The sequence below is a fragment of the Tamandua tetradactyla genome, chromosome 19, assembly GCF_023851605.1.
Source record: "Tamandua tetradactyla isolate mTamTet1 chromosome 19, mTamTet1.pri, whole genome shotgun sequence".
Taxonomy (NCBI): Eukaryota; Metazoa; Chordata; class Mammalia; order Pilosa; family Myrmecophagidae; genus Tamandua; species Tamandua tetradactyla.
The window spans coordinates 10,314,145-10,386,233 of record NC_135345.1 but is presented as its reverse complement, the minus strand read 5'-3'; the positions used below and the strand labels follow the sequence as shown (position 1 = coordinate 10,386,233).

The following is a 72,089-nucleotide window of genomic DNA, read 5'->3' as shown; positions in this document are numbered from 1 at the left end:
AGCAAGTCTTAACAAATTTAAAAAGATTGAAATCATACACAACACTTTCTCGGATCATAAAGGAATGAAGTTGGAAATCAATAATAGGCGGAGTGCCAGAAAATTCATAAATACATGGAGGCTCAACAACACACTCTTAAACAACAAGTGGGTCAAAGAAGAAATTGCAAGAGAAATTAGTAAATACCTAGAGGCAAATGAAAATGAAGACACAACATATCAAAACTTATGGGACGCAGCAAAGGCAGTGCTAAGAGGGAAATTTATTGCCCTAAATGCCTTTATCAGAAAAGAAGAAAAGGCAAAAATGCAGGAATTAACTGTCCACTTGGAAGAACTGGAGAAAGAACAGCAAACTAATCCCAAAGCAAGCAAAAGGAAAGAAATAACAAAGATTAGAGCAGAAATAAATGAAATTGAAAACATGAAAACAATAGAGAAAATCAATAAGACCAGAAGTTGGTTCTATGAGAAAATCAACAAGATTGATGGGCCCTTAGCAAGATTGACAAAAAGAAGAAGAGAGAGGATGCAAATAAATAAGATTAGAAATGAAAGAGGAGACATAACTACTGACCTCACAGAAATAAAGGAGGTAATAACAGGATACTATGAACAACTTTACGCTAATAAATACAATTTAGAAGAAATGGACAGGTTCCTGGAAAGACAGGAACAACCAACTTTGACTCAAGAAGAAATAGACGACCTCAACAAACCAATCACAAGTAAAGAGATTGAATTAGTTATTCAAAACCTCCCTAAAAAGAAAAGTCCAGGACCAGACGGCTTCACATGTGAATTCTATCAAACATTCCAGAAAGAATTAGTACCTACTCTCCTCAAACTCTTCAACATAATCGAAGTGGAGGGAAAACTACCTAATTCATTCTATGAAGCCAACATCACCCTCATACCAAAACCAGGCAAAGATATTACAAAAAAAGAAAACTACAGACCAATCTCTCTAATGCATACAGATGCAAAAATCCTCAATAAAATTCTAGCAAATCGTATCCAACAACACATTAAAAGAATTATACATCATGACCAAGTAGGATTCATCCCAGGTATGCAAGGATGGTTCAACATAAGAAAATCAATTAATGTAATACACCATATCAACAAATCAAAGCAGAAAAATCACATGATCATCTCAATTGATGCAGAGAAGGCATTTGACAAGATTCAACATCCTTTCCTGTTGAAAACACTTCAAAAGATAGGAATACAAGGGAACTTCCTTAAAATGATAGAGGGAATATATGAAAAACCCACAGCTAATATCATCCTCAATGGGGAAAAATTGAAAACTTTCCCCCTAAGATCAGGAACAAGACAAGGATGTCCACTATCACCACTATTATTCAACATTGTGTTGGAAGTTCTAGCCAGAGCAATTAGGCAAGAAAAAGAAATACAAGGCATCAAAATTGGAAAGGAAGAAGTAAAACTATCACTGTTTGCAGACGATATGATACTATACGTCGAAAACCCAGAAAAATCCACAACAAAATTACTAGAGCTAATAAATGAGTACAGCAAAGTAGCAGGCTACAAGATCAACATTCAAAAATCTGTAGCTTTTCTATACACTAGTAATGAACAAGCTGAGGTAGAAATCAAGAAACGAATCCCATTCACAATCGCAACTAAAAGAATAAAATACCTAGGAATAAATTTAACCAAAGAGACAAAAAACCTATATAAAGAAAACTACAAAAAACTGTTAAAAGAAATCACAGAAGACCTAAATAGATGGAAGGGCATACCGTGTTCATGGATTGGAAGACTAAATATAGTTAAGATGTCAATCCTACCTAAATTGATTTACAGATTCAATGCAATACCAATCAAAATCCCAACAACATATTTTTCAGAAATAGAAAAACCAATAAGCAAATTTATCTGGAAGGGCAGGGTACCCCGAATTGCTAAAAACATCTTGAGGAAAAAAAACGAAGCTGGAGGTCTCGCGCTGCCTGACTTTAAGGCATATTATGAAGCCACAGTGGTCAAAACAGCATGGTATTGGCATAAAGATAGATATATCGACCAATGGAATCGAATAGAGTGCTCAGATATAGACCCTCTCATCTATGGACATTTGATCTTTGATAAGGCAGTCAAGCCAACTCACCTGGGACAGAACAGTCTCTTCAATAAATGGTGCCTAGAGAACTGGATATCCAAATGCAAAAGAATGAAAGAAGACCCATCTCTCACACCCTATACAAAAGTTAACTCAAATTGGATCAAAGATCTAAACATTAGGTCTAAGACCATAAAACAGTTAGAGGAAAATGTTGGGAGATATCTTATGGATCTTACAACTGGAGGTGGTTTTATGGACCTTAAACCTAAAGCAAGAACACTGAAGAAGGAAATAAATAAATGGGAGCTTCTCAAAATTAAACACTTTTGTGCATCAGAGAACTTCATCAAGAAAGTAGAAAGACAGCCTACACAATGGGAGACAATATTTGGAAATGACATATCAGATAAGGGTCTAGTATCCAGAATTTATAAAGAGATTATTCAACTCAACAACAAAAAGACAGCCAACCCAATTACAAAATGGGAAAAAGACTTAAACAGACACCTACCAGAAGAAGAAATACGGATGGCCAAGAGGCACATGAAGAGATGCTCAATGTCCCTGGCCATTAGAGAAATGCAAATCAAAACCACAATGAGATATCATCTCACACCCACCAGAATGGCCATTATCAACAAAACAGAAAATGACAAGTGCTGGAGAGGATGCGGAGAAAGAGGCACACTTATTCACTGTTGGTGGGAATGTCAAAGGGTGCAACCACTGTGGAAGGCAGTTTGGCGGTTCCTCAAAAAGCTGAATATAGAATTGCCATACGACCCAGCAATACCATTGCTAGGTATCTACTCAAAGGACTTAAGGGCAAAGACACAAACGGACATTTGCACACCAATGTTTATAGCAGCGTTATTTACAATTGCAAAGAGATGGAAACAGCCAAAATCTCCATCAACAGAAGAGTGGCTAAACAAACTGTGGTATATACATACGATGGAATATTATGCAGCTTTAAGACAAGATAAACTTGTGAACCATGTAATAACATGGATGGACCTAGAGAATATTATGCTGAGTGAATCCAGCCAAAAACTAAAGGACAAATACTGTATGGTCCCACTGTTGTGAACGGACATTCGAGAATAAACTTGAAATATGTCATTGGTAACAGAGTTCAGCAGGAGTTAGAAACAGGGTAAGACAATGGGTAATTGAAGCTGAAGGGATACAGATTGTGCAACAGGACTAGATACAAAAACTCAAAAATGGACAGCACAATAATACCTAATTGTAAAGTAATCATGTTAAAATACTGAATGAAGCTGCATCTGAGCTATAGGGTTTTTTTTTGTTTTTGTTTGCTTGTTGGTTTGTTTGTTGTTGTTGTTTTTTACTATTACTACTACTTTTATTTCTTTTCTTTATATTAACATTTTATATCTTTTTCTGTTGTGTTGCTAGTTCCTCTAAACTGATGCAAATGTACTAAGAAACAATGATCATGCATCTATGTGATGATGTTAAGAATTACTGAGTGCATATGTAGAATGGTATGATTTCTAAATGTTGTGTTAATTTCTTTTTTTTCTTTCCGTTAATAAAAAAAAAAAAAAAAAAAAAAAAAAAAAAAAAAAAAAAAAGCTATTCTATTTCTGGTATATTGCATTCCAGCAGCTAGCAAACTAGAACACAGCCCCTTAATCAATTTCCGGACTTGAGACAGTTTACACACCCAGAGCCCCTTGAATGAGGAGGAGACCAAGTCCCTTTAGGGGAGGACCCTGTTACACTGCTACAAGTTTAAACTGTTAATCTTCCTCCAAGCCTTCTCAAGGAGACCAATGGCCTTTTACCAGGATAACTATGCACTGGTGAAAAGGAAATGATCAGATATTTGGGGGATTATTAGACATTGGTACAGAGGTGACATTAATTCCAGGGGACCCAAAACATCACTCTGATCCACCAGTAAGAATGGGGCTCATGAAGGTATAGGTAATCAATGGAGTTTTAGCTCAGGTCTATCTCACAGTGGGTCCAGTGGACACCCAGACCCATTCTGCAGTTATTTCCCCAGTTCCAGAACGCATAGACATACTGAGCAACTGGCAGAATCCCCACATTGGCCCTCTAACTCACAGAGTGAGGGATATTATGGTAGGAAAGACGAAGTGGAAGCCACTAGAACTGCCACTACCTAGTGAAAAAGGAATCTAAAGCAAACCGATTTCCTGGAGAGATTTCAGAGATTACTGTCACTCTTAAGGACTTGAAGGATGCAGGGGTGGTGATTTCCACCATGCCCCCATTCAACTCTCCCATTTGGCCTGTGCAGAAAACATATGGGTCTTGGAGGATGAACATAGATTATCATAGGCTCAACCAGGTGATAACTCCAATTGTAGCTGTTGTTCCAGATGTGGAATCATTGCTTGAGCAAATCAATAAATCCCCTGGTACCTGGTATGCAGCTATTGACCTGGAAAACACTTTTTTCTCAATAGCTATTAGTAAGAATCACCAGAAACAGTTTACTTCCATCTGGCAAGGTCAGCAGTATACTCTCCCTTTCCTACCTCAGGGGTATGTCAACTCTCCAGCCCTATGTCATAATCTTGTCTGCAAGAAACTTAATTATTTTTCCCTCCCACAAGACATCATACTGGTCCATTATATTGATGATATGATGTTGTCCTAGTGAGCAAGAAATAGCAACTACTCTAGACTTACTGGTAAGGCATTTGCATGTCAGAAAATGTGAGATAAATCCAACAAAAATACAGGGGACTTCCACCTCAGTGAAATTTCTAGGTGTTTAGTCGTGTGGGGCATGTTGAGATATCCTTTCTAAGGTGAAGGATAAGTTGCTGTATCTGGTCCCTTCTATGATCAAAAAAGAGGCACAACACCTATTTGGTCTCTTTGGATCTTGGCAACAACATATTCTTCATTTGAATATGCTACTCCAGCCCGTTTATCAAGTGACCAGAAAAACAGCTAATTTTGAATGGAGACTTGAAAGAGAGGAAGCTCTGTTACAGGTCCAGGCTGCTGTAAAAGCTGCTCTTCCACTTGGATCATATGATCCAGCAGATCCAATGGTACTGCAAATGTCAGTGGCAAATAGAGATGCTCTCTGGAGTCTTTGGCAGGCCCCTATAGGAGAATCATAATGTGGACCCTTTAGGAGTTTGGAACAAAGCCTTATCATCTGCTGTAGACAACTACTCTCCTTTTGAGATATAACTTTTGGCCTGCTACTGGGTCTTAGTAGAGACTGAATGCTTAACCATGGGCCACCAAGTTACCATGAGACCTCATTGTTTATCATGAGCTGGGTGTTATCTGACCCACTAAGCCATAAAGTTGGGTGTGCACAGCAGCACTCCATCATAAAATGGAAATAGTATATAAGAGACAGGTCCAGAGCAGGTCCTGAAGGCACAGTACATGAGGAAGTGGCCCAAATGCCCATGGTCTGCACTCCTGCCACATTATCTCTTCTTTCCCAGATCAGAGCTATGGACTCTTGGGAAGTTCCTTACAGTGAGTTGACTGAGGAAGAGAAAAGTTGGGTCTGGTTTGCAGATGGTTCTGCCTGATATGCAGGTACCACCCAAAAGTGGACAGCTGCAGCACTACAAGCCCCTTCCAGGATGTCCCTGAAGGATAATGGTGAGGGGAAATCCTCCCAGTGGGCAGAACTTTGAACAGTGCATCCAGTGGTTCATTTTGCTTGAAAGGAAAACTGGCCAGAGGTACATTTGTATACTGACTCATGGCTGTTGATAATGGTTTGGCTGGATGATCAGGGACTTGGAAAGACTATGATTGGAAAATTGGTGACAAAGAGGTCTGGAGAAGAGGTATGTAGATAGATCTTTCTGAATGGGCAAAAAGCATGAAGATATTTGTGTCCTATGTGACTGCACACCAGTGGATGACTTCGGCAGAAGAAGGTTTTAATTATCAATTGGATAAGATAACCCATTCTTTGGATACCAGTCAGCCTCTTTCCCCAGCAACATGGGGCCATGGTAGTATGGATGGTCATATGTATGGGCTCAGCAACATGGACTTCCACTCACCAAGGCTGACATGGCTACAGCCACCACTGAGTTCTCAATCTGCCAGCAGCAGAGACCCATACTCATCCTCTGATATGGCACCAGTCCCCGAGGTGACCAGCTAGCTAATGGTGGCAGGCTGATTACATTAGATCACTCCCTTCATAGAAGGGGCAGAGATTTGTTCTAACTGAAATAGACACATACTCTTGATATGGGTTTACTTTCCCTGTATGCAATGCTTCTGCCAAAACTACCATCTCTGGAGTTACAGAATGCTTTATCCATTGTCATGGTATTCCACACAACATTACTTCTGATCAAGGAACACAATTCATAGCAAATAAAGTGCAGGAATGGGCACATACTCATGGAATTCTCTGGTCTTACCATATTCCCCATTATCCAGAGGCAGCTGGATTGATAGAATGATGGAATGGCCTTTTGAAAACTCAATTATTGTGCCAACTAGGTGGTAATACCTTGCAGGACAGGGGTGATGTTCTCCTTGAGACTGTGCATGTTCCAAATCAACATCCACTGATTAGTGGTCTCATAACCAGGATCCATGGGTTCAGGAACCAAGAAATGGGCATGGCACCACTCATTATTACCCCTAATGATCCACCAGGAAACTTTTTGCTTCCTGTCCCTGTGACTTTGACTTCTGCTAGTCTACAGGTTTTAATTCCAGAAGGGATAGTGCTTCCACCAGGAGAAACAACAATGATTCCACTGAACTGGAATCTAAGACTGCCACCTGGTCACTTTGGGCTACTCATGCCCCTGGATCAACAAGCCAAGAAGGAGATTACTTTACTGGCTGGGATGATTGACCCTGACTATCAGGGGGAAATAGGACTGCAACTACAAAATGGAGTTAAGAAAAGTTTTCCTGGAATATAGGAGATCCCATACTCTGTGATTAAAATCAATGGAAAACTGCAACAACCCAATCCAGGCAGGACTACCAATGGCTCTCAAAAATCAGGAAAGAAGGTTTGGGTCACCCCACCAGGCAAAGAACCACAGCCAGCTAAAGTGCTTGCTGAGGGTAAAGAGAACATGGAATTGGTAATTGAAGAAAGTAGTGATAAATATGAATGACAACGACATGATCAGTTCAGAAATGAGGAATTTAATGTTGTTTTGTTCATGTTATAGTATTTAAGTTGTAAGATATCAAGTTTAAGAGTGAATATTACCCAAGAACTTGCAACCTATTTTGGGGAGATTTAATGCATTTCCAGTTGTATGTGGGACAGTTGAGCCTTGTTAGGCAAGGAAAAAATGTATCTGTAACTGCTTTCTATTTAGAGATTAAGTGTGGTTTAAGATGATGTGTATAGCTGCCAAGTTGACGAGGGGTGGCCTGTCATGGTCAGGTTCATGTGTCAATTTGGCCAGGTGGTGGTACCTGGTCATCTGGTCGAGCAAGTGCTGGCTTGTCTGCTGCTATGAGAACATTTCATGCACTTAAATCATGATTGCATTGACTGCATCCACAGCTGATTGTATTTGTAATCAGCTAAGGGGAGTATCTTCTGCCATGAGTGATGCTTAATCTAATTACTGGGAGGTTTTTAAAGAGATACAGTCACTCCTCCTGCTTCAGTGGGTGAGCTTCTCCTGTAAAGTTTGTCCAGACCCTGCATTTGAGTTGTCAGCTTCACAGCCTGTCCTACAGATCTTGACTCTTCCATTCCTATGGTTGTCCACCCAGCTTCTCGAGAGTTTGTTGCAGATATTCATCAGAGTTACCAGCTTGCAACCTGCCCTACAGACCTTGGACTCTACATTCCCATGGTTTACATGAGACACTTTTATAATTTTTTTTACTACGGATATCTCCTGCTGCTTCTGTTTTTCTAGAAAACCTTAGCTAATACAATGAGTTAGCATGGATCTTACCAAGGAGTTCATCACCCAGGAATAGCCAGTCAATTGCTTGGCTGCTGGCCATGTTACACAGATTGGCTGGAGGGAAGAATTAAGGTCTCACGCCCTTGCCTCAAGCCAGGACAACTGTGAAGGGTCATTCTAGCTCCGAAGTTCCCTGTATAATCAAATGGACTTTTGTCATAATTTGCAGGTCAACGCCTTCTTTTGTCCAATCATATTTTCTTAATTTGCTCTCAGGTAAAGACTATGCAATACTAAGAGCTCTTCCCACACACAAATAAACTTCCTATACACAAATTGCCACCTCAGAGTCTGTTTCCTGGGAAACCAACTTAAAACATACAGTACCTCTAGGAGCTTCTGTGCCTGATTGCCAAAAGTCAGTTAGAGTGACCACAGCTTAACAAGGTAGGCTAATAAGAGCTCTGATCTTTTGGGGTTAAAGGTCAATCATACAAGCAATCCAAACCTGTAGGACCTTTGGAAAGATTACATAAACTTAGAATGGAAGACAAGGGGGTAATCAATAGCAACCATGGTGTCAGAACCATGTATAACAGTAGAGACTGTATCTTATTTGAATAACACTCCTGCATTGGTCTTTACAGAAATTAAAAAAGATTCTGTGATGAATGAAACCTATGGGAGGGTTAAAGAAAAAATGAGTTTTACAAGAGTAAGCTTTTTTCCAATGTTTTGTAAATCACTTCAGATACTGTTGACTTCATCTTTCATTCCAGCCAATACTTGAATGACAAATTCTTATAGAGTCTTTCCAGCTTCATGAATATGGAAACTGATGACATCTTAGTTCAGGCTGTAGCTGTGCCTCTCTTAATTCCTACACCAAGGTGTTTCTCTGTTCAAGATGGAGAGTAGGACACCCATGAAAATGTACACTACACTCGCATTCATGTGAAAGTAGGAAATGCAAGTGCATTAGTGCTTCATGAGACCACAGATGATCAATAGATGATAAATGCCTCCTTTTTTTATTTCCAGGGAGATAAATCTGAGACATACTTCAACACGGTTCAGGCATTCTCAGGAAATTGAGCAGCCAATCACTGCAGTGGTGGCCAAGTTGACTACGAATGCTTCTATTTGCTCTTCCTCTTTCTGCATTTCACTATATGTATTTCACACTCCTGCCCCCTAGCATCACTCTCCTGCATATGAGGTCTACACATAAACCTCTCAAGCTCTAATTTGGAAGAACTCAAGACGACATGGTGACACAAGACTGGACAAAAAGGCAGATCCTATCTTGAACTCAAGACTGTGGTTCAAAATTTGAATTCATGTACCTTAGCCCGACAGGGTTGCTGTAAAAAATCTCAACACTAATAGCTTAAACAACAGATATCTTTTATCTCAGAGGTTTAGAGGATAGAAGTTTGAAATCCATGTGCCAGCAAAGCCATGCTTTCACTAAATGGGAGAATTGGATCCCTGACACTCCTCTGTTTTCTCGTTTCTAGCTGGTGATCCATGCTGTTCCTTGGCCTGTGGTGGCATAACTCTTCCTCTGCCTCTGTCACATGGCTGCCTCTCTGTGTCTCTGTCTTTCAATCTGCACCCAACTTTCTTCCTCTTATAAAGACAGCAGTTATATTAGATTCTAGTCCAGTCTGATTTTATCTCAACTGAAAACATCTTCAAAGAGCCTATCAAAAAATACTTTCATCCATGAAAAGAAAACAACCTAATTAAAAAATGGGCAAAATATTTAAATAGATATCACTCCAAGGAAGATATACAAATGGACAAAAGCAGGTGAAAATGTGCCCAGCATCTTCAGCCCTTAGGGAAATGCAAATCAAAATTGTAATGAGATATTTCAGACCCACTAGAAATGACTATTATTCTAAGAAATAGAAAATTAGAAGTTTTGGAAAGATTGTGGTGAAATAGAAACACTCCACATTACTGATGGTAATGTAAAATGGTGCAACAACTGTGGAACAAAGTTTGGAAGGTCCTCAGAAAATAAGTATAGAAGTATGATATAAACAGCAATCCCATTTCTAAGAATACATGCTAAAGAATTGAAAACAGGGACTCAAAAAGATATTTGCACAGTTGCCAAAAGATGGAAGCAATGCAAACATCCATCAACAAATTGGTAGATAAGTAAAATATGGTATGTACATATAATGGGATATTATCCAGCTATAAAAAAGAATGAAGTTCTAATTTATGCAACAACATGGATGAATGTTGAAGACATCATGTGGAGAAATAATACAGCCACAATGGGATAAATAGTATATGATCTTACTAATATGAAATAATTAGAAAAAAAAGCAAACTCATAGAGACAGAATCTAAAATATAGGTTACAAGGGATGGGCTGAGGATAGGGAGTAGGAAGTTAAAGCTTAAAATTTACAGAGTTTCCATTTTGAATGGTGGAAAAGTTTTGGTAATGGATGGTGGTGATGGTAGCATAATATTGTGAATGTAATAAATAGCACTGAATTATATATTTAAATCCAATTAAAAGGGGAAATTTTAGGTTATGCATGTATATATGTTACTGGAATAATTTTTAAAAATCCATGGAATTATACAATGCAAACAGCTAACCTTAAGTTCAACCATGGACTATGGTTAACAGTACAATTAAAGCAATAATTGTGCTTTCTTAAACTATAACAAATGTACCACACCAATTGAAGGTGGTAAAAACAGGGCTAGAAATGGGAACCTTGTATTTCATGCGTGATTGTTTTGTAAAACCACAACTTCTCTAATAAAAAAAATAAGTTCATATTCACAGGACTGGGGGTTTAGATAATATGTCTTTTCAAGGGACAAAGTTCAATCCATGACACCATGTATTATTCGTTTTTTCTTTAGTAAATACAGTGAATCCTCACAATAGTAAATCCTGTGCTAATGCAAATTCAAATATAGTTTAATCAGTATTCAGATCCTATCTGCTGCAGCAGGCTTATCATGACGGTAACATACTTAGCAAATGTTACCCACATTTTGCAATCCTGAATTTTTGAAATAGCATTTTACTGTATTTTTAGCAGTTATTATGTGTCAGCCAAAAAATCCCATTTAATTTTTATAATAGCCCTGGGAGGTATTATTATTATTAAGCCAGCTTTATAAATGAGGAAACAAGCTCAGATAAATGAAACAACTCACTCAGGATCATAGGGTTATGAAAAACACAACTCTGACTTTAACATCAATCCATTTCCAGAGTGTCATCTTGACTGCTCTCATCCGACAACTCAGGTTGTCAATGTTCTCTTTACAGTATGCTGCTTCTATTCTAGGTCATGTTGCATTGTGTTTTAACTCATGCAATCTATGAGTGAGCCATCTGAGCATGCTACATCTATGGGTACCCCTTGTGTGGATGTTGCATTTAATTCCCACTGTATTTTTATTTTTCCCTTCTCCTGAATACTTTTTGGCTAGGTTATGACCTCCTGAGACAAAGAATTGTGCACTAATCTCAGAAATCTCAGTCTAATAGAGGGCATGATAGACTTAGCGAAAACATGTCAGGAATATAGTGAACATGTTCAAAGAGTGAATCTTTAGTGGTGGAGTTTAGCTATCACTTGGAGTCACTTTGGGGAGGCACTTTGCATAATAAACTTTCTCTTCCTTAAGTTTCTCAGGTGGCATTATTTAGACATCTAGAGATCCTCTATCATTATAATTATTTCAGTTTCCTCATTGCTAAAATGAGTACCATACCATGGGTTGACTTAAACAATAGGAATTTATTGGTTCATGTATTTGAAGCTAGAAAGAGTCCATATTAAGGTGTCATCAAGGTGACGCTTTCTTCATGAAGACTGTGTGCTATGGCTGGCTGCTAGTGACTCTTGGTCGTGACATCCTCCCTCACATGGCAATGCACATGGCGACCTCTCCAGGCCTCTCCCTCCTCTTGTGTGCTACGGTCACTTTAAGTTCCTAGCTGCTCCCTCTGGCTTTTCTCTTTCCCTGTGACCTTCCCTTTAAGGCCTTCAGTAATAAGATTAAGACCCACTCTGGGCCATAGCAATCTGACATAACCTCATCAAAAAGTTCTATTTACAAGGGTTCACACCCACAAGAATGATTAAGTTGAGAGATGTTTTTCTGGGGTACATGGCTTCAAGCCTTCACAAGAATGCTGATGGGATGGGTGTTCATGACCATTGAGTGAACATAGGAACAACAACAAAATATCCACATCATCAGATGACGCAGCCTCTGACCTCACTAGTGTATGCTCACCAAAAGTTCATTTGGGGATTTTCCTTAATCTTTCAGATTTGTAATAACAGATAATTATTACTTTTGTAGTTTCTGCTACAAAAGTTTTTGTCTTATGTTTATATTGTACATTTTATTCAATATAGAACCACCATAGAAAAGTTATTATAAAAATATTGCAGTTTTAAAATTAATCACAAAATTGTAAACTAAATTTTAAAAAGTATGATTGAAATAAAAAATGTAAAATTAGATTAGAATATGAAACTGTGAAGTGCTAATTAAAACAAGTTTTACAAATAGACGAGAATAAAATTACCAATATTTGCGATTATGAATTTAATAAAAAATCCATTTGCTTTTTGTGGAGATTGAATCTTGTATCTTGCAAATGCATATATAAGTTTTAATCTATGTTCCTGTGGGAATAAACCCATTTGTAATTAGGACCTTTTGGAAATGTTGTATTCTTTAAGGTAGGACCAAATTGAATCAAGATAGGTCTTAATCCATATTTCCTGGAAGTTCTTATAAAGAGAGCAAAACCAATCCAGTCAGAGAAGTTAGAAGACGTAGAAACCAGAAATCAGAGAAAACCATGGAGGAGACAAAGGCTCTCACCAAGTGATGGAGCACTGCCATCCCCAGAGCAATTTCCAACACAAGCTTTACCAACATCTTGATTTTGGATCTCTAGCCTTCAAAACCATGAGATAAGAAATGCTTGTTGTTTAAGCTAACCCCTTGTGTAGTGTTAGTCATAGCACATAGGCAAACCAAGGCATGAAGTCTATATTTTCATTATGTATTTAGAAGATGTTGGAAAGGACACACAGAAAACAAGCAAAATTTGACTGTATTCAAAAGCTGAATGAGTTTGCCATTGTATGTACGGCACAGAATAAATAAATGGATTTGAAGTTCTGTGTAAACTGAATCTTTCAGGGAAGCTAACTATGATCTTCCTAAATAAAAGCACCAGGCAACCCATGTTCCAATGGAGAAATATGTCAGAAAATGGATGAAAGGAAAGCTTTCATATAGTCCCAAATCTGTGACTTTTAACCTTGTAACCTAGGCTAAGCCTTCAGTGAAAGTTTGGTCTGCTTTACCCAGCCCATCCCATGGGAATGAACTCTAAATGAATACAGACTAGCTTGCGTCTATTTCCCTTCTTTGAAATACTAGGGGCTTTAAGGCATTGGAAGTATTGTCTGCACAGCCCTATGGTCAGCCAGATTAGGAGTATATATAATTTGCAAGGAGACATGAAGTAAAAAATTAAGGTGACTAAGCATCTTGGCTTATTCAAAATGGGGGGAGAGAAGTCCCTGGATGTAGGAATTTCAGTGTTAAAACTGGGAAAATCCAAGTTGGTCAGAAAAATGAGTTTGTCACCCTATTAAAATACAATCCAGATTTACTAAAAAAAAGTGGCCTTCTTTCCTTCCTTCCTTCCTTCCTTCCTTCCTTTCTTCTTTCCTTCCTTTCTTTTCTTTTTTCACTCCTTCTCTCCCTCCTTTCCAACTTCCTTTTATTCCTTTCTCCTTTTTTCCTTTCTAAAATTCCATATTTATGCTGAATTTTAGGACACTCCACGTTCTTTGCAGCAATTGCTCAGATTCTCCAATTTGATTGAAAGAAAATCAAATTTAATCCTGTAATTCCATCCTTGCATTTTGCCAATTAACTTATATTCTTTCAGTGCCTGAAACATTTTCACATTTATCACTCCACCAATTGATAAGTTGGATTTTTGACCACTAGGTGATTATGTGCTTGAAGAAGCAGCCACATTCTCCTTGAGACAGATTATGATAAACCAGAAGGGAATTGGGATTCTTGCTACTCAAATGACTTATTTACCATGATGATTTTCTGCTGTTCAATCTAAGAAATAGATGGGTGCAATTTTTAATGGTGGAGGGGAGGTGAAGTCAAACGATTTCAGAGCTGGAAGAACATTTAGAGATCAACTAGAAGATAGTTTTCCCAAACATTTTCATGGAGAACAAAGGCTTCCTCCAAATGTCCAATTTTGAGAGTGACAGTCACAGAGCAGGTGGGCCTTCTAGGTCCCTGGCCACATTTTACTATAGAGCAGTCTTGAATCAATCTGGTAACTGTGATGAACGTCTCTGCAACATTTTATTACTTTTGGCAATGTGTTTCCCATTTTAAAGGGGGAAAAAAGTGCTAAATGGGCCCAACACCCTCATCTTATAGCAGTAAGAAGTAGCCAGTAGAGAGGCCACAGAGTCTGAGAAAGGCAGAAGCAGTCTATACTGCAAAGTGTGGCTTTTGTCATGTTGAGTCAACTCTTTACGGCTCTCTCTACCTAGCTCTTTTTCTCTGCAGTTTTCACAAGATCCCCATAGTATATATGAAAGTTCCTTGGAAAGTGAAGGCAATATGTGCTTAGGAAAATCTGTCTGCATAAAGGCTTCCATGCATTTAAGATAAGTCTCCTAAGGACTTTGCTTTCTGCGAGGTCTCATAGTCCCTCGGAGTTTAAGGGGGTCAGAAATAAGCCCTGTGTCAGGGTGTGGTCACCCCAGCCTCCTGAAGGAGGGATCTATAACTTCCTTCCTCATTGATCCAATGTCACCACAATTACTCTGCTGCTGGAAATAGCTCTGGCATTTTTTGATAGTGTGTGGCTCTGATGCTCTGTCATATGCAGTCCTGTTTCTCTCTTACCTTCTCTTCTCTGGATCCTTAGTTTAATTTGCTCCAGAACTGAGGTAAAAGTTATATTGCAGCTCCTTGTCCTATTTCCCTTCAACTCTCTCTCCACCCCAACCCACCCCTTCCCCCAAGAAAAATAATTTCTTTTCCTTTGTTGAGTCATTAGTGAGTTCTGCTGGGGCTGGGTAGAAAGAAGCGGCTCTTCTGCTTATCTCTCCACACTGGGTGTTCACACAGCCTGGCTCCTTGTCCTAGCTGGTGTTTATAACACTACTCGACTCCGTGCCATCCACAAATTTCATTAAAGGGCTATTTCCTTCCTTTTCCAGGTCATTAGTGGAGAGATGAGCCAGTCCTCAAAGTGCCACATTTTAAGCCTCATCCCAACTGCAAACATTGCTATCTATCTTTCTTCTTCATTTATATTTCCTTGGTGCATTTTCAACTGGCGGGTTCAAAAGTAAATTCCATAAGGAAGGGTGTGATATCGGTGCTTGAATTCTTGCAGATGTGGCTGGGAAAGTGGAACAGGCAGGGGCTTTGTGACCTTTTGAATGAATTCTACCTGTCCCTTGCTAGCTGTGCAATTGTGAAAGGCACTTCAAAGGTTTATGGGTCTTGATTCCCGTATATGAAAATGGAAGTATTGATAACACCTTCAAAGAGTTATTGTGAAGATTAAATTGCATATGATAGTATATAAAGCACCTGACCCAAAGTCTGTTTTATATCAAGAATTCAATAAAAGCTGGTTCTATCTTTTCTTCCAATAATTTATATTGAAGATTGTGGCATATGCTGCCTGTGCCTTATCTATATTTCCTTGTCTTTATCATTTTGGTGTACATAAATTCAGCTTCCAACCACCAGTAGCTGCATTTTTTTTTTACTTAAGGACTTTCCATCACCAATGGAGCTTGTAGTGCTGCCCACCAGGGCAGGTGGATGTTTGAGGCACATAGTGTCCATCAAGCATTTATAAATTCTGCAACTCACACCCTTGGTTTGGGATGCCTGTGAGATGCATGTTTCACTATTTCTCCCAGAATTTCTCCAACAAAATTAAGCTCCACTTGCCCATAGTGACAACTGGCTTGATAGTATATTCTTTACCTTCTACCTTTCCTTCCTTGTCGGATAAAAAGCTTAAGATAATACAGCTTAAGGAAAACACCCCCCACAGCCTAAGATAATATAGCCTAAGGAAAACACCCAATACAATGTGAGACAATTGATTCAAGACTGCTTCTTCCTCTACATTTTTCCCTGTCTCTGGAAGTCTGCAGACTCTGGTCAGGCAACACTGAGTGGATTTGCACCCAGAATAGGACTGTGCATTTGTGGAAAGATTAGAAACATTTCTTGAGGTATCTACTAAAACACGAGAAAGTATGCTGGTTCTAAGCAGGGCCCTGCGAAAGATGCTCAACGTAACTTTGCCATTATTAAAGTCACAATCCATACAAATCTTGATTACCTATTACAACTGCCTTAATTCCTGCCTGGCAGAGAATTATGCCAGGCAGAGTCCAATGCAGGTAGCAGGTAGACAAAGAATAGGGGTGGAGAATAAGAGAAAAGAAAGTTGTTGAGATGGGGGTGGGGAGATATGATAAGATACAAATATCCAGTTTCAAGAACACAGGAGTGGGGTCATGATGGACCGATAGTCAGCCCAGAGCTAAGAAGCAGAACAGGACCAGAAAGAGACGGTTGGGAATTAGCGAGGCAGTTCCAGGAGAATTGCAGATGCTCACAGTTCACCTTTCAACACAACCAAGGTTTATACTTTTCAAAGGCTACAGATGAGCTGGACAAGAGAGTGCTGGCTGGAGTACAGGAAGAGTCAGGACTGATGGCCCCACCTGGACTGTGGTCTTACAATCTATCTGCTGCTCAGTGTGGGATCGCCCTTGCCCTTGAATTCCATCAAGTTCACACAGATGCGTCTTTTTTTTTTTTGTCATAACAGCTGAACGGATGACATAACTCCCTTCTTACACAGGCGTCACCTCTGTCTCATCCGTTGTTGGCTGACCTGGAGCAGAAAATAGGTTGCTTAATAAATATTCCTGACTTTGGTACAATCTGCCTATTTCTAGGTCAGCTGTACCTGGTGGGTAGAGAACAATGTTATCAAGGTTTTAAAAGGGACAGTGCTCCCCTCTGAGGACTACCTTCCTTCAGATTGCTAATTAACCAGAGACCTAAGAGCCCAACTTGGAAGGTGTTCTCTGAAGATGAGAGAGAAGCGGTGACACTGCGGACAAGCTGTAGGGGATTACGTTGGATGTCCTGTGAAGAGCTGGTCACAGAATGCTCCACAGAGGACTGATTTAGCATCTATACAGTATCTAGCATTGTACTTTCTCTCTGCTGTGAACCTTTGTGTCCAGAGCTATTTAATCTACTAGGGCATTCTATTAAGCCCTAGTGAAAGCTTCCGGCCCTACCTGCTCTGTTTATCCAAGCAGGTCATCTTCCCCATTGTCTGACAATGCAGCCAGCACCACACAGTAATAGTTTCTGTTCCCTTGCATATGTCAGCAATTCCCCTTGACCCACCTGCCTTGACCCTTCACACATTCCACTTCCTGACCATTTCCTGGCCTAACTTCACAATTTATGAAACTTGTGGTTTAGCAAATATCTGTGAAATATAAACAGAAGCTGAGAGTGTGGGCCCTGAGTAAAGGTGAGCCTAGCACTTACCTTTCTTAGTGGTGTGATTTTGAGCAAGAGATTTAACTTCTCTAAGCTTCAGTTGATTCATCATTAAATTAGAGAGACTAAAATGTAACATGCTAAGAAACAATAAGCTACTATCATTGGGACCTTAACATGACACTATGTTTTCATATTAATATTATTTTATCTAAATATGCAACTTATGAGGCATATGTAATTATTCTCACTTTATAAATAGGGAAACTGGCAGGAGAACTAAATGATTTTTTCCATGATGATACTGCTAGTCCTACCTAGTGGGAAAAGAATTCAAGTTCCTGGGTTACAAATCTAAAGACTTTATCATTCTCTTGTGTGTGTGTGTGTGTGTGTGTGTGTGTGTTTCTTATTTACTTGTTTATATGACTCCCTTTCTTTGCATGCAAAAATTCATTCTCTCTCTTGATATCACTCTCTTTCTCTCTCTCTTTCTTCCTCCCCCTCTCTTGCTCTCTTTCTCTCTTCTTCTCTCTCTTTCCTTTCACCACAGAAATTCAGATTTTGCAAACACTTCCCTGACACCTGGCACTTATAGAGTGGACTTTCTAAAGGGTGGATATTTTCTGCATTGTTTTAAATCATAAAAATACCACAGTCGAATGCAGACCTTGAGACTGGGACTTCTCTGAGCATTGAGCAGTAACTAAGAACCCAGAGCACGGCTATGGTCAAGAATCCTGCGGCAGCCTCCTGCTGGTGAGAAAGTCCCAGCTCCTACCACCAAGATGTGTAGTGGGTCCTCACTCATCTGTTGGTATTTGGGGGCAGATTATTCTTTGCTATGGGAGGGCTTTCCTGTGCACTGTAAGATGTTCAGCAACATGCCTGGCTTCTCCCCACCACATGCCGTAGCACTATGTCTCCAGATATTGTGAAATATCTCCTGAATAGTATGGAAATGTCTTGAACCACAGAATATTTGCAGAAGGGAAGGGGATTAGAGACGGCTTTCTTCCTGCTGGATTCCAGCTTTGACACCTCTTGTCTGCATTGGATCAACTTGACCTGGACAAATCAGTTGCTTGTCTCAGAGCCTGAGTATTCTCAGTGGTGAAATAAGGATAATAATTATGCTTATGACTCAGGAGTTTTAAGGGAATTAATTGAAGTATATCTGAAAACTGTAAAGTGGCATACGATATTTAGTGTTCATTGATTGATATTAGTTTCAAGGACATTTAGCAATTAACTGTTTATGATGTTTGGCAAGCCCTGGTTCTACTAGACCTGTTTTGCTGAAGAGGTGGTATAATTGTGATTAGCTTATTACTTGCATACTATGGAAGGCTGATAAAGACTTGGCGTACATTTAGTTAATTCATATATCATTTTAGAATGAATGAATAGGATAGACCCAGAACTTCCCCGCTTATAGCTTATATTCAGGTTAATATACAAATTTGACTTACAAGATTGAGTCAATATAGATATTGAGCCTAATAGACACAGAAATTATTTCATTACAACTTTTAAGTGCTTTGTTGTTGAGGTGCAGAGTTTAATTACAGTGCACACTGGTGGAAATGTATTCTTAAATATAATATATTTAATTTAAATATATTCTTAAATAGTGCCAGCAACCTTGAGTCTATCCACTGTAATGTCTGAATTGTTTAAGAAATATTTTTCATAAATAATCAGCAAGTAAAACTTAACTTAGGGCAAAGAAACAGGATTTTGTTAAGTGTTTTCCTAAGAAACTGTTAAAGGTGGAATTTTACTTTTTACATGTACAATGAGAAATTAAAAGTACATGTCTTCGTGTTATTGCCAGAACTGCACAACACATTGTCATCCAAGAAAGGATTGGCAATGCCCCGTGGAACGAATTAGACCAGAACAGAATACACATCTTAAAACTGCACTTACTCAACAGAGATTTTGAAAACTGGAAGCATGCATCAGGCACTAAGCTAGTTGGCAGGATATCTACCCTGACTCCTACATTGCCAGAGTTTCTGGTTTACAAAGCACCGTCCTATTTATTCTTTCCTTCACTCCTCATTTGCTTATCAAGTGCAATAAACTGTAAAGCAAGTAGCATTTATTATTCCTACTTAATACATAACAAAATCAAGACATGGGGAAGATAAATCACTTGTTTATAATTAGCCTTTGGTAATAGAGCAAAGATTAATATCAAAGTTACTCTGACTCCACACGACAACATTCCGTTGTACTGTATGCTATGTGTGGTCAAAACACATTGTCCCCTAGTGCACTAGGAAGTACACAGCAGACTTAGTTAATTGTTGCTAACTAGCTGGCTAATTTAGTTACCACTAAAATCTGTTCCTTAAATTGTCTAACTCAAGGCCTTTCTAAACCATGATGTTAAAATTACTCCGTGCTTCTTCTCAACTCAATTTGCTTTCATGAAATATAATAGAGGTTTATGGAATATCTCCTTCAGACATGAGCAAAAGTGAAGAAGATGGAAGTACAGGGTGGGTTCCTTGTCATCAGTAGCCCATTGCTCTTACAGGAACATGGATTCTCTGAGGACTTGATACTAAAACAATAGAAGGGTGAACTGAGGCTATTTTAAGGGAGGGGGAATAGTGGTTTGTTCTATGGGCAATGGAAAGTCACTGAAAGTTTTCATACATGAGAGTGATGTGTATAAGATATTGTTGAAACATACTAATTTGGATTGAGAGAGAAGGGTAAATTGAGTTCAGAATAAAACAAAGAAGGTGAGATGAGTTAGAAAACTTATTATAGTGATCCATTCACTAATGTTTTTCCCTATTCACCCATTATATATTATAGAATAATGATTATGTGCCATGTGATATGCCAATTGCCAAGGGTAAATGGGACAGACACAACCCCTGCTCTCATGGAACTGATTTTCTCACAGGCAAGAGGGCCTGAATGGATCACGGGGTGGGGTATGGAGGAGGGGTAAATGTGAAATATGATTTAGAAATTGATCAACAAAATGTGGATCTGAGCAGATGTAGAGAATGTAGGAATGGAACTGTGAAGTGAACAGATGTAGGGAAGATTGGAAGTGCCCAATAAAATATATTTTGAGGAATAAACACTCTTACACTAAACCTTTTAGCAGGAAAATTGGAAGTTAGTGGCAATCATATTTCATTGTGGATTGTTGGAAGGTTAGGAGAATGTATTACTATCAACTGTTTCCAGCATATCAAAATTATCTACAGCAGATTACGAAAAATGAAGTCCCTTCTTGTATTAATATATTCAAGAAGTATTTACTGAATGCTGCTGATGTATCAAATACTACTCTAGGTATTAAGAAAGCAGAAGTGAATAAAATACACAAAGTACTTGCTTTCTTGCAACTTAAATTATATTGGGAAAGACCAACATCAAACAAGTAAATAGTTATGTGATACAATTTAGATTGTGATTGTGTACTGTGAAGAAAATACAGACAGGGTAAGAAATCAGAGAGTGATGGCTAGAGAAGGGTTTTCTAGAGAAGAGACATTTGGAAGAGAACTGAATAAAATTTTAAGTGCAATCATTTAAATCCTTATTAATTCCTGTGTACAAAGCCTGATGAAAGGTCCAAGTTTAGTAATAAGAGCAACAGGTCAGGAAACATGATGGGATCACAGCGTCCCACATACGGCATGCTTTTTAACAACCTCACGGTGAACTAACATGCTCTCTCTCTCACGTAGTCTTCTTTTTCCTGCGAGAATTCCTTATCCCAGAGTCATAGAATGTGTGTTTGTAGAAAGATAGGACATTAAGAACAGAAGGAGTTCTGTGGAATGGGATCTATCTGATCCTATCGACAAACATTGACTCCATTCATGAAATCCTTACCACCATTCGTTGCCCAACCCATCTTTGATCTCTTTGCTGGATGGAAAACTCACTACCTGAATGCAACCCATTCAGCTGATTAACTTAAATCTACCCATCATGGCTCTGGTTCTCTGGAGTCAAACTGAACAGATAAAGTCCCTCTTCCTCCCCATCCCTCCTTAAGCTGTCTGTGTCCAGGTGAAGGACACTTCAAGTTGTCCTCAGATATGTTGATATAGGCGCCCCATATTCTGACATCCTTCCTTTGCACAATCTCTTCTCCTCCTTGCCTCCTTCATTATTACTCTTTCATTATATTTTTTGTTTTCTTTTTCTGAAAAATTTATGGAGGATCTACTACAGGTCAGGGGTTGTACCAGTTACTAAAATATCAAGATCAATAAGACATGGCCCCTGATCTTTAAGATTTGTGGTCTAGCAGGAGAGAAAACCTTTCAAAAAAAATTCCTGTGATAATGCGAAAAGGGTTAGTAGAGAGAGGGTAATGAACTCCAGCTTTATTGAAAGACCATGGGAAAGTGGTCAGAGCCAGTGAGTGCGAAGACCGGGCGGGTCATTCCAAGGTGAGAGAATGAGTCACAGAAACAAAGGTGGAATCATGTGAAAAACAAGCACATTCAAGGAACTCCTCCTTGGTACTGAAGCTCCAGTAAGCCTGAAGAAGGTCCTGGAAAACCAGGTGTGGATAATTTCACTGTACTGAAGACCCTTTCATTGCACATCACTGAGACAACCAGGTGAGGGAGGTTTTGTGAGAGAGGATGATCACCCTCTTTGTTCTGGAGACTAAAATACCTGATGGTGCTTCCTAAAAATGGGTTTAAATGGGGTTATAGTTTATCTTTTCACTCATCATATCATGTAAGTATTTCTTTTATCCCCAGTTCAGTGCGTTAACTTGTTGAGAACATAGTCCAGATTATGTTTCTTACAGTGCCTAACAAAAGTAATGAAAATCATGTAATGATAAGTATAATAATAACATGTGTATGGTTCCTTAGAGTTTACAGAACAATGTTGTATATAATGCTGTTTATGCTTAACATTAATGTTATCTATAATGTTATATATATAACATTTAAGGTTATATATCATGTTCTATATGCATATGCTTAACTTTGGGAACTGCTGTTTCCTCCATATTATACATTAGCAGAGACAATAGAGCACAGAAAGGTCCTATGGCTAGCCCCACATAATGCAAAAACAACTGACAGAGGCAGAGCTAGAACCCAGGTCTTTAGACTCCAAGTTCATATTCTTTCCTCAAATACTTAACAGTTGCTTTCCTCTGAGAGAGTAAATGCATGTGGTGATGGAAGACAAAGGTAAAACCATCTATTCTTCTATGACCAATGGAACTACCTGCCTCTGTATTTATTTCTCACCACTGGCCCATTTACATTGCAATTGTCAGCTTTTTGTAGAAAAAGCCCAGGCAGCTGGGAGCTGCTGTCAGCTCTTCAGAGACTCTGTAGTCAGCCTTTGAATGTGGGGAGCGGTGCATGCCCCAGTGAGCATGGATAAAAGGCATGCTTTTTGATGGAGATAACTTAAGCCCAGGGTGCACTATCCTTTTTAATGCAATGTCCTGTCAAGAAGTTTGGATAAAGTCACTGGATGTGAATCCTTTTGTCTATTGCTTCTTTAGGAAAAGCATGAGATGCAGCGAGATCTGGGATTCCATGCCACATCGCTAGGTATATGTCATAATATTAACAACCAAACATTTTGTCAAGCTTTAGAGCAAGATCGATACATAGCCTTAATTCTTACGATCATTATTTTGTAATGGATATTTTGAATCACTGTTTTATGGTTGAAGAAACTGCTTACCAGAAAAGAATTGTAAAATCAAATAAAATTATACTTTGAGAGCATTTGTTATATATTAGGCATTATAAGAGTTTTACATATGTTAACTTATTTACTTTTTATAACAACTATATAAGATAGTTACTATTTTTGTATGTTTGTTTCCCAGATGAGAATCAACCAGGGTTAGATAGATTATATAACTTTTCAAAGGTTACATAGCTAGTAAATATGGAGCTGTAATGAGAAGGCTTACAGCAACCCTTTGGTCCTCCAGCAGGAAACTGTACTATAAATTTTCAAATACATTGCCTCATTCATTTCTGTCAATTATGCTGGGAGACAAAGTATTGGGATTTCCATATATTATGGGCTAAGAATCTGAGAAACTGGGAGACATTCCAGATTCATACAAGTGGAAATAGCAGAACTGATACTGAACTCCCAAGTATTCTAGCATCACATCCCGTCCATATTGTTCTATTACACCAAGGTTATTGATGAACAAAACAGATTAAGACCATGTCTTTCATAATACACATATATTCAACATATATATATATATGTATGTTGGGGCAGGGATACAAGAGAGGTATATTGTTTTTGTGGATAAAGCCTCTATTAGAGCAGTTATGAAATGCATATACTACTCCATTATCATATGGGATAATTTCATTTCCGAGTTTTCAATTATTATATCATTATCTAAAATAATTGGTGAAAAGCCAGTTGAAATGTTCAGTCACTTGGAAGTAGAATGAGCAAATATTCCAGGGCAGCTGAGATGGAGGCAAACATGACAGCTTTTTGAGCTGAGGGTCCTTGGCTATGAGTTCTGGCCCTTATAAGAGAGCTGCCCTGCAACATAGTAGGGCTCTTGCATATATCACTCCTCAAACAAGAGCTCCCTGCAAATCTCTAGGTCCATCCCCAGAAGTTTTGGATTTTGTATCCACAACTCTTTTGTGTCGTTTTTAACATTGACTCACAGTCTTTTGAAGCTTTGTTGTTTTGGGTTTTTTTTTTTTTTTTGGCTCTTGGGAATCTAGAATCGAAAGATCTCTTTTTTATTTCAGTAGAACTATTGTTCTTGGAGCCCTCTTCCAGAGTTTTATTAGGCTTCAAAAGTTGTGGGTGGGCCATGGTGGCTCAGTGGCAGAGTTCTTGCCTGTCGTGCCAGAGACCCACGTTTGATTCCTGATGCCTGCCTATACGTTGCGCCACCGAAAAAAAAAATCAAGTATTTCTCTATCTATACTTGCTGATTTAATTGATTATACAAGAATCAACAATCAGAACTACATATATATTTCCCAAATTCCAAGCTACAGCTTCTAGGTAGAGATAGATAGGAAATATACAACCTTGGATTTTAATTTTAACCCAGCAATTGTTTTGTTTGTATAGCTATTGGTATGAGTTAAACAACCTGAAAAGTTGTTCTGGAGATTAAAGGTGATCATTCACTTGCCCATTTCCTCAATAATTCATCATCCATTCAGTAAATATGTTCTGAAAACTTAATAAGTACTGTGTGTTTTGCCAATCCTTGGAAATGATGAAGCTTACAATGAGTTTATTCCTATTCTCAAGGGGTACCTAGACTATTGGGAGAGAGACGAGCCTGCAATTAGTAGTTCTTACCCTATTAACAGGATGTACATGCAGAAGCTACGGGAACACTGAGGGGTAAAGGGAGGGCTCGGCTCCTTTTTGGTTGAGCATTGAGTGGTGGCAAGTGCATAAAGGAATCAAGACAATTTTCTGAATACAAAAATCAGCAGCTTGGATAGTAAGAACAAGCAAAATGTGAAGGGAGTTGGGGCAGGGATACAAGAGAGGTATATTGTTTTTGTGGCTATATACCTAGGACAAAGTTTGAAATGTTAATAAGTGCTTAGTATTTTGAAATCACTTTGATTCTAAATAAAACAATGAAAAAAACTGATTTGACCTCAAAACCTGTCTTTGGTTGTGTGTAACCAAAGCTATTACTTTTCAGTGTTTAACACTGAATCTTCACAGCTCCCCACTCTTAGAAGCTGTGCTTTGAAGTACACAAAAGATAACATCCTGTGGGGACACGGCTTTCTGAATACTGAAAGATTAATTTACACCACCACAAAATAAAATTTACCTCCTGCAAATCAAAGTTCCAATTCCTATTTTCCAGGGAATTACACAGGAGGATTTTCCCACCATGGAAAAAAGTGAAATACAATAGAAAAATCATTTTTGTGCTAGTTAAAATGAAAACAAACAACAGAGCAGCTATCTAGTGAGAAAGTTAGCAGACTGTCATTGAAATGTCCCCATAGAAGGAAAAATGGTAGCATTCTAAATAGTAAAACTATTGCCTTATTAAATAATTCAACCTACTTATACATCTCATTTACATACAGCTATTATGAGTTCAACGTTAGTTGTTTATTGGAATTTGATCCCGCATGACTCACTTAGTCTAATAATGAGCGTGATTTAGAGAAGAACAAAAATGAGCATTTTGATTTTATTCTGACAGTGCCACTTTAGAGAGGAGTGACCTTGAAAATGTCTTCATCCCCTTTCCCACATATTCAATGGATTTACCAGCATCAGCCTAGTCTACAGTCCTTTCGATAACCAAATAGGAAAATGGATGTGATATTACTTTAGGACCAAGTGTGCAAAGTAAATGTAAGATATTAACGTAGTTAATATTGGAAAACATTCCAAAATGGAATTAATTTGGAGTTAAATCTTTTGTATCTCTGAACCTAAATTCGTAGGATAGGGAACACAAGAGGTTTGTGCGGCTTTATGATCCCTGCCATTGATGAGTGGGTGATGTCTGCAATTGTTTCCTCATTCACACTTCTTACTAGTCATATGACTTTTGCTTGGAATCCTGAATTCAACTTACCTGTGTAGTACTCCCCATGTCACTCCTTCCTCTTTTTATATATTCTCGTCATGGAGCATTCATCAATCCCCAGCACAACAAAAATTTTATGATGATCTTCAACTTCTGGAGAAACTGGGAGACATTTTCAAATTCATACAGGTAGAAAGAGAAGAGAGGTGTCCATACCACTAGAACCCTATGGACAAGTCCTTAAGGAAGAGAAAGAATTTCTCTGTCTGAGAAATTATTAGGTTTATGATACCTAGTTGATGTTCACGTGATTTTGGTCACTTTCTCAGTCTTTCTTTCACTGCCGTCATCCTCATCCCAAATTTTGGGATACAAGGAGAAATAGTAGGAACATTATTTTGGGGACATCAAATTCCAAGATCTATTTCTGCCACTTGCTTTACTATAAGTGTGTTTGTTGAAATATACTTGTTTAAGACCACTGAGCTTCAGGTCATCCATATGTAAAATGTAGGTATTAGTTATCCTTGATAGAATAGGGCGTACAAATATTGACATACATCAAATAATAATTGGAGAGCTCAAAGTCACTAAAATGAGTCACCACAAAGGGAATACAATATGGGTAGGGGCACGAACAAAGAGATCAACTTTATTTTCCTGTTTATGCTGTGAATTCTTAAATACTTGCTAACTAGAACAGCGCGAGGCTGGGTTTGCTTTTCGTTTGGGAGGTGTGGAAGGCCAGGGTGAGTTTCAGAGTAAAGGGACATAATGAAGCAGCTGCTGAAGCTTGTTCTTGGTCTCCAGGGCAGCAATTTCACAAAGAGAGCTCTATGAGTGAAGGGGAAGTTAATACAATATTCACTGTGGCTTCCTGAGAAATAAAAATTGAGAAGAAAGCAAATCCAAGCCCTATTTTTAGATCATCTGCCCCAAAGCAGCTCTCAGTATTGTGGGAAGCTCTGGTCAGTCCTTTTTCTTGGGATCCTGCCTGTCTCCTGGAAGCAAGCACAAAGAGGATTCAGTGGGGATAGACTTCTGGCTATTCTCTCCTTTGCAGAAGCTGATCATGTTGAAGATGTAGCTGGGACTTCTACCTGACCTTATGGATTTTGCTGGACTTTTCTCCGAAGAACTTGTACATAAAGGAGGTGATGGTGACATAGAGGCACCTGTCCCCCAGAGCAACTGGTAAAACTTCCAAGTTGGAAAAAGAGGAAGTGCTATGTGCAGCAAACAGTGGACTTTCACATGCTATTCGTTAACAGTGGGAGACAATATTTAAAAACAAAGTTACTCCTAAGCCGCACATTCTTGAGGTAGGACAACCCAATGTTATGAAATGATCAAAATAATAATTAAGAAAATTCCAAATGCTGCTGAAGCCTCTCCCTGTCCAGTCTTATATCCATTAATTTCTCCCTAACAATATGTAGTATCTTAAGTCAGGACTCACCCATATCAAATTTTTATTCTTTTGCAATTATGTATGTATCATGAAAAATATACATTGCTTTGGGTGCTTATAAAATTCACAAATGTGGTATCGTAACATAGGAAAAAGGAACTCATGCGTTAAATAAGTTTGGGAATATCTGAAGTAAGAAGAATCAAACAGCTTTCTACAGGATCTTTCAGGAACTATAAAATTATTATGAATTGCATATATCATAGAAGGGAAATTACTCTACAGCATTTGTCCATCTTGCTTGACCATGAGTCAAAAATCAAAACCCTAACAAAGAACAACAGGACAGCTGAGCCTATCTTGTAACTAATGCTCAGAGGAACCCATTTTGGAATGAAAATAACACACTTAACCAAGGGGATCCTTTTAGTATCTACATTGACCAGCCCTGTTCCCCAGGACAAGAAAGCTGTAGGATTCTGGGATGGACCAAGGCTCAGGTTAAACTCAGGTGTGCACATTGGAATGAGCATTCCTGGCTACTTTCCCTCGGGAACATAAGTGTATCAGCCAGAAGCCAAGAAAGGGAAAGTACTGAGTAAGCTGGGTGTCTGCTGACATCTATTAGAGCAGCTGGATCAGCTCCAAAAGAGGGGGCTGTCCAGCCTCAGCCTGAAAGGATTGTGGTGATGATGAAATTGACCAGGGTTTATGAGAGCATCTTCTGAACTGCTGAATGTTAACTCTGAAGACTGTTCTCTCCATCTGTGGAGTGCCCGACACAGTATAAAGTTCTGCCAGACAGTAGCTCATTTTCAAATAGCCATAGCCAACAATTCTTGAACACTTTACACTGTTCTCAGTGCCCTCTGTGTATTAGCTCTTTTAATATCATCATTTAACTCTATTTGTAATACTATTAATTTCCTTACTGGAAATGAAGTGCAGAAAGGTATAGAAGTTCAGGAGGTAGGAGAACTAAGTTCTACCCCAGCAGTCCTACTCCCAGCAGAGTCTTACTCTAGTCACTTAGCACATGAAAAGCCTAAGAGAGGCATTTTGTTACTCTCCATTTACAAATGAGTACCTGTAATTTGCTTATAGTCATGCCACTGTTTGCATGTGGAACCTGGGCTGTGTGCGGACAATACAGGGATTCTCCAGAATGATGCCTCAGTCAAAGGAACTGCGACAGGAGTAGCAGCTGCTCCCAAAACTCATGCAAGCCCAGCAACATACAGTTTTAGGTTTGGAGATAATTCTCTACCACTTTAGGTGGTCTGCATCATTTCACTCTGTCATTAGCAGCAATTGTATGATCAATTTGGCTGGGTAGAGTAAAAGCTTTTTGGGAAAAGCAGGCAATATTGAAATAAATATAGTGTTTTATATTTATATAGTAAATTATTGCTTTTTTGGAAGGTTTTTATATCAAATTTTCCACATCATTTGGCTCTCCCAATACCTGTGGAAAATAGGTAGTTGCTTTTCAAAAATGCCCTAGATTTAGATCTATTTAAATCCCAGTTCTGCCACTTAGCTCTGTGATCATGACTAAGCCCCTTAAATTACCTGGGTCTAGGACTCTCCTTTCAGAAATAAAGTTAATATCAACAAGTCAGAGTTGTGAGAGATCCATTAGATTAATACTGATTGAGCGCTGTTGGACATCAGACACTTTTCTTTAACTTCATTTATTCAGTAAGTCACTATTAAGACTCCGTTGTGGGCCCATGCACTGTTTTAGTAAATCCTCATTTTTTGCTAGTTCTGGTGAATGATGATCAGTGGTTCAAGTGCAATGGATTGTCAGGATGTGGAACAAGCTCTTGGTGATCTTGGACAAGTCATTTGGTGTTTAGGGGCTTCCGAAGCTTACCCACTAAAAACAAAAGACTCTCGGATCACAATAGTGATCAGTGGTTTTCCAATTGTATTCTTCATGTACCAGAGGTTTCATAAAACTTCCGCTGAAGACATGGAAATAGAGAGTTGACATAGTCCAATGCTCCTGCCCCCTGCCCAGAAGTAACAGAGTCATGACCCATGGACAGAAAACAGGTATGCATACTCTACTGTTTGGCCTGGTGTGTTGGTTTGAATTTGTGGACCTCAGAAAAGCCACATGCATTAATCTTCATTCAGTATTGCTGGGTGGGAGTTTTTAATTCTCCTTGGAGATGTGACCCACCCGACTATAGGTGGTAACTTTTGATTAGATGGTTTCCATGGAGATGTGTCTCCACCCTTCAAGGTGGGGTTGCTTACTGGAGCCCTTTAAGAGGGATCCATTTTGGAAAGAGCTACAAAGCCTGTGCAGCCAGAGACCTTTAGAAATGAAGAAGGAAAATACCCCTGGGGGACCTTCGTGAAACAAGAAGCCTGAAGAGAAAACTAGCAGACATCACCATAGTCACCATTTACCTTTCTGGTTAAGAGAGAAACCCTGAATGTCATCAGCCTTCTTGAACCAAGGTATCTTTCCCTGGATGCCTTAGATTGGACTTTTCTATAGCCTTGCTTTATTTGGGACATTTTCACTGCCTTAGAACTGTAAACTTGCAACTTAATAAATTCCCCGTTTTTAAAAGCCATTCTGTTTCTGGTATATCGCATTCTGGCAGCTAGCAAACTAGAGCACCTGGAATGTTATTTTTGTTTCAAATATAGCTGACTTTTACAAATAGAGTGTCCTTTATTTTAAATTAAACCAGAATCTTGGTAAAAAGATAAAGTAAAATAAAATAAATTCACTCTAACAGACTACCACCTCCATAAACCAGTAGTGTCAAACAGATCTGAATTTGAACCCTGGACTTATAATTTGTTAACTATATGAGCATAGCATGTATTTAATTTCTCTGAGCTTTAACTCCCTCATCCTATTCTATCTCATAGTCCAGAAATAAGAATTAAATGAGGTCATTTTTTTTTAAACACTCACCAGAGACTTGGAACATAGCTTTGCTAAACACATGTTAATTCATTTCTCTTCACACCATTTTGGGGAACAGAAAGAAAAAAAAACAATGCTTTATTTTCTATTTTCTGGGTTCTAAAATTTTAACCAGGATCTTTAAAGCACATTGTTCACTCCTGATTCATGGGAAATGATTCTATATCTATTTATGAAAGCATTGTCTGATTTCAACATTTTCAATAAAGAAATATATATATATGTATATGCATATTTTTAATCCAATATATATCAATATATTAAAATCCAATTATTTATATATATATTTTTTGAAAATTCAATATATAATTAGGGAACTTTAATTCCACTGTGTTTCATGATTATTAGAGACAAATTTCATATGTGATTTTTGTTAAATACTTTTTTTATTAGAGAGTTATAGGTTTACAGAAAAATCTTGGCAAAAATACTAAATTCCAATATATCCACCCTATTATTAACATTTTCCATTAATGTGGTAACTTTGTTACAATTGATGAAAGAATATAATGATTGCAGTATTAACTATAGTCCATAGTTTACATTAAGGTGTATTTTTTCCCCACTTACCATCCTGTAATTAACACCTTGCATTAATATGGTACATTTGTTATAATTCATGAAAGAACATTTTTATAATTGCACTATTAACTATAGTCTGTCATTAAAATGTCAAATGTTTTGCTTTCAATTTTTATTCTAATAACATAAGCCTAAAATTCCCCCTTTTAGCAACATTCGCATATATGATTCAGTGCTGTTAATTACATTCACCACGTTGTGCTACCATCACCACCACCCATTTCCAAAATCCTACAATCAACCCACATAGGTTTTAAACATATAAAATATACACATATACCCTCTACCATTTTATATCCTGATGTTTATGATTTAGAGGACAATAAAATACCTACTACCTTTCCATTTATAGGCGATTCGGGGGCACCTGGCTGTGCTCACAGCTTCAGAGACCAGGCGTATTACAGTTTTCTAACCCCCTGGGATCTCTAGCACTTTGCTGCACATTTCCTTACTTGTATACATGGTAGAGAGCATCTATTACATGGAAGATAGAAACTTTTCCAGCCTGCAGTTAACATTTCAGGGCGACTATAGTTTATTTTCACAGTAAAGCTGCCTTCTCATTCTTAATGCAGTGGGAAATGGGCACTGAGAGGAGACATTCTTTCTAAATAAAATAGAACAGGGAAGATAAGAAAAGACTTTATTGCAGGATGAAGCATTCATTTAAGGAGATCATGGGGTACTTAAGTGATGCCGCTTTTGATTAAAGTGAAGTTGTCAAGTGAATGAGACTTAAGACAGAGCCAGAAATCATAGTCCCTGATCCCATTTCTGTCTCTTAGTCACCAAATGGACTTTATGCGTGTCGTTCTTTTCTTTCTACTTGCACTGTCCAGTTGAAGATCTTAGGGGGGAACTCCATTAAAATGGTGACTATAAAAGTGTCTAGAAAATGATAAATGTGTAATTATTAACACGCATGGAATTATAACTGATTATTATAACTTGGCCCAAATTTAAGAAGCTTTCTAGTTTAGAGTGCCGCTTTAAGAAACTGACAGATCTCTATGCAAGTTCTAATTTAGGCACCCCAAGGCCCTTATCTTGGAGCACTTTATTTAACTGTTCTAAGACTTGGGTTCCTCCTCTATGAAATGGGTATAATAAAAGCAGTCACCCAAATGAGAATCAAATGATGAGATGCTTGTATAACACATAGCTCAGTGGTTGGGGAGAAGACAAACCACCCATCAGGTCCTGTTTCTCTGGTAAACATCTCCTTGATGACACATTACATTTCTGTTCTGGTACAGTTATGAAAAGGAGTCTTACCATTTCCCTGTTCTCTGTCTATTCTTTAAGGCTAGTTGGAACAGCTTGACTCTTATCTGTAGGTTTAGCCTGAGCCAAAGATCCAGGATGAATGGGGGGAAGGGATCAAGGAGTCGTAGGATGAGAAATTCCTGGCTTAACTGTGCAGCTGAACTGGTACCCCAAAGAGGACCCTCTTTTCAATTTCCCCCCTTATTCGTGACGAGGTTCCCAATATGAACCTCAATTGTGTTTTAACTCTTCTGTAAGTCTTATTTTTCTTTCATATCTACTTCTCCAGTTTTCCTGATCCTAAGACCAGATATTTTTCTAATCAATCATTGTAGGCTCTCACTTCCAACCCAGTATCCATGATATCCAGGCTTGTGTTTAGCATCACAGTACCAGAATCTTTTTGATACCATCAATATTTTCCTAGATAACTGATATTTCATCTCTTTATAAATGACCAAATACTATGTGTTAATTATCTTGTAGGGATCTCACTTGTTAAATCACTCATTCATTTAACAAGTGATCACTTACTATGTGCTAGTTGTTAGGACAGCAGATGCAAATAAGACATGACCTCTGTTCTCATGGATATGAGTGGAGCACAGGATATGGAGGCATCCACAACTTAGCAGAACATATGGATTAGATGTGTGGAAAATGTGAACAGAAAAAATAAAATAGCAATATCTTGAGCCTAGGGGGTGAGTAAAAGTATCAAGAATAATGATGCAAGTGTTATTGCATAACAAACCACCCTGAAATGTAATGAAGTAATACAAGCATTTTATTACCCTTACAGATTTTGGGGATCAGGAATTTGGTCTTCTCATATGGGGAAGTTTTATCCCTGCTACACAATGTCTGAGCCAAAGCTGGAGATGCTGGGAGGATAATATAACTGGATGGTGAGGGCTTGGAATCATCTGAAGGCACCTTCCAACATAGCTGTGGCTGATGCTGGCTGTCAGCCTAAACCTTGACTTGGGCTGTCAGCTAGACATGTAATGTAAACTGGGCTTCCTTACAGCCTGGTGGTCTCAGAGTAAGGAAACTTCCTATGATGGCAGCTCAGGACTCTAAAGACAAGTGCTCCAGCTAACAAGGTGTAAGCTACATCATGTTTTATTATCTAGGCTTGTAGGTCTCACAGCATCTCTTCTACCAATTTCATTAGTCACACGTGAGTCACAAGCTGACACAGAGTCAAAAGGCAGATTAAAAAATCATCAGATTTATCTCTTGATGGCAGAGTGGCCATGTTCTAGACGAGCATGCGGCATGAGAGATACTATTGCACCTTTCTTTGTTGACATATAAGCTGTGCTTTTCACAGGTGAACTTAAAAGAAAAGGTACTGAAATCCTGTGCAAAGAGAGGGGCATTGAGGACCGTGATGATATTGGGGAGCCATTGATAGATTCCTGTTTCTCACAGTTAGTGCACCTGGAGAGGGAGTTGTCAAGAGAAGTGTGAAGGTTATAGAAGGAGATCTTGAACAGAGGTGTGTAGATAGTTAACAAGACAACTGACAAAGTAAAAGATGACAAAGAGCTGACTTAGACAATGGTGGTGGAATTTGAAGGAGGAAATAGCTTGAGAAATAATTATGATATAAAATCCACATGATTTGTTAACTCATTGGCTTTGTGTAAAAAGGAGTATAGAAGCAACTGATATTTGCCACTTCCCTATTACTTATCATCTTTTTCTTACTCACCTGTAAGGTCTCCTATCATATGGATGGACTGCAGGGAGATGGAGTATGGAATCCTGGCTGACCAATCAGAGTAGCCCATACCACTGATTTATAGAGATGGGTTCAGCGATAGGCATGTACCTTAGGCTGGACCAATGGCGACTACCATAGGATATCTGGAATTATGGGAGTGGTTATGTGCTTTTTCTTTGGGGAACTGTGAGAATGCTTTAATCCCAGAGTTACCGTTTGCCAAATTTTCCAAGTCGGCAACAGCAGTATAAGAACAAAGCCAGCTCAGAGAACATCAGAGCCAAGGGAGAGTAAGAGAGAAGCAAATGCTTGATGATTTTGTCTGAATCCTCAGATCCAGCTGAGTCAGAGCTATAATTCAAGTCACACAGCTCTGTACATTTACTCTTTCAAAAGCCCGTTTGAACTGTGCTTCTATCCTATACAATCAAAAGTCCTGGCCTATACAATGGAGAAATTAAACATGCTTCTGAGGCTCCCAGCTTGGGCATTTGGGAAGGGTTGTATAGAACTATTACTACAACGAAGACCATGGTAGAGGTGAATGTCTGGGTGAGAGAATAAATCCAGTTTTGAACTTGTAACAGTGGAGACACCTGTAGGAGATGTCCCTCACGCTAGTGATCAGGATGCTATTTCACTGTGACAGAGGATAACACTCATACATGTCACACACCCATGGATATAGTCCTTGTTAAGCACAGTTAGGAGTGCAGTAGAAGTAATTCCATCACACCCCTTTCCCATGCAAGAAGCATTACATGGTGGAAGGGGAATTATTAATAACAGCCTCACTGATGTATATCAATTTACTCTTTTCAAAAGCCTGTTTGAACTGTGTTTTTACCCCATGCAATCAAAAGTCCTGACTTATATGAATTGATTTTAATCAATTATTTGATACCATCAGTTAATTAAATTTTAATAGTGAAAAATGTCCTGCACCATACTTCACAACTGATCCCAATATCCATGAATGACACACCTCATGATTAAGAACTGATGCTTTAGGCTACCAGGCAGAGCTTGTGGTAGAAAATTTGGAGTACACTAGGGCTTCATAAGAGTTGCTTTGGCTGCTGTGATAGAGGCTAATTCAAACTACAATATGAAACCCCTAATTCTAAGTGTAATACAAGTAGCTTTTCTCTCCCCAATGTGTTCTATTGATTGCAGACAATATATAATTACCTTCTGAGACACACTTTTCCCATCTTCACTCCCTCTACATGTGAAATGAACTGTAACAGACAAATTAGCTTTTTCCCCCTCTTTCTCCACCTCCTAAAATTCTTAGATATTTTTCCCCTGGTTTGATGATTCTCTTCTCCTACCAATATAACAGTAAAGTTGAGGATTGATGGTGTGGTCTATATCGCAGGACAGAAATAATATGCTGTCTGGTGCAAAACCTACAGTTCTACAGGACTAGAATGCCAGAGCTAAAGGATCTTCTGAAATCATTGCATTTCAAATTCTTGTTTTACTAATTGGGTAGCAGAAGTCAAGAGTGGAGAAATTTTCCAATCACACCTCCTCCCTTGTTAGTTACAGTGTTCCAAGGACCTCATGTTTTCTGACTCCTGGTTCTTCCTACAACCTAATGGTTTGATTATATGTATGGAATATATTGTATTTCATAGTCATTCTGCACAGTTTCTTAGTTATACACCAGCCCATCTCAATGTAATTTGTTTTCTTCAGAACATGTGCCCTCTAGCTCAGCTTTATTCCATTGCTCTATTCTGGACCATCTTTGTCAGCAGAAGTGGCAGCCTGAGAATGCATGCTTGGGGAGATGATAGCAGACAACAAAACCTTTAATTTCCAAATCAGTCCTGCTCAGCCAATGCCTGTTTTGAGCATATGAATTCAGGGTGGGATGTTCACTTAAAAATACTCCTGCGTGTTCAGCATCATCTTTTGCATTTGTATAGCACTTTACAGGGTAAAAAATATGTTCCGGAGATCATTCAGAAGTGACTGTTAGATGACATATGTAGGTGCAAAGGCTTTTGTCAGATGATAGACTTGGAAGATATGTTGAATAGAGTTGCTTTTCATTTTTTTAGAACATTTATACAAAGAATATTGTAAGAATGAAATATATAAAACACCATCCACAATGCAGCAACCAAGCAAATACAATATTTCTTTTTTTCCATGCTTCATTTTTTAACTGGTCCAATTGTATTATACACACACTCACACACATCAGATAATACATGCATACACATGGGTGTGCATATAGGTATATTTTAATGCATGTATGTACTCACTTTTCCATCTTTAAAACTACTTTTGTTTTTAACTCCACAATATTTTCCCTATTGCTACAACCATATTTATAATGATCTCGGCTTAATGCTTGCCCAATATTTGAGAGAATGGATAAAATATAATTTAATATATTTTTTCATCAATGTTACTTTTTGGCAACTGGGAATGAAGTGAAAGCAGGAGGTAGCTTACAAATGCATTTGCCTTGTGCTTGTGTGTGTGCATGCATGTGTTCGAATTGGGGGTTGAGGGAGGCAATAATAGTAATAACTAATGTGGAAATGAATGGAGACAACTCAAATGAGAACAAAAAGAGACCATTTATTCAGAACCTACTGTAGCAAGAGAGTCAGCCCCATCATTTTTGACTAACAGAGACTCTAAGGCAGACAGGGGAGTGGCTGAGCTTTATAGTGAAATACAAGGAAGGCTTCAGGTGTTTCCTGATAGGGGCTGTTGACATGGGGAACCTGAAGACAGGCTAACCAGAAGTGGGGCATCTATGTGTTTGGTTTACAGAGTATAACTGGTTGTTTCTGGTTGGTCCTGATTTGGCTGTGGGAGCAAAAATAAAGGAAGCTGTCAGTCACTGCCCAAGTCCTGACGTCTCTGGCCCCTTTGCTGCAGAGGTTGTGGTTAGACTTACTAAACTGGCTGCTGCAGAGGTGGTGGGTCCACGTTCTGTTTTGCTTGGTCTGGCTGTTGTCCATTTGTACAGTCGGTACAAATAGTCTAAGTCTAAGTGGACCCTAAATGTCAAAGAACGTCACTGTAGTAAAATAAATTATCTTTATTAAATTCCTATGTTTCAAGTTTGATGATACTCACTGAAATTCTATTCAGGTTTTTTCTTTAATCCTAGTGTACAAATGGTTACTACATTAACTCTCCTTTGATTTACTTGTTTCTGCTAACTTTAATTTGATATTCAATGAGTTTCTGGAAGTGGTTGTACTGTTATTTTAGGCAACCTGAAACAATAATTCAAACAGTGTATGGCTCAGCATATTTTATTCGAGAGTCAACTTGTCATTTTAATTAAGTAACTGATTCCCCTGGTCCTAATTTAGATCCTGGATTCAAAATATTTTACTCTTTATTCTTTTCAAATTATAAATGAATTTATTACAAAGTATAAATCCAAGAATATATAAATCATATAGCTATACAGATTAAAAGTAATTATAAATTGAACACCTGTGTAATCAAAATCCAGGATAAGAAATAGATTGATCTAGTTCCCAGATGGTTTGTGAGCTCCTCTCCAGTTTTATTCTTCTTCCTTTACCCATAAGTAAGCATCATCATTTTTGAATGAATATCCATTGTCCCAGAACTAACCATTGTATTTTGTCTTTGATCTGCAAACACTGGTATATCCAGGGGTGCCTATAAAATTCTTCTGCTCAGGCAACCCTGCTGTTCCAGGAAGCTTCAGCTGAAGCATCAAACAAATGTTCTCAAGAAAATGGAAACTCCTAGCTGTGGTTTAGTAAAAACTGTAAATCGTCAATGGAGCAACACAAAAGTTGAAGGGCCATCTGACTTAAACATAAGACAGTATATATAAAATGTGGCCTCTCCTGCCTATCCACAACTAATGCAAAGAGGGGTCTGTGCTGGTTTGAAAGGATTATGTACCCTAGAAAAGCCATGTTTTAATCCTGATCCATCCCTATTCAGTACTGTAGATTGGAAATTTGATTAGATTATCCTACAGAGATGTGACACTCCCAATTGTGGGTATTAGCCTTTGATTAGAGGGAGATGTGACTCCACCCATTCCACTTGGGTCTTGATTAGTTTACTGGAAGCCTTTAAAAGAGGAAACATTTTGGAAAGAGCTACAGAGCCCATGCAGTCAGAGACCTTTGGAGATAAAGAAGGAAAATGCCCCCAGGGGAGCTTCATGAAACAAGAAGCCTGGAGAGAAAACTAGCAAACACCACCATGTTCACCATGCACCTTTCCAGTTGAGAGAGAAACCCTGAACATCATTGGCCTTCTGGAACCAAGATATCTTTCTCCCAGATACCTTAGATTGGACATTTCTATAGCCTTGCTTAATTTGGACATTTTCGTGGCTTTAGAACTGTAAATATGCAACTAAATAAATTCCCCTTTTTAAAAGCCATTCTGTTTCTGGTGTATCACATTCCAGCAGTTAGCTAACTAGAACAGTGTCCTATTGAGTTTAACTAGGCAAAATATCATGAGCACACCATAGATCTTATAACTGCTTCCTCTGGAATTCCTTTAAAACTAATTAAATATAACCTGGCTTCCTACTGTGAGTCTTCTCCTTGAAATTTCTACCAATCCTATGGCATAGTTGGGGAGTCAAAGGGATATGAGAATAATTGTGAGAGTTTTTATTTACTTTTGAACCCTTTGCATTAGTATGAGAGAGAGTCAGAGAACATTCTATTGTCCATATGGCTGCTTGTTGAAGAAAAATGCATTCTCCCAAAGTACCTCCATAAATGCACATACAACATCAAAGAATTGATTTTGCACTCATCCATTTATCCATTTATTCTTTTAGCATTTGACAAATATTTACTTCTTCTCTTAAAACATATGTGATAAACAGAACATGAATTATTAATGCCATTTTGTAAAACTATAATTCATGTTTACAAAAAGATAAGTAACTGGCCAAATTTATAGAGCTAAGGGAGAATTAAGTTTGGTACTAACCTTAGACCTTGCAATACAAGTCCAGTGCTCCCTGCCAGGGTTCCATTCTGAGCTCAGTGATTGCCTCTATGCTCTCCAGCATGACTTAAGATGCAGCCATTTCAGTTTATATTAATGCTTAGAACAGAAGTTGAGTGAAAGAATCTGTCCATATCTGGTCTTCCTTGATAGGAATTATTTTTCTTTAGGGATGTGTTTCCATTACTATTGAAAACCAAATTAATATGCAACAAAAGAAGAAAAGACAAAAGTAAATGGGTGTTATCATTCCAGCTATTCAATCAGTTAAGGGAACCCAACAATCAAATAGTGCTAATTGATGACTACTACGCTTTCAGCTCAAAACTGGGCTTTAACAAAATATAAGGATAGTATAAACTTTGTCCCTTTCCTGAAGGAGCTTAAAATTTTTGTTTCAGAGAGAATAGTAAACAGAAGAGAAATTAGGAAGCATAACAATTTTGGTTCTTAGGAGAAGTTTCCTATGATGCGTGCAACCAATATTAGTGACACACATCGCAGTTTCCACAGACCCTGTAGGAGTTATTCCGTTTTGTTTGTATGAGTATGTTAGAAGAAACTTGATAATCTCATCTGGGAAATGAGACATCAAATACTTGGTCAACTTATGTGTGATCACACAGTTATTAAGTAGTATAGATCCAACTTTATTTTTAACTATAACTTCTAAATCCAAATCTCAAGCTCCTGACTGCAATAAAGCTATCTTTTTTACTACAGCTACCTAGATTTGAGCTTATATCTTGGGAGGTTTGGGAATGTTGGCTAAACAAAAGAAAGAAAAGAGGGCACAGAAAAGTATTGGTGTGCATGTGTGTCTGTGAACAGTGGGAAAATTCTGTGCCCCTTTTCTCATCTGAAAATGGTGTTTCAACGCATACAGATATTTGACAGAAGAATGATGAGCTTGTAGCATTGACAAATCAACTGGAGATCACCATCTTAACTAGATCATAAGGGAAAACTACATTTTTTTGGTTTACTTCATTTGGCACTGTCTTTGCATAGATTAAGAGGTCGCTTTAAGTCCCTTCTCTTTTCTGCATTTTCAACAGTGTCTTCAGAGACCTCTGTATCTTTCAAAGTCACAAAGTTTTCCATGTGATATTACTCTTAGAAGAGAGAGTGCAAAATATAATTGCATTGGCAACATTTTACAGCTACATCAAGAAAGACTTTGATGTGCTGGTGGTTTTAAAACTCAAGTAATATCAACTATGTTTTCTATGTTTTTGGTTGTTTGTTTTTTTTCCTCTGGATCACATGCTTAATAATCACAAGGTGCTGACAGCTTAACAAATATTCTCTTGCATGATATTCAACTGATACTTTCAATATCAAATGGGGAAAAAAGAGCTGATAAAAATAAATTTCCCACTGTTAGTAGCCAGAGCTTTAGATCTCCACAAATTGTTCCTAGCTCCAAGGTAGCGTTACTTCAAAGAGGTGAAAATCACCCAAATGAAGTGGAAAAACTTCAGTTCTTCCTGAACCACATTTCAAATGAGGGAAAAGAAAGACATCAACATTATTAATCAAGGCAGGAAAAAAAAAAGAAACAGGGTATGAATTTTAACAGTATGTTTGCTCTTTCCTTTTCGACACACTGCTCCAGGAAGCCTAGTTAGGTGATGATCCTAAACCCAAAGCAGATGGTCCTTAAGATGATCGTGCAGATTTTCTTTCATAATGAATCTTAAGAACCCTACAGGATTTATACTGAAATACTGTTCATGTATATGAAAAGACATATGTTTCTTTAGATGCTGCTCAACATTTCTTTGGCTGAACCCAGGGAGAGCCATTAGCTATGACTTCATTTTCAAACATTTGTGCATGTGGGACTTAAAGTCTCAACTGATCAATGTCATAACACCTTTTAAATGGAAATCATCTTTTCTCTGAGGGGGAGGAGGGAAGGCATGTGTTTAGGAATTAAAGTCTCTTTTCTTATTTATTTTTCATTGTTGTACAAGGCTTGGGAAATCCATTAGGCTTCTTTCTTTCAACTGTGGCAATGAAGCAAAACACTGTTTAAAGTGTGTTTTCTATCTAATGAGCAGTGATTAGATTGACTATGTGGGGAAACTGTCAATCCTGCAGTGTGGGCATGACTGAGATTTTCACTATGGCTTCAGAAGGCTGGAGTCTGAGCTCCAACCCTGAATCCATCACTGATTAGCTCTGTTTTGAGTTGAACAAGTAACTACTCTTCCCTGAGTGTACTTCTTAATTGACATAAAGAAGCAGTTGGAAAAATTCAACATATTACAACTCAGCTGAGCATCTGAATTACTTGAAGAGTTCTTTAAAATGTGTTTTCCAAGCCCTGAACCAAATGTACAAAATCAGAATCTCTGGGAATAGGCCTCAGAGACACCTATAGTTTAAAAAAAGGAAAAGAAAAAAAAAAAGGACCTTCCCAAGTGATTTCCAATTTCTTCACATCAACGAGAGAAAATAATATGCACTTTTCACTGTTAGTTATACAAATATTTCTGCCAGCTGTGCCTTGGACCCTGATTTCAGATGTCCTTAGCTTGAACACTCTTATTCTTGCTTTTGACACACATATAGACCACATACACCCACTAACACACACTTCCATTCACACCTACATGTGTACTTGAGTATACCTACCCATCCCGTACTCACACTCACATACTCATAAAATAAAACACAAGCATTTCTCACTCTCGTGCATTCATACTTACGCACTCATACCCACACTGCTACTACTAATCAAACCATTTTGCAGATATGTAGATATATATAATACAAACACATGTGCGCAAACACACACTATGTATAATCTTTACCAATTTGTTCATCATTTCATCCATTCACAGGGACTTAATTTTTAATATTCTTCCACTGAATTGATATATTTAGTTTATATTAGCTATAGGGTATGTAGCAAGCAGACTATATATATTTTTTTAAAACATTTTTGCCTCTCAGAATCTATTCTTAATAAACAAAGCAGTGTGTTTGCCAAAGAAAATATCATTCATCATTGCAATGTTGTGAGAGTGGAAACAACTCAAATACTGGAAAGTTAAATGTGTTGGATACAACAGGGGCCTGTCCTATAGTAGAATATTCTCTAGCTGTTGACAGTTATGCTTATAAGAATTTTTTAAGGCTGTAAATATTTGTATTATAATGCTATTTGAAAATTCAGAATATGACTATGTATATATATTATGATCTATACCAGTGCTTTTTCCTTCCCTCCTTCCCTTCTTTCCTGCCTAATTTTTTTTCTCAGCAGCAGGATATTTTGAATGCAAAATGCCAATGCAATTTACTTTTGTAAAAAATGAAAAAAATTGACAATGAACACTTACTGATTTAATTTGAGGAATGGACATTGAGCTTCATGGGTAGACTTTCAAGTTACTCTCCCCAGCAATCACTAGGGCAAGTCAACAGAATCTCTTCCACTTCTACAGAATCCAATTTGAACACTACTGATATATGGTGCTTGAAAATTAAGCATCGAGTCTTCCATCTCAAGCCGTATTTGATGACAAGATACTGTGAGTGACCTAATTAATGTAACTCTAAAAGCTGTATAAAATAGTTAGAGATATCTTTGGGATAACATTGCCAAGTTAGCAAAAAATTAAATAATCCCTAGAGACCAAAAACTCAAGTGAAGCTGATAACCCTGAGGTTATGGGAGTGCCAAAGTCAGTTCTTCCCCAGAGCACATCTAAAGTACCACGGCAAACTTGAACTTTCATTTTGATGCTTGCTAAGGAGATAGGAGATAAAAATCTAAGGCCTGTTCAAGATTATGACTCTAATAGGAGACCCCCACTAAGATGGGACTCCCCAAAGCTAAACCTTCCATGAAAGATCGGATGTTAAACATCTCCACACTGAAGGAGATTGGTTGTCTTGACCTTGGCCAGAGGAAGGGAAAAATCTTCTCTAAGAACCTCCCTTTACACATTTACTTATTTATTTTAATAAAGAATTTGTGAGTTACAGAACAATCAGGTGAAAATTACAGGATTCCCTTACACCATCCCGCCACCAACACCTTGCATTGGTCTGAGCATTTATTACTATTGATGATAACAGGTTTTTAAAAAATTATATATTTTTCACCAATAGTTACTATTGTTATAATTGAGAGCAATTCACAGTTCTTTATCCTGGTTTATCAGCTTCTACCTTCTGCTTCTCCCTGGATGCTTCTGGCCTCCGGAACCCCAAAACAGTTGTCTCAGACAGTTCCAGTCTGTTCACCAGTCGTTTTGTAGAAAGGAGTGAGTCCTGGAGCTCCCTAGTTTGCCATCTTCCTAAGGAGTCTCATTCACATGGGCATTTGATCAGATGTTTGATTACCTAAGGTATGCAAAAACTCAATCTTTCAATCATAAAAGATATGTCACTAGAGTCCCCAGATGACTGACTTATAATCAGGGAAGCAGGGTAAACAATCTCAAATGCAGAGATTCAAAGAACACAAACATGCACTCCAGTGGTTTTTCCTTCTCTCCTCTCCCTGCACAGAGGCATATAAATATAAAATAAAAGGTAAAATTACTAGCACAACAAAGCACCACAAGAGACAGTCAAAATCACAAAAAAGATAGTCAAGCCTGCCAAGATTTCAAGTACCAGAATTCTAAAAAAACACAGAATTAAAAAATGTTCTGTTAAATAATGACTAAAAGTGACACTTGAAAATATAAGGAACTGATTTTTAAGATATTTAAATAAAAATAAAACTAAAATAATTAAATTTTACAAACAAAATAGAAAATTTTTTATGTTAAATGTTTTTAACACAAAATGTAGTGTTAAACAAAAGATTCAGTAAAAACTAAACAATGAGTTAATGAGGTAGAAAATAGCATCAAAATTTTGGTTCCAGAATTCATCACAGACAAAAGAAAGAAACACCTGAAAGAAAGTGTGAAATATCAAGATATAACATATGTTAATTAGCATTAGAAAATAATAGAGATATTGGAAAAAAGACAATTTTCAATGAGGCAGTGGCTGAAACATTCAAGAATTATAGAAAAACACAAATTTCAGATACCAAAATTAAATAAACTCAAACGAGAAGAACTCACAAGATAAAAATACATTCATCCTCAGAGACACCCTAATGGTAATGTAGAATATCAAATAAAATGTGAATATTGAATACAACCAAGAAAAACATGTTTGATAGTGAAAGCAAAAACTGATAGTAAAAGCCAGGAAAATGACAAGTCCATCCATTCATGAGAACAGATGCAATATATGTATATAAACATACGTGTATATGTATAACAAATATATATGTATATAAATGTATATGTATATATAATGACAAGGTTTGTGTTTATTCATATTGCAGGAATGAAAATGCAAGTTTGGCTTAACATTAGAACGTTAATCAATGTGTCTTAATGTGTCAGATTTGATTTACCACCCATTCATGAGTTAAACAAATGAAAGATTTTTAGAGATTAGGAATAGAAAGGACGATTATCGACATGAGAAAGAGTATCTTAAAAATAATAATAACAGCACACATCAAATGTATTAGCAAATATAAGGACTATATTTAAAGTCAGAAACAAAACAAGGATGGATGTTTTAGCTATTGACATATCTAGTTCAGTTTTTACATGAAATCCTGGGTAGTACAGTATATCAAAAAAAGAAAAGAAACAAAAAACATATGCATTGGAAGAAAATGACTAAAACTGTCATTATTTACAGATCATATAACTATCTATGAGAAAAAATGAGCAGGGTAATTTGAGTATTTGGAATTTAATAAACTTTCTGAGCACAAAATTAATATATAGGACTCAAGAGTATTTCTATATACCTGAAACAATAAATTTAAAACGTTATAAAAAGATTTGTAGAATAGAAATAAAAACCAAAGTACCTAGGAATAAAACTAAATTTTGCAAGCCTGTTATGAAGCTTACAAAACTTTATTGAAACATATTAAGACGTGGATAGGCTGGCTGCATAATTTAAAAGATAACATTTCTTTTACAAAACTTATCTATAGAGTCAATGTAATCAACACCAAATTTACCATATGATTTTTCATACAGTTAATAAGTTAGATTTATGATTTTCCATATATATGAAAGATCAAGGTACCATTAAAAATTGAGATACCATCTGGAGAAGAATAAATTATTATTAAGCCATGGCTATTAATAGAGGGCAGCACTGGTATAGAGATAAAACAATTAGCCAACAAAACCAAACAAGGAGCTCAGACAGAAATGCATGCAAGTATGGTTGCAAGATATGATAGGTGAGCATTTTAAATCAGTAGGAAAATAAGTAATGAAATATCCAGTAAGCAAGACTGTGAAAACCATATGTCCATATAGAAAAATTAAGTTGAATTTCTACCTCATAGCATTTAAAAAAATCAATGGTTATCAGAGGAATAACTTTCAAATGAAAGGTGAAACTATAAAACTTTATAAGACAGTATGGGAGAATATCATGATAACTCCAGGGTAGGAAAAAATTTCTTTGACACACAAAGCACTCATTAAGTAAAATAGATATAAATTTGGACGCCTTAATTTTTTTAAATTTTTTATTTAAAAAGATCATAAAGAAAAAAAAGACAAACTAAAACTGAAAGAAGATACTTATATCACATAAGTCTCACAAAAGATTATATCCAGAATATGTCAACTTTGTGGAATCAATTAGTAATAGAAGAATACTCCATAGAAAATAGAAAATACTGAAGAGTAAACAGTGGTGAAACAACACTTAAAATATTACCATTCTCATTAGTAATCACAGAAATTAAAATATTATACCATAATAAGCTACAATTTCAACCTTTCCAGGACCAAAATTAAGAATTCTAGAATACCAGGTACAGTGGCAATGAATCAGTAGAAACTCTGACACACTGCAATAGTCAGTTGGTACAACTACATTGAAAAACAATTTATTGTATATTTATATACTCTTAAAAGACTGGAAAATTTGATTTTCATTTTTTTGTATTTTACATGAGTGAAATGATACAGAATGTATTCTTCCACAATTTATTTTTTCCTTAACAGTGTTAGTGAGCCTCCTCTATATGTTTGCCTGCAGCTGAAGTTTTCTTTTACTGTTTTATAATATTCCACTGAATGGGTAAATTGCCGTTTATTTATCCATGGGAATTTGAGGCATTTCCAGGTTTTTGCTGTTATGAATATTCTTACAAGTCCTTGGATGCACACATGTGACAATATCTCTTGGATATTTCTCAAGGGATGGAGAAAATCACTAGTTTTTAGGAAATGCACATCTACAATGTTACCAGGTAAAGCCAAACTATTCATGAAATGACTTCTACACTGAGCACTGTTTGTGATGTTGTGCATGGACCACTGTACAAGGTAGACAAGGGCTTTGCTCACTTTCTGGTGAAGAAAGCTAGAAGTAAATTAATACAAATATTGAAAAGCAAGCAAGAAACTATGAGGCAACGATGAGACCTATGACGATATGAGAGTGAGTTGCAGGCTGCTGTAGATTGGGCCAGTCAATGAATGCCTCTTTGAAGAAGAGACATTAAACTGAAACTTGACTCACCACAGGAAAGAGCCCTGTGAGGACACAGACAGAGACTGAAGGTAGAACATCTCAAGAGGGATCAATTAGCATAAAGGCTATAAAGAGGAAGTGAGCTTGATGTGTTTAGGAAAGAGAAAGACCATTGTGTTTAGGTCCATGAAAACAAGTGAGGATGAGATTACAGGCGAGGTAGTTGGAGAGGTTACTCTGAGCAGGCAAACAATGTGGGCTGATGTGTTTTTTGTTTGTTTGTTTGTTTGATTTGCTGTTTCAAATAACTCTCTGCACCTTATGAGTGATTGACGAGCACGTATGAGAGCAGAAAGAGTAGTTGGGAGTCTCTGAGGTCTGACTAGAGAAAATACGACTTGAATCAGGGTGGGGTGGAGAAGATGGAAGAGTCTTACAAAGCTAGAGAGAGTAGAGATGAGGGGGGAAAGGAAGCAGCCAAGATGAATTCCAGATTTTTGGATTAAAGTGGCATATTTCAAGTTCTTGTCACATTGTAGATACTGAAACAATATTGAATGCTTTCCCTGTCCAAGTAAGATGGTACCAATTGCAGAGATTTGAAAGTCTGGAGCAGGTGCTAGAGTGGAAAGTCCGGAGTTCTGTTTTGGATTTGTAAGGTTTGAGATGCCCATTAGAGCTACCTTTCTTACCGGAAAATAGCCAAGAAACTTAGCATATAGTGTTTGTACTAGTTTGCTAAAGCAGCCAAAATGCAATATACCAGAAATGGAAAGACTTTTAGAAAACAGATTTATTAAATTGCAAGCTTACAGCTCTAAGGCCAGAAAAATGTCCAAACAAAGACATCCAGGAAAAGACACCTTGACTCAAGAAAGACCTATGTTTGTCACCTGGAAAGGCATGTGGCTGGTTTTTGCTGGTCCTTATTCTCTGTCCATTGCTTCCACCTTCTGATTCAGGTGGTTTGTTCTCAAAGTGTCTGTGGGCCTTCACTTGGTTCCTATGAGAGACAATTCTGGGTTCTGGCTTATTCAGCATCTCATGGAAAAACACATGGTGACATCTGTGGGGTCTTAAGCAACTGTGTCTCCGGGGGCTTCTACATTTCTATATGTCTGCATCTGAGAAAGCAAAATGTTTCTCCTTTTAAAGGACTCTGGTAAACTAATCAAGACACACTTTGAACAGGTGGAGTCGTGTCTTCATGTAATCAAAAGGCCACACCCACAATTGGGTGTATCATACCTCCATGGAAGTAATTTAACCAAAAGGTCACCACCAGAGCTGGGTGTGTCTAAACTCCATGGAAACAATCCAACAAAAGTTTCTCACCCTAAACAACTGACCCCACAAGACTGAATCAGGATTAAAACGTGCTTTTTCTGGTTTCAAACCAACACAGGGTCTTATATATTACAACCTTTAGAGTCAGATGGAAACATATTTTGTCATTTGCTGGGTAGCCTTGACACAACCCTTTTTCTCTCTGAGCCTCTTTTCCTTTTTTTTTTTTTTTTTTTTTTTTTTTAACTCATTGACAAAGGTAATTATTCGAATTGAATGTGATGGCATATTTCAAGTTCTTGTCACATTGTAGATACTGAAACAATATTGAACCCTTTCCCTGTTCAATGTTTACAATGAGAAAGTGAAGCTTAGAGAAGGAATGACATCTGTCAGGATCTACAGTTGGAAACAGAGGTAGGGAAAAAAGTCCTCTTGTCTTCTATTCTAATTAGTTTTTTTTTGATGTTCTCCATTGTATTACTTACTGTCCCCTCAAGCAGGTAGATAATCATGGGTGACATGTTTTGCTATTCTCTGAGCACTGTCACATACTGTAATAGGTGCACAGCCATTCATCCAAGCAAAACCTGTGGAGAAACAACCAAGAAGAAAAGATCAGGCATTGTAAGGAAGTAAGACATGAAAAGTCAAAACACAATAGTCTCTAGTAGGTCAAATTCAAAAGCTTATGGCAACCTGTATTTTAAAAATCCAGACCCACTTAACAGTTCCTAGTGCATACCCTGTTTCTTAGTAAATTACCATGAGATAGATTTCATACTCCTTTCATTCCTGCATAGGAGGAAAAAAGACGTAGTTTACTTTTATTTGCAGTCTCAAATGAAGGCTAAGTGAAAGGTAAATATTCACAAAAGAAATAGGTGTTTACTGAATGTGTAGTTAAGACAGAATGGATTGCATTTTATGGAATGACTTTTTAAAGTTTTTGTTTTTTTTAGTTCATTTCAAAATATGCCTCTGATTTCAAATGGCCTGCTGGCTTAAATTGATGAGCTTTATGTATGCCATTTTATTCACTTTCTCCCTCTTTTCCTTCTTCCCATCCTTCCTTTCTCCCTCACATCCTCTCTCTACCTCTCTTCTATATTCCCTCTCCCCTTTGTAGTTCAATCGGACCCTTGCTCTGTTCCCTGGCAAAAATGCATCTCCTTTGGGACCAAGAATTCCAACTCATAATCCAGAATTACGGGGATGGGGTACCACATTGTCTCTATGAGAATCCTTAGTGTGATGAGTTGAGGGGCCACTCCTGCTTCCTTCCCTTAATCTCTGATCTCAGTTTTCCTTATAGAGCTCTCTAATTTATACCAGTACTGCATCCTGAATAATGGCATCCACTCTTTGAAAGAGTTATCTCCAAGCAGGGGCCACAAAAACATGTTCAGGAAGCTGTTCTAACCTTTAATCAATCCAATTGCTTTTCCTTCTAGATTTCTATCCAGCTGACCAAGTCATTGGGTACTGTCCAGAACTATATACATTCTCATTTTGGGCCACTTCTCCCTCTACAAGAAGAGCATAACCAATTCAGTACTCTTGGTTGTACCTGTTGAGAAGATTTTCCCTTTCCATGGTCTTTCAAGGACACTTTAAGTGTGGCTTTAATGTAGCTTCTATTAGTATTGGCTTGTGTAGACATTCCAAGCTGACATATATGTCAATCAAGCTTAGGCTTTTTCCTCTTCTTTCAGGTTGTCATATACTACACTGCCCCCCTCCCCCCACCCCAACAGACACACACACTAGCAGCCACAGGTGTGAGCTGGGAGAGATGATTGTGCAACTGTAGTGGGTGACAATGGTCTGGGCCATCTGGTTATGCAGCTTGCCCAGAACCTCTGGTCTTGCTTGACCTTGATTCTGCATATATCATTTCCATCTTACAGTGCACTGCTGCTAGATCTCATGGTCTTGGAATTCTCTAGCTTTTTCAAATTTTTATTTCAGTAACATATACACAATATGAAATTTTCCATTTTATCTACCTACATGTGTGCAATTCAATAACATCAATCATATTCATAGTATTGTGACACAATCACACCCCTCCGTTACCAAAACAGTTTCATCACCCCAAATAGAAACTGCTCCCAATACTCCCTCCACACCCCTGGTAACTTCTAATCTATTTTCTGTCTCCATGAATTATTTGCTTATTCTAAAGTTCACTTATGTGTGTAGCATGTATCTGAACTTCTTAACTTTTTACAGCTGAATGATTTTCCTGAGTATATATATTTTGCTGATCCATTCATCTGTTTTCTAACTTTTGATTGGTGGTTCTAACAAAATCATCTCATAATAGGGCATTTTGTGTGGCCACTTGGTATCCCATGGTCTAATGCTCAGCTTCTATCTGGGTCCAGATAAATGTCAGGAGTTCTTTCATGTCTTATAATTTTCCACTATAGATGGCATGGCCTTGCTCTCAAACCTGAGAAGCCAGCACTGTGATTCTCCTACTATGGCTTGCCATATTCTTCAAACTGCACCTTTTTCTACCAATATCATCTCTAACATTATGGGGTCTGTTGAATTGTGTGGCCCAAAAGCAGGGCATAGTGTACCACTGACTGGGCCTATGGGAGAGGACTTTTCTTGTTCCAAGTGTCACTGAAAGCCAGTAGCCTTCCATATCATCCAATATAAGGAGCAAGGCAGTATTCTTGCATATGTTCTACCGTGGTCTTCCCCACTTTGCTAGCTTTTACCTCACAGGCTAAGTACCCAATGTTTGAGTTCTTCCAACTACCAAGTATGGCTATCTCAATTATACACTTGGGCTTGGAAAATGATCACCAGGTGGGGTCACACAGTCAGTACCCTCTGAGCTGAACCTTAAGGGGGACTCCATTTAATACCTGGCTCCCATATACCTCCACTCTAGCAGGTAAGCAATGATAAAGCTTCCAGTCTCTGGGGATCAATGACAATTCCCACTCTCTGCCCATGAGGCCTCCAGATAACTAGGGATTCCCCCTTTCCCAGTACAAGCAAATCACCATAGGCTTTTTTGGAAGAACTGAAAGATGTTTATTATGCATGTTTGCTATGGTGTTGCAGAATTCTGCCTCCTAAGTCAAGGAGTCCCAGATCTGAAAATTGGTTCAAGTCCAGGGACAAAGCAAAAGTTTAATTGGAGAAACTCTTCTCAGACTCATACTCCTTCATTTTTGTTTTCTTCCATGTATAGATGTTGAGAGCCCTTCATTGGCAGCCTGTCTCTTTTGCCTGCAGTGATACCCTATTCTGTGAACTGTATTCAGAACTCATTGTGAGTCAAATTGCTCCATCCAATCTCCCCAGTTGTTATGGCAACTGCATTCCCCTGGCTTCTGGTGGTTTAAGTGCCACTGTTTGGGCTCTATTCCTGTGGGACTCCCTCACCTCCATGTAGGTTAATGAACTCAGCTCTGTAAAATTTCTCCTACTCTGGTGGCCTGGAGTTATGCACTCCAGAAAAACATATTCTTAAACTTAATCCATTCCTGTGGGTGTGAACCCATTATAAGTAGGACATTTGATGCGGTTACTTCAGTTAAGATGTTGCCCAGATGAATCAGGATACATCTTAACCCTACTGCTGAAGGCCTGATAGGGAAGGTCTTGGAGAGGGAGGAAGCCAAATGGAGCAGCCAGAGGCTGGAAGTTTAAAGAACGAAGAAACCAGCAGAGGCTGCCATGAACATTGCCATGTGAGAAAAAAAGGACCAACGGCCAAAGATCACTAGCAGCCTGTCCCAGAACACTACAATATTTTGGGAGAAAGCATCTCCTTGATGAAGCCTCAATATGGACTTTTTTAGTCTTAAAAAAAAAGCCAATAAATTTCCACTGTTCAAATCAACCCACTGCATGATATTTGTTTTAGCAACCAAGAAACGAAAACATCTGATGTCTATGCTACCGTGAGAAAGACAACCAGCACTGCATGCCTTCTCTCACAAGAACAGTTGTAATTGCCTTGAAATGTTTCTGCATCCTCGGTGGAACATAATTGGATTGGATGTTCTAGCCTCATGTGGAATATCCATTCTACTATGTGCACTTCTGTCAGCTTCTTTTTCCTTTTTTCTATGGTCACCCACAAATTATTGGGGAATCCCACTTTGAACAGCACTGGACATCACTGTATCCAGGCTTCTAAGATCCATCCGAGAGTTAAGTTTGTCCCATCCTCTGAGGTCCTTGCCAGGGTGCAAAATCCCATGTCATGAGGAAGTGCACCAAGTCAATGAATTCTTGCTTGCTCTGTCTATGTTCCAACAACCTTCATCAAACACCCTTAAAATCTAATTCCAAAGATGCTTTCCCAGATCCTTCCAGTGCATACTAGATAATCCTCCTAGCTACTCCAGAGCATAACTGTCACTTGTCTCATGTCCAGCTCATTCCCAGCCAGTTTATGCTGGAATTTAACCATAGTTATCAGTCTATCTTCCAAAAGAGGTGATAAGGGCAGCTCTGTGGATGACCCCTTTGTTATTTGGTTCTGAAAAGGCCTCTGTCTTATATTGCTTCACATGGGGAGTGTTAGCTCTGATTATGGACCGGTGGACCAACTCTTTAGGCTTTGATGGTCCAGGAGAATCTGCAGAACTGAAATCCTTAGAGGTATCCATCCTCATGTTCCCATTCTATTTTCCAGTTTCCCAGAATTCCCCAAAAGGGCCTTTATTTTAGCATAACAGACCTGCTTTGACTGAGTATTTAAATGTCTCTAGACCTCTTTATTAAATCCTGTGCTTGTTTCTCAGATATACCTGCTTTTCTGTTGTATAAGGTAAGATCATCTTTTTATCTACTACAAAGTTCCTCTGGTTCTCACACTTAGCCTTTCACTCTTGTTGAGAGTTTCTCAATATCCTGGAGGGCTCATTATGACTTATTAATGACAACCAACTTTGATGTCCTTGTAGGTATTATTAGCTGCCTATCTTTCTGTTTTGGGTTGGCTTTTGTTTTCCAAGAAGATATGTTGAAGTCTTAATCCCCAGTACCTAGGATTGTGTGACTCATTTGGAAATGGGGTCATTATAGATGAAAGTAAGCAAGTTAGCATGAAGTCATGCTGGAGTAAGGTAGGCCATAAATCTAATATGGCTAGTATCTTTATAAGAAGAGGAGAGGAGACACAGACAAGAGTTGATGATCATGTGATGATGAGCAGATATTGAGTTATTCTATAAGCCAAGAAACAGCATGTATTGTTGATCACTGCCAGAAGCCAGGAGAGAAGCATGGAACAGATTATTTCCTACAGATTTCAGAGGAAGTATAGCCCTACCAAAAGCTTGATTCCAGACTCTGGCCTCCAGAGCTGTGAGATAATGGATTTCTGTTCTTCTAAGATACTCAATTTGTGATATTTGGTTAATGCAGCATTAGAAAATTAAAGATACTTCCCAATACTTGAATCATTATACCAGCAAGGGTGTGATCACCCTTCATATCACCATCAGTGAAATCCTTAATAATTATGTTATTAAACTCCTTGTACCAAGGAGTATTCATGATGTACATACTACTTAGGTTTGTGTTCTCTTTGCCAACTGAGCAGTGAGTGATCCAGTTCTCAAATTCCATCTTACTGCTTGCTTTTCAAGCCACTCCCAGTATCAACTGTTGGTATTGCAAAGATTGCAGATGTCAGACAGAATTAGATATACAGGAATTTCTTCAGGGGAATTTGTAAGTGAAAAAAGAGATGGGGCAGGATTAGGTAGACAATAACTTCAGACTGCTGGAGGTCTGACATTGTGAAAGCTAAGAAGAGAAAAGGAGGATTGGCCAGGAAAACTGATTGCTTGAAAGAATCTTGGTGCTTCTTTGGAGAATCTTCAGCCAAACTGATGCGAAGCCTTAAATCAGATTGCCTGTTAGAGTGGACTGATGTTGGGTATGAATGGCCCAGAACTAGCACCCTGATGCTCAATCACTGGCTGGAAACATCTTAGGGGAGAACATGGCTGAAACTTGAATGGTGGGTGGATCCCAAAGGTGTAGCAGCTGGAGAGTCTCAGTCCACTTTGCTCCTAGCAGTTGTGTCTCCTGATAGGAGAATTGAGTAGCTCAAATCCATGGCTGCTGCACTTTCACAATGCCAATGTGCTTTGCAACTTGCAATATGTTGAATTATATATCCTGATTTATACGTGTTCTTAATCTTCATCTGCATTCCCATGGGTATGAATCTATTGTAAATAGGACCTCCTGAAGATGTTATTTTTAGTTAATATGTGGTCCAACTGTATTAGGTTGGGTCTTAACCTGTATTGGTAGGCCTTTTAAAGAGAAGAAACTAGAAGCCAGAATTTGGAGAATGCCACAGAAAGAAGATGAAAGTCAGCTGAACTCGAAGATTTAATAGAAAGAAGAGGATATAGACATGTGACAGAAGGCAGAGATACAAGCCAAGGAATTCCAAAGATTGCCTGCAGACAGCACCAGAACACTGTAAATTCCAGCAGAAAGCAAGACCTGGTGATACCTTCATTTGGGACTTTATTAAACCTTAAAGGCATGAACCAATGAATTATGGTTGTTAAGCCAAACTCAGTTTGTAGTACTTGTAATGGCAGCTCTGGCAAACTAAAAATCACTGAATTTTAACTTGAAACCTCCCTTGACACTATTTATTTCTCATTTTCCTCATTAGTCTCTCCTACCTTTACACCCTGTGGCCAGGCTGGTAAATGAGAGTGGCGTGCTTTGGAGACAAGAGGGAGAAGCCTCATTTATAGTTTTACAAAGGATCCGAGGTACCAAGTGTGCAGTGGATGCATTTGTCTGTATAAGCACATGCTCACAAACCCACACATACACAAACTTTATAACTGAGCACAACTGGCTCACAGAAGAAGCTGCTACTGCACAGCTTCACCAAAATTCCATGTCAACTCAATCGAATGAGCAATGATTCATTGTTCATGGGAATCAGAGAATGACTGATCACCAGATCCTCACAAGCATGAGAAGTTTGGATTTATAATTTTTTTAGGTACTTTCACAAATGTTTGCGTATAAATACAATACATTCAAAAATGAAGCTTGTAAGAAGCCATGCACCATGGTCTATTTGACTCTTCAAAGTAACCTCTAGATCCAATTGGTAAGTCCTCACAGGTGATGTATCATCCTGTATCAACCAAAAACAAGACAAACAAGGTAACGGGATCTTTCCTACAGTTTGGACAATGCTAAGTGTTTCCAGGTGAAACCTACCTGAAATAAAATTCAAAAATGCTTCTTTTCTGCCAGGCTCTTTGGAACTTTTCATTTCCTATTTTACTAAGTATCATGATAGCCCAAGAAGAGAAGATAGTTAACATCATTAGGGAAATTTATTTCCCCATAGCATACTTTTTTTCATAGGGCATCACTTAAAATGGAAACTTCTACAGCATGAATATGCTTTGGTTAATGCTGGAGTAAGGGGTCCTGTATCTCTTACTTATAGGAGTACCAGTCAAATGACTCACCCTTTCTGACTTTCTATTATCCTTATCTGTAAAATGGGAATACTGCCTCCAGCCCCTCTTGTCTGATTTTCCTTCTTTGCCAGAGAGAGATTGCATATGCGTCCATGGTGAGAGCTAGGAGAGGAAACAGCTTCAGCCATTCAACGATGAGTGAGAGTGGAACCAGGGAACAAAGGAGAGTATGGTGGGATCTTTAGACTTGTTCCAGTCCCCAAACATTTATTTCTGGTCAGAGATGAAATTGCAGAAATGAAAATGAAGCACTTTGAAATCTTTACAGCATTTCAACAATGTGGTGATAGTGTGTGATCTAAGGACTCGTTTCATTTTCATTGTATTTTACAAAAAACATGTTAGGAGAAAAATAAAACTAGCTTTTCTCCAGAAATAGTTTGAAAGACACAGCTAGATGGACCAAATCTCCCACTTTAAGGAACTTTTAAATATTTAATAACCACAAAGTGTGTTTTCTTTTCAATATTTGAAAACTCCTTCTTTTGAATGCTTGGCTATGACTTTGTTTACTTGGATATGGCTATCATGCAATAGATGCTACTTGACACTTCTGAAATGCTGCAGGACAACTCACTGCAAATCACAGAAGTAGAGCAGAGTTTGATGAGGTGAAAAGTATAAACAGACAAATGCCTTTTCTTTCTACTCTTCCTTTCTGCTCTTATGTTTTTGTTTTCCCATATCTTTTATTTCTGTCCAGATTCCAATGAAAGACTCCTTCCCTGTCGCAGCATTCAAAGGGACCCCTAGTTAACCAGTCTCACTATAGCCCTTCCCATTTTTTGTTTCTTTTGGATCAAACAGAGGACTTGTGCTATGTCAACACTGATGACAGTCCCACCTGAATGTCAGGCGATACTTGGGACAGGACTGGAAGTGAATTCAAGGAGAATTATAGGAGAAATTGATTACTGCAATTCAGAAGGGAAAAAAAGAATAATTTCCAAGAAAGAAGAAGGAACCAGATATTGAAATTTAAAGTTGGGATAGCATCAGAGACAATATGCAGAATCCAGTAGAAAGCCCTCACCTTGGTGGAGAAATACTTTAAAAGAAGATCTGGTGTTCAAAAGGTGCTCACAGAGAAGAGATTGCCTAGCTTTCAGTGAGGCAGCCTTGTCTATATCTGGATTCACTTCCTACTGAAATATACAGCACCCAGCAATAATATTATACATCTCCAGTTTCCATCTAGGTGCAATTCATCCAACAATGCCAGGTTATCTCTCTCCTGATCCTCATTTTATCTATCTGTGTGAGGGCTGCTATTGCCAACCTAATGGTTTTTGGGTTATAAAACAAAAAGTCTAAGGAATGATTTTTCTTGGTCTGAGCACAATGTTGGCTGCTTAACATTTTTAAGATGGGGTGTGCCCAGTTACTCATGAAAGGTTGTAAAGGCATTGAGACAGTCATTGCGGATTTTGTGTTTTGAAATGGCCTCAGCATCCATTAACCCATGCCAGAAGCATATACAAAGAAAAATGCCAAGGAAAAGGCAAATTGCCAAATGAGGAAGAAGTAAGTTTACACAAAATAAGTCGGCTGCTGTCAGAACCTCAGATTCTGTCAAGAGAGATGGCAAGGATTTATTGTGTTCATATAATGAAAATAAATTAAAGCAAATATTTTCTATATATACCAGGAACATCTTTATAAGTGCCCACAGGGAAAATAGCTCTTTTCAAACTGGTGTGACTGTTTCTTTTCTGATTTTCCATCCATCCGTCCACCCACCCACCCACCCATCCATCCATCCATCCATCCATCCATCCATCCATCCATCCATCTGTCCAATACTGTCTACTGTACTATATCTCCATACCCAAGCTACCCTTCTCATCATTGTTACATGTATTCCTTTTATGTCACGCCTCTATCTGCAATGATATAGCAGAGGTAAGTTTCTATACTTCTGTACTGACATGGGCAAATATACCTATGATTATTTTAAATCACAGTACCGTATTTCTGTTTTGAAATCCTGTCTTCTCCATCCAGTGAGGAAAAATTAAACCTAATCAATTTAGTAGAAACTCTGACATTTCAGAATTTTCTTAGCCAAGTTGGGGGTTTCTTCTGCCTTTCCCCTGTCTTTACATTGATCCTAACTTCAAGTCATCAGGCTATGTCAACCATGAGTTCAGAAGGTGTGTGGTCTGGCTTGCTGACATCTATCTGCTCTGTCAGGTACTGACTCTTCCATGTCCATGCTGATCTCCAGACTTTGCTTCACAGCGGTCCTTCTTAATCTTCCTCTTCCTCCAGCCAAATTGCTCTCACTTCTGCACCTGCCCAAGGTTCTAGAACACCTGAGTGCGCTCTCCTCTTACACACTGTAGCCAGGCAAATCTAAGCACCCAGCTTGGACCTCTTTTTCCCACAAGAGATACACAATATTGATTATAATGCTGCTGTGCTCTGCAAGGAAATTCTGCAAGATCTATGGCTAACCCCACCACCCATAGATCTGGTGAGAGCCATGAATACCAGGGCCTTTGACTATTATATCCTCAAATCTTCCTCCATATTATATATTTTGGAGTTCTACCATCTTGTTCTTCCCACAGGGTATAATTTGGTGTCCTAGTCTCTTTTAAGGGACTACACTCCTATCTAAGCTTTCCTTTCCCTCTGACTTTTTTTTTTTTTTTTTTTTTAAAGGAAAGACAGAGAGAAGGAAGGAAGGATAGAAGGAAGGAAGGAAGGAAGAAAGGGAAACATTTTTAAACATTTTCTTGTTTTATTGTATTCTGTTTCTCCGTTTTTGTTACATGGGGTGGGGCCGGGAATCGAACCGAGGTCCTCCGGCATAGCAGGCAAGCACTTTGCCCGCTGAGCCACCGCGGCCCGCCCTCCCTCTGACTTTATTTCACTCTTGTCTACGGAAATGTTATCAAATGTAAAGTGAGAAAAGTGTCTCTTTTATTATCATTATCATGTGTTATTTATAATTTACCTTCTTGTAAGTCATCTGGAAGGGCCCAGGTCTTAGATAAGCCACATAGCCATTTATAATCTCTATAACCCATAGAATCTCAATTAAGCAATCTGAGCCTATCTCATTAACAAAATGAGAGCTTCAAACTAAATAAATCTAATGTTGTTTCCAGCTCTAAATTTCTAGAAACACAACCAATCTAGCGGCCTTCTCTATTCTTTCCATCTCCCTGTTACACAAATTCAAAGAATCTGTTGCTCATACATTACATTTCTCACTATTTCGTAGAATCCAGTGCCTAAAGAAGCATCTCTGAGCAAAATAGTAGGCTAAGCCATAATCCTAGGGATAAAATACAATGGGCTTAAAATAGTAGGTTCAATATGATCAGGCTGATGCTCCATCATACTAAAAATAAAACAATGATTCTTCATGATAAACTATAACACTTTAATCAGAGTTATGCTTAAGGCTATCCCATTGATAGCAAAAAATGGAAAAAAGGAACGCAATAGTAGGCCCTGAAATAAATTTTATAGAATGGATACTTGAAATGATGAATGTTTCAGCATTTTCCTTTGTTTATCATGTCCTGAGAGCCCATAGGTAATTTCACAGATGATTATACATTACTTTACTTTAAAATTGAAAAGCTATTTGACAAACTCCAAAGCAAAAAAAGAAAAAAAGCATTGTTCTTAAGAAATGAGGTAAGCTGATTATGCTTTGTTCACTACAATGGATTTGTTCAATACATTACTGACAGAGTAGGAAAAAGGAGATGCTTTATTGTGTACTTGCGTTAATAACAGAAGATGCATCCTTTTATTTTACGGGAAACATCCATTTTTTCCCTTGCAATGCTCCCAGTTGGTTCCCACAGAGTTCAAAGTGGTTTTGCTCAAGGCAAAAGGAAACTGCAGGAGGCTAGAGCCTGCTGGTTGTCCACTTTTTCACTCCCAGGGCATACAGTGCAGCCTGTGGCATTTCCTTGTAGGATTTGAGAGTCATTTCAATAGTGAACAATCAGCCTCTTTCCTCCTATCCCAGGTGAGTAGTCAGAAGGGTCACTTGAGTCAGTTACTTCTAGACTAACTTTCACATGCTGCCACTTGCTACAAATGGAATGACCCCGGAACAAATCATGGCAGCCAGGGAAAATGTGACTTTGGCTGGGCAAAGGTCTTATGTCCATTCCTGGGCCCTGGGAGTAGGGTCCACTTCATTTGAATTAGTGGTTTGGGGACTGGTGGGAGGGGGAGGGAGATGATGAGACAATTCCATGTTTTTAAAAAGATCCCCATGTTTCCAGAAAGAGCAATAATTAAACTAGTATGGTTTGTCATACGTGTGTGGCACACAGCCTTTTCTCTATGGCAAGAGTAGAAGGAGCACTGATGTGGCTTAGAATTCTGCAAACTACTTGACTGCCTCTGCATCCACTTGGACTAGTCAAGTCATCTTCTGAGTATGTTTCTTATCTATAAAACAGGGACACCACTTTTAAGGTTATTACAATTATATATGGCAGAATGAACAGAATGGCCTGGAAAAGTCTTAAGATGGTAGGTTTTCAAGAAATGTGTATAAAACACTGATATAGGATATATATCAATAATTTCCAAATGTATATATAGAGAAAAGAAAGCAAGGAAAGGGAAGGAGGGAACCATAAAAAGAATAGAAGAGAGAGATGAGTATTGGTGGAAGAAAGAGAAGATGGAAAGGGAAGCCCCACATATAGAGGCTGATGTCACCTTAACACCTATAGTGTAGCTTGTCTAAATTGCCAGCATTTTTCACCAATTACAAAAGATCTGCAGTCAAGGTACATGCTTGATTTCTTGAATCCCTCATAGCAGGTCATGCAGTGTCTGACACAGCTGTTCTCTACCCACCAGGAAAAACAAACAGAAGAAAGCATCGAGGACAACAACCAAAGTACACACAAACACTTAGTATCTGTATAGCACTCTCAAAGGTAACTGACAAATATGGGCAGATTTTCAAATGGAGAATTAATTCACCCTAAAGTGGATTTCCTTGCTAATAGAGATAAGGCTGTTAAATGAGTATGATTCCCTTTTGCCTGATCAAAGAAATTCTAGATAGCTAGGTTAGAGCACTAGTGTGGGAAAGGGTATCCTGAGCAGAAGCTAGACTATATATTACAATAAAGTTTCCAATACAGAGCTTATAAAAAGTGATTTAGCAGCAGCAACTTTTACTTCTACTAAGTGAAACTGAAATCTGAATGATGAGTATTGGCTCCCTGAACCTTGTGTCTTTGGAAGGCACTCCTTTTAAAGAGAACAGAAATTATTCCAAAATGTAAACTGAACTGGTTTCCCAAGAGTTTACATAAATCAGTATATATATTGATTTATATATATATATATATGCATGTATGTATGTATCAAACAGCATACTATTATAGGAAAAAGAAATATGTCTTGTTCCTAGAATATTTAATGTCAAAAGATATGTATATATATATGACTTTGTATGCCATTTTTTTGCTTACTCATCCAAGGAATGGAAATATTTATCCTCAACAAGGGAAAAGAAAATGATAGTTTCAATCAATACAGACATTTCCACACATGAAAACAAAATAGCTGGGAATTATTTTCATTATTTGGACTAGAAATAAATACTTAATTTTGCATGTGAAGTAACCAGATCATTGAAGTAGAAGGGTTCTACCTCTGTTATCTTACCAACAATTGAATACTTTTAATTTTATTTTCTAAGCAACTTTCAAACTGGTTTCCTAATTTGAAATGACTTTACAGGTTCTCCCTTTGAACTGTGGAAATAAACTAAATTATTTAACTTTTGCATAAAAATATTACAAAAATTTTAGGGATTGTAACGTTGTCAGGATCACAGTAATATAGTACTGGCATAAGTTTACTTTATCAAATAAGGAGATTTTAGAAGCGCTCCATCTACTATGACTAATATTTTGTAAAGCAAGTGATAGATTTAATGTTAAAAACTTCTTAAATGACATAATTTAGATGTTATTTTAAATTGAAGGCATTGAGTGTCATTAAACAAAATAAATTTTATACTATCTAGCTTTCTCATCTTGCATGCAAGAGATTTGTAAAAGCTTCCTCAAGGACTAGCAGGGTCAACCAACCAGACTTACAGTTCATGCATCTTCTAACTAGTCTTCCTAACTCCAATATTCTCATCTCAAGTTCCTCCTACTACTTCAACAAAAATCATCTTCATAAATATGCAAAGTATTCCCTTGCTTAAAACCTCTTAAAGCTCCCCATTACCCACAGAACAAAATTTGTACTTTTTCTGAAGACAAACACAACTCTTTAGGTTTTGGCATCTGTCTTCTGGTATTTACCTTCAATCATTTCCCAGCTTGTACTATTAAGTGGTCTAACAGTATCAGAGTGATTCTTTCTAGCCCTAATAGGCCATTCGTAGTCACAAACATACATTTTCAAATGTTTCTTCTGTATTTTACCTAATGGAAAACTCAACCTTCACATTACGAATTTAGTACAACCTTCTTTGCACTGCCTGTACAGGCTGCATTTTTATTCATTCATTCAACACATATTTATTCAGTCTCTACTGTATGCTAGGCATTGTTCTAAGACAGGGCAGAGAACAGGACAGACAAAATTCCTATCTCATAGCAATTACATTCTTAAAGGGCTTTTCTCTTCAACTGCCACTGCATTTTATGTACAATGTTATCATGGTATGAGTGACCATACAATTTAACTTCTAAATGAAAATCCTTTTGATTTTAAAAGGGGATAAAACAAGTATTATCACAGATAAAGTGTAAGTTTTGTCTATTGCAATTACTGAGTATCTCATTATTTGTTAGCATCTCAGCCTTAACCAAGAATTTTGTTTGAATAGCACATAACAGAGACATGTTTGACAAGCAAAACATTCTGATTGATTAAATGAATGGAAGGATGAATGAACAAATAATTGCAGTTTTCTATTTAACCATGTGCAGACATGAGTATGTCTCTACAATAAATCCCTCTGTCTTAATCAGAACTCTTTAATCACAACTCAAACTAAATTAAAAAGAATGAACCTGGAAATCCAAAGGGTTTATAGCTTAAGGTATGATTAGTCCTAGGAGTTCAATGAATGTCATCCAAGCTCTTTCTCTCTTTCTATCTTCAGCCCTGCTTCTGCTTGACCTCATTCTTAAACAAACATTCTCCATGTAGAGACAGCATGGTCCCTAGTAACTGTAGAATTCTTTGATTGTTAAGAGTTCAGTATCCAAGAGAAAAAGAGAGAATCTTTATGAATTAGCTTCAACTAAAGTTCCAAGGAGGCTTTGATTAGCCTTGGGTTACATGTCTGTCCTTGAAACAGTAATAACAAAACATTATCTAATGTTTATATGTCACTTATTATGTGATAAGAACTGTTCTAAGACCTTCACATGACTTCTCTTATTTGATTCTCTTAACAAACATGCATGCCAAGCATTGTTTCATCTGAACCTTGGGGACTTAATGGTATTGTCTCAATATGGGAGTAGAAGGTTTGCTAAAGGAGGAATAATTGGAAGAAAAGAATAGAATTCCCTTGTATCCCAAGAAATGGCTCAATTGGCAGTTTAATTCAAATATTGGATGTGGTACTGATAAAACAGGATATGCATGAATCCCTTTGTGATCCACTAATGGAGAAACATAAAAAAACAAGTTCACTTTTCCCCACGTTGCCTGGGAGCCCCTTTGGCTGCCATGATGAGAAAGCAGTGGTACAGAAGCAGGGCTCCAGAAACAAACTGCAGGTATTTGAGTTCAGCTCTGGCATTTGTAGCTTTGGGGTCTTGGACAAGATAGTTATCCTCCCCAGGTCGCATTTCTTCCATCCAAAAATAGAGATAATTTTAAGGTTACTGGGAAGGTTAAATGAGATAATCTATAGAGAGTATTAGCATGGTACCCAGTCCAAGTGTGTGTTCAATAAACAATAGTTGTATTTAAGGCCAGTTTCACAGGTGTGTGGCCTGTGCATTTGCCCAGGCCCTTGCACTCAAAAGAGCCCACACTTGGTATAATGCTCTGTCATCACCTTCTTGAAATTCTTAATGATCTTATCTTTCAGCTTGTGTTTTATGAATGAAGTTCAGCGAGAAAATTTAACATTTACTTGAGTAAAGGAAGTAAGTACAGTATGTAGTCCAAACTTTCCTTTATATCTTATCTGTTTATAGTGCTGCAAATCCCCATGGGCATGGAATTCTGAGAGTTCATGGGAGTTCAACAAGACTCAAGGCAAATACAAAGTAAACGTGCTGCCTCTTCAGTTGAATTAGCAGGGGTGCTTACAGCTCAGAGAGGATGCATTTTCTGTGCAAACCAGAATTGGCTTTAAAAGCAGAAATAAGACAATATCATTTTAAGAAACACAAATACCAAGGAGCCCATCTTAACCTTTCCTACTCTTCTTCCCTATATTAGCCACCAAGTTAAGCTAAAAATGATGACAGAGAAGGGAAGGGAAAGATAGGATGACCCAGGATTCCTTTTCTTTTCAGTTTCTTTCTTCTCATCAGAAACCCAATAAACTAAAAGTAAGTAGAGTGAAGGTAGAGTGAAGGTGAATGCACTTGTGCTAGTTTGAAACTGCTGTGTTCCTCAGAAAAGCCATTTTCTTTCAATTCTGATTCAATCTCATGTGGCCAAACTTATTGTTTAGATTTAATTAGATTGTTTCCATGAAGACTGACCCCCTCAATTGTTGGCCATGGCCTTTTGATTAGATTACTTCCATAGATACGTGGTTGTGGGCATGACCTTTTGCTTAGTTGGTGGTGTGACTGCCCATTCAAGGTAGGTCTTGATTTGTTTACAAGAGTCTCTCGAAATAGAGACATTTTGGAAAAAGCACAGTTGCTTCAGAGCTGACATAGATGCAGACATTTGGAGATACAGAGGAAAATCCCAGAAGGGTCAAAGAATCTGTGAGAGCTGTTTGAAACCAGAAGCTGGGAAAGGAGCCCAGCAGACTTCACCATGTGCATTTCCATGAGATGCTAAGCTAAGAGATGAAACCCAGAGGTTTGTCCCAGCACAGCTAAGTGAGCCTTGCAGATGCTTAAAGAGGAAGCCCCTGGAATCAGAAGCTGGAAGCAACAGAACCAGGAACAAGGACCAGCAGATGCCAGCCACATACTTTTTCATGTTGCAGATATTCACCTTTCTTGGGGGTCAAGGTATATTTCTCTGGATGCCTTAGTCTGGACATTTTTAAGGCCTTAGGAATGTAAACTAGTAACTTAATAAATCCCATTTCAAAAGCCATTCCATTTCCAGTATATTGCATTCAGGTAACATTAGCAAACTAAAGCAGCACTCATAACAAAAAATGAAATAAAAACTGTTAAGCTCATTATTTGCAGTTTTTCCATTATTGTGCTAAGAACTAAGTACATATTAAAGCATAACATAACTAATTTATGTTATGTAAATATGTAATTTACATAACATAAATTAGTTATGTAAACTAAGTACATATTAAATCTCACAGATTCTTTGGCCCTTCTGGGATTTTCCTCTGTATCTCCAAATGTCTGCATCTATGTCAGCTCTGAAGCAACTGTGCTTTTTCCAAAATGTCTCTATTTCGAGAGACTCTTGTAAACAAATCAAGACCTACCTTGAATGGGCAGTCACACCACCAACTAAGCAAAAGGTCATGCCCACAACCACGTATCTATGGAAGTAATCTAATCAAAAGGCCATGGCCAACAATTGAGGGGGTCAGTCTTCATGGAAACAATTTCAGCAATTCCAAATATGGGGTAAATGCTCTTACACTTACATTTAAAGCCAGCATTGAACAATATAACAATGAGTGGTAAAATTAATGCTAATAATTTGAACTATTAATTGTTCTTTGTTGAGAATAATATTAAATGGCCAACAAAAACACCATGAAATAGCACAATATTGAAAGTATAGTGAACACAGCTGAGTGTGAGCATGATTAAAAGAGGAAAGCTATGGGCATGTATAACACCAGAAGGAAAGAAAAAGGAAAAAATCTGGTACTGTATAACTTGGCAAAATCTAAAGTGGACAATGATGGTGATTATATGTACAAATATAAAAAAAGTTTTTACATGAGGGAGGACAAGTGAATGTTATCATTGCAAGTTGTTGAAAATGGGATGGTATATGGAAAAAATTACAATCAATGCAATCTAGGGTTTATGGTTAACAGTAGCATTGTAATATCCCTCTGTTAATTAACAAAGGCAATATGCCAATGCTAAATGCCACCTAAGAATAGACTGTTTGGTCTCAGGGCTGGTTCTCTTACCTGTTCCCTCTGTAGGGTTCTTTGGAGTCAGGACTAACAACACATTTTCATAGAGCAGATAGCTCTGCCCAATGAAATGAAACTGCCTGTGGCCCTTGGAGTAAATTCTGGACTCTTCACCATGATCTTAAAGTCCAACATGATTTGGCCCCCAATTCCATTCCCACTGACCCATCGTGCCAACATCATACCGTGGCGACTGTGAGCATGGGAAGCTCTCTCAGAGCACTCTGCTTTGTTGGTGGTATCATGGCTGCCTTGCTCACATGCTTTCCTCGGCTCTGAAAAATATTATATCCCTTGACCACCATCCTACATGACCTCCAACACAGTTTACTGATCAATTAACCTCAGTTAATTCTTCCTTTAAGTCTCAGCTTAAACATAAAATATGGTTATTCATTTGGGAATATAAAAGAATCCCTTTCTCTTAGACATTGCTACCTATCATAACCTGCAAAACCCCAACCAGTATCATTCCAGACAATCCTAAAGAACACCTAGGGCAATATATAAGCTTCCATAAGGGTTCCATGGACTAGTGTATCTGTCTAGAAACCTACAACCTCCAGATGGGCCCTTGGACCAGATAAATCCTGAAACCTAGAGGGCCCAGACTCTCCAGAACATCAGATAGTTCCATCTCCTTACTCCATATTATTGACAGACCCTTCCAACATGAAAAATTTAGACTGACCATAGCCCAAACACCCCTTACAATACCTGCCTCTAGTTGTCCTGGCTGTCTCACAGTTTCTACTTCATGAAACCCCCAAATTATTCTCGGAGGGAATCCAACATGCACTCCTCTTCTAAGAAGGGGAAATGGAGTTTGTACGTGATCATATCTATACTAATTACAAACAGAGATGGTTTAGAAGATCTAAATTAGCCTCTTCTTAGATCTTATCAATTTCCATTAAAGTGTACTACCCAGGATATTTTCCACAAAAGGATTATAATTATTCATTATTCACAGGATTCCATTAAGGAACCCTTCATTAAAGGGTCTTAAGTACTTGTTCTATACCTTCAAAAGTAGCAGAGCTATTTACAAACAGACTGAGAGATATAGAGAAGCTTTCAGAGATTAGATGTTTGATGCTCTGTATCAGAGAAGATGAAAAGGAGGTGAACTGGGCCTGTCCTTTCAAAGCTACATGTGGACAACCTAAGTTTGGATTCTGTTCTCAGTTCTACATCTATTTTTAGCTATTTATGAATCCCAAGACAGAGTCCAATCAAATCTGAATTGCCATTTATGCTGTTTTGAAGCTGTTATGTACCACAGAAAAGGCCATGCTCTTTAAATTGATTCGTGTGGGACAGAACTATTGGGGGTGAGACCTTTCGAGTAGGTATTTTCAATTGAGATGTGACCCACCCAACTCAAGGTGTATCTTAATCCTTTACTGGAGCCCTTTAAGAGGATATGAGAGAGAAACAACCAGAGATAGCTCACAAGGGAATAAAAGTGCCAGAAGTACTGAGAGAAGACCCACAGATATTTAGAGAGAAAGATACTGGAATCAGAATCTGAAAGCAATGAAACCAGCAGATGCCGGGCATGTGCCTTCCCATGTTATGGAAGTGGTCCAGATGCTGATGGTGGCTTCTCTTCAGGATCTAGGTATCATACTGTTGATGGCTTAATTTGGACACTTTAGAACTGTAAATTGTAGTTAATAAATCCCCGTTGTAAAAGTCAACACATTTCTGGTAAATTGCAATCCAGCAGCTTTAGCAAACTGAAATCAAGCCTATCTTGATACAGATCCACCAAGTCCATGTATAGTCACATAAAAGGGAAGGTTTGAAGGGTGGAAAGGATGGCAGACATGGGGTTGGCAAACAGAAATGTCCTTTAACCTTTCATATCTTTACTTTCTTTGTTCCTTTCTTTCTTTCCTTTGATTCTTTGCTAACATTTATAGAAGGTTTCATATATCAGTTGGAGGGGTGTGTGTGTGTGACTCTGTATATATTTTTATATCTGAGGCAAATAATAGGAAACCCAGTTTATGATAACTAAAGCAAATTTTGATCATGTGAATTGAAAGTCCAGAAGAACAAGCTTTCTTGTCAGTTGGGTAAGGGCTATAGATCCATTCCATTTGCTTGTGACTTGAGTTTTTTTGGGTCTATTAATATTTTGGTCTCCACACCACTTGCCTTTACTAATGATAATTTTCATGCTCACAATACTACTTCATGGTATGGATTCCCTTTATCCCATTCCCTTAGTGAAAGAAGGCTATTCATGTATTTCTAAAATGGAGCAATTTAATCCCAGGATCCAATTTTGAGGGCCTAATTTCTGGTATTATTTGTGATAATAATTACTGTGTCAATGAAAATCCAAGAAACAAATGATGCTCAAACTGGGCAATTTGAAAAGAGATTAGGAAAGAAGGTTGTTATAATGGTGAGGTCAATATTTAAGGAGGGCAACCAGGCACATTTCAGGTGCTGGGGCTGGTAGAGGAGCGGTCATCATCCACAAGGGAAGAGAGCCACACTGGTATCCAAACAGACAGTTGCATAGAAAGGACCACCTGAAAAGAGCTGGGGCCTTTCAAAGAAACATGTGGCCAACATGGGTGACCCAGAATGAGAGGAAGAAAGAAAACAAAATTCCCAACTTCACTCTCTTCTTGGTTTCATCTCTTACTATCACTTCCTGTCTGTCTGTGATGGTTGAAGATTTTATGAACCCCATTAAAGGTCACATTCTTAAAGCTAATCCATTTCCATGAGCATAGATCTATTGTGGGTGGGACCTTTTCTCATACTGGAGTCCTTTATAAGAGGTGGAAGATAGAGAGGCATGATAGAGAAGCTGAGGAGAACAAAAAACAGAAGCCGAGCCGAGAAAGAAAGCCAGAAATGGAGAAGCCAGAAGCTGAAAGCAAGGAGACCTAGGAGAGAAGGAATAGACAACAGACCCACTGTGTGCCTTGTCCAGTGGTAAAGATGCTGATGATCTCTGGCAGCCTATCTTCAGAGTTCAGGTATCATCTTGGTGATGCTTTGATTTGGGCATTTTCATGGTGATAGAATTGTAAGATTATAACTAATTAATAATTGCAGAAGTCAACCCTTTTCTGATATGTTGCATTTTGGCAACTTCCACAAACTAAAACACTACCATTCCCAAATGCCTAAACACAAACAACAGAAGGCAATCTATCCATCAGACAGGCCATAGCTGGCAGCCTGCTGGGGCACAGGACAGGTGGAGAAGGCAGAGTTACATATCTGATGTCTAGCCCCAGTCTCTTTGCTTTGCTCTGTAATACATTTAGAGAAAAATAAAGGGAAATAGTTTATGTGCAATGATGAAGGAAGAGGGTTGTCTGGCAATTAAAAGCACATTATAGGAAGAACATAGAAGGAAATAGGTTTTAACCTGGCAAAAAAAAACAGGACTTTGGATGGATGTCTTTTAGCCATTTTGAAATTAGAGGCTGATGGTGAGCATATGCTGAGCTCTCCATGCTTCGGGAATGCAGTGAGGCCTGGGAAAAACAAGAATGAACCATTACCCTAGCCCTTTGGAGCTATTATTTGAAAGAAGATTAAATTCATCCAAACAGAAAGAGAATGGCCTTGGAGAAAGGGATGGAAGCTTGAAGGACAACAGAACTAGCCTTCTCTTTTTTTAGTAGGACATGGGGACCAAGCTAGTTGCCTAAGAACATTGAAATAGAGGAAATAAATTACCTCTGAGAGTTTAAGTTAAATCTGCTTTCAATGGATGAGATTTTCTGTCTATGGCCTGTGAGAGGAGCCTAGATTGGAAATGTAAATGAGAAAAAGTGAGGACCAAAAACATCTTCCATAAAAGGCTTTTAATGTCTGTAAAGAAACTCAGTATTTTACACAATTTAATGTCTATAAACAACTGTAAATCCAGCATTGTTATTCCTATTTTATACATGAGATACCTGAACCTCACTTGCCCAAACTCACAGCAAGTGTAGGGTAGAACAGCAATTCAAATGTGATTCAAAGCACTGGGCAAGTAGGCAGGACTAGGAAGCAACTGCAATTTGATAATTAAAAAATAATAATATCATCACCATGATTTAATTATAATGATGACAGTCTTGTCACTTGTTTCTTTGCTCTTTCTTTTGTACACAAAGTCAGAACTCAGCAGGGTATTGTTAGCATGTTCCAAAAGATAGAGAAAGGAAGCTTTCTGGAAACTAAAGAGAATTCTCCATGGAGAAGGAAAGATTCATTATTTGACTCCTCAGTCCTTTTCTCTGAGTAACTCAGATTCCATGCCTACCAAGTGATCTTTGGAGGACTATTTCAGAGCCTGGCACAGAGATGATGGCCAATAAACTGTCATAGATAGTGATAACTGAATAAGTGATAAATATTTTGTCATTGGTAACTATACGGGTAACTGAGACCCTCATACTAGTCACTCAGCATCTTGTACTTCTTAAGCCCTATCAGCTGAGCCTCACATATTTCCCCCTTAGAGCTGATAAGAACATGGCAAGGAAGGTGTTGGTGTCCCCATCTTTCATCTGAGAAAACCAGGGCAAATACAGAGTAAGCAATCTGCCTGCTTCTTGTTAATGGCAAGTAAGACATAATACATACCTGCTTTATTCCAAAGCCTGCATTGTAACTTCTTCATTGTAATGGGTCTCATCTGATCAGAGGAAGAAGTTACTCTGGGGACAGAGGATATTTGGTCAGCTTGGGACACTGACAAGTTTGAAAACTAACGACTGAAAAATTTGGTTTTCACCAAGAAAATGCCTTGGCAAAAACGCTTCCTGGTTTATAGGTGATCCTGTGTCAAGGTCATGGCCTCATTTTCCAGCTTTAAGGAAAGATTCTGGCAGTCAGTGCCCAGGCAGCAGGGAGTTGCCTGCTCAGCAGGCAGCCAGGTCTCTGATCAAATAGATGGCTGAGCACTAGAAGAACACTTGGAAAGGTGACACCAGAGCTCTGAGATTATTTGATTCTATGATTCTATCTCAGGTTTCTGATTAAAGGATCAAATGATAGAGTTGATGTAAAAAAGCTCTGAGCTACCAAAGTGAATAAATATTAAATGAGTTAACATTTAAAAATGGCCCCACATATAGTAAGAATACAGTATGTAGCCAATATAATAGGAAAAATACATTAAGATTATAGTACACATCCAATATTTGTTACATAATCATTGAATTTCCAAAAACTATTTAAAACAATTTAGTGTAATAAGTAAGAGGTTATCTCATATTAGAAAATATTTGAACAGCATTATAATATGAACCTAAGAAAGCTATATAAATCTCTGAGCCATATTTGTGAAATTTAGATGTGACATATGAAACTTCTTAATGTGGCCAACCTGGAGGAGTTTGTAGTCATTTCTTAATATAAGAGATGGTGGTGGATTGCATTGTGTGCCCAGTTTAGACATGTCCTTGGTCTTGGCCTGCATTCTTGATGTGTACCCATTGCAAGCAAGATCTCGTCAAGATGTTACTCCAGTTAAGATGTGGCTCTACTGAATTAGGTTGGACTTTAATCCAGATCACTGGAGTCCTTTATAAGTAGTTTAAAAGTTATACAGAAAGAAGCCACCATGGAGTAAAGCCAGAATTCAGAAGTCAATGGAACCTGGAGAAGAGTTGAGACGATGCCATTATGTGCAGTGCCATGTGACAGAAAAGCCAAGAACCAAGGACTGCTGAGAGACAATGTGCTAGTTTGAAGCTATCATGTACCCCAGAAAAGCCATGTTTTAATCCTGATCCAATCTTGTGGAGCCGGACTTATTGTTTAGGGTGAAAATCTTTGACTAGATTGTTCCCTATGGAGATGTGACACACTCAGTTGTGGGTGAGGCCTTTGATTAGGTGAAGATGTTTCTCTACCCATTCAAGGTAGGTCTTGATTAGTTTCCTGGAGTCTTCAAAGGGGAAACACTTTGGAAAAAGCTCAGAGACAATACAAAGAGAGATGTTTGGAAATGCAGAAAGAAAATGGCCAGAGGAAGCTTTTTCAAATCAGAAGCCAAAGGACCAGTGGACACCAGCCACATGGCTTCCCAGCTGACAGAGGTTTTTCTGACCCACTGGCCTTCCTTGAGTCAAGGTAGCTGTCTCTGGATGCCTTAGTTTGGACATTTTTATGGCCTTAGAACTGTAAAGTTGTAATATAATACATTCCCTTTTTAAAAGCCAATTCCATTTCTGGTTTATTGCATTCCAGCTAGTTTAGCAAACCAAAACAGCCAGCCTCAGAACACCAGAGTCTTTGGGGAGAAAGCATTGTCTTGCTGATTTCTTAATTTTGGACTACTGTTAGCTTCAAAATGTGAGCCAAAAAGTTC

The 72,089-nt window shown here is 38.1% G+C and overlaps 1 long non-coding RNA gene across 3 annotated transcripts; it reads right to left on the bottom strand.

The window, feature by feature from the left end:
• Positions 1–36,704: 36,704 nt before the first annotated feature.
• On the bottom strand, positions 36,705–62,666 carry LOC143663468 (uncharacterized). 3 transcript variants are annotated; one of them, XR_013165920.1, is made up of 6 exons: positions 62,484–62,666; positions 48,424–48,525; positions 43,292–43,465; positions 39,086–39,289; positions 37,032–37,134; positions 36,705–36,940 (listed from the first exon to the last, which is right to left on the bottom strand). It is a non-coding gene; the product is annotated as an uncharacterized LOC143663468 (long non-coding RNA). The 3 variants fall into 3 exon arrangements; XR_013165922.1 differs by lacking the exon at positions 43,292–43,465; XR_013165921.1 differs by lacking the exons at positions 39,086–39,289; positions 43,292–43,465 and having other exon boundaries at positions 62,484–62,663.
• Positions 62,667–72,089: the final 9,423 nt, after the last annotated feature.